The following is a 62,117-nucleotide window of genomic DNA, read 5'->3' as shown; positions in this document are numbered from 1 at the left end:
CGGCGCGAGACCCCACCTGAGCCCCTCCCCCCCGGCCGCGGGCGCCGCACCCGGTGAGCCTCGCGGGGCCGGGCCGGCCGTGTGCCCGCGCCGTACGGCGTCCCGCTCGCCGGGCCCGGCCCCGCCGGGGATGCGGCGGGCACGGAAGGACGTCGGTAGGGGTTCGGGTTCCGCCGCTGCGCAGGACGGCTGCCCCGCGCCCTCCCGCCCCGCTTCGTGCCGCCGCCCGGCGGAGGTGACCCCGAGCCGCCCTGCAGGCCGCGCCGCGCCGCCACGCGCATTCCCGCAGCGCCGGTCGGGGGTGCCGCGCTCGTGGGGGTGCGGTGGTGCGTTCGGCTGAGGTCGGCGCCTTTGCTGACGGAACCGATTTTGTTGCAGCCGAACCCCTGATGGGTCGCTATTAATTGTGTGCGAGTATAAATGGAAGGACGGAGTTTCCCGCTCCGAGGGTGGAGGGGACCCACCCCACGTGGCTGTGTGCGCCCCGAGCTGGGGGGGATGGGATGGGGCGCCCGGCCCAGCAGTGTCTGCAGTGCACGGTGCCCGCCGGCCCGCAGCCCCTGCACGGAGTTGGCTGCTGTGGGCAGAGCCAGCAGCGGACACCTGGGCCCGGTGTGAGCAGCAGCCAGGCTGTGAGAAGGCCAGCGTGGTTTGTGCTTCTCCTTGCAGTAACAGCGAGCTGCTGCGGGGAAGCAGCAGTGGGTTCCTGCGGGGCGGTGTTCTGGGACGGCCAAATGGAATGGTTTTATGGCCTGAAATAACCAAAATTTATAGGCAGAGCAAAATTTATAGGCAGAGCTTTGGAATGGTGCTACTTCCCGTTGTCCTATGAACAATGCTGACATCTTTGGCTGCACAGAGTGTGCTCGCTCCCTTGGTTGTTATTTGAGAGGTACCTGCCCTCTCAGTTGTCTCCTTGAGGACGAGCCTGAGCTCTCAGGACAAGAACACGTTCCCAATTACACAAGCAGCCCTCCACAGTTCCCCGTGACACCGACCACACAGCGTAGCACACTGCTCTCCGGCCTTCGGTAAACCCTCTCTTTAGCATCTGGGCACTTCAGTTCATCTTTTATTTCAGCAGGAGAGGAGCGGTGACCAGGTACTGGAATCGGATTGATTCCTCCTTGCTTTCTTTGTGTAAGCTTTGGTTTTAAACTTTGGAGTCTTCGTGGAGGTCAGGTGAGAGAGATGGTCTGTGACTGAGTGAAGGAGAGCGAAGCTGGGGCTCAGAGCGTCGCCCCATCCCCTGTGACAGCGCCTCAGAGTGGTCGGAGCCCTCTCTGTGCCACCCTGAGCTGTTCCCTGCCAGCTGGAAGGGGAGCAGTGCCCGGTGAGCCCCCGTGGAGCTGCAGTCTATGGCTGCATCTGCTGCCTGGTCTGTGGCTTCTCTGTATTGCTGGGGCTTTTAGTGACTCATCCATACCTCATTTCAGAAATGGTAAAGAAGCTGAAATGCTTAAGGATCCCGACAGAAGGATCTCTGGAAAGTCAGGATAGCGAGAAATGCCCGTTCTGGTGCTGTGCGTAGGGGTGGATATTTGCTGAAGTGCTGTGCTGGCATTGTATTGCCAAGTGTCAGGCCATAGCCAGGGATTCTGGTGCCAGAAATGAGGCGCAGTTCTGAGCTTTGGTGCCACAGAGGAATTCCTTATGGCAGTACCTGTGCAAGGTATGGTACTTGTGCTTGGATGACACATGCTGAAATGAGGCAGTGACCAACAGTTGCTGCCCTTACCCTGGCTCTCCTGAAGCAGTGCCGTATTTGTTGTTACAAATGGTCACATATGCAAAGATGAGGGGAGGAGCAGAACTGCACCAGTGAGCCCATGGCTGGGAAGCAGGAGATGCACAGCAAAACCAGGTGCTGCGGGTTTGAGTGGGAAGCTGAAAGCCAGGTGTGCAGGCACAGTGCAGGCAGGGGCTTTGGTGGCTCCTTTGGGGCTGCACTTGCACGTATGGAGCACTGCCTTCCTGTGCCTCTACCAGCCTGTTCCCAGAGCGTGCTGCTTTGCCTTCTGGAACTTACAAGTCAGTGCAGAACCTCTCTGTGCAAACAGCGCGTGGAAAGAGAAGCTCTTCTCTGGCACAGGAGTAGGACATCTTTTCTAAATTTTGAAACGGTTGCTTCTTTCAGCTGTAGATATGGTTGCCTTGTTTTAAAAGGGAAAAATACCGCATTATGAGGACACGGAAGCTTTTTGTGGTGTGCTTTTTGTTTTTGTGGAACTAGCGCGTTCGCTGCGCAGCCATCCAGAGGCGCCCCTTCCACCACCCTGACCGTCTCCCTCCATCTCTCACCCCGCTCCAGGTCCGGGCTGTTCTGTCTGCCCTCCTCCTTCCCAAAGCCCGAGGACCCTCCTGCCGCTGCCTGCGCCGTTCCTGCTGATCCCACGCACGGCGAGATGCAGCCACAGCCCGGGGACGACCAGGTGCCGCCGCTGCTGCCCGCGCCGCCCGGCGTTGTGCCGCCATACCCGCCCTACTTCGAGGGAGCGCCGTTCCCGCGCCCGCTGTGGCTGCGGCACACCTACAGCCAGTGGGTTCCGCAGCCGCCGCCGCGGGCCATCAAGAGGACGCGGCGACGTTTGTCGCGGAACAGAGACCCGGGACGCCTGATCATGAGCACCATCAGGCTGCGGCCCAGGCAGGTGCTCTGCGAGAAGTGTAAAAATACCCTGAACCCCGAGGACGAGAACGTGGCAGGGCAGAACGCTAAAACCAGGAGGAAGCTGAGCGTTCAGGACAAGGAACAGAAAAAGCACAGCGACTCTGAGTGCCTGGAGAAAAGGAACAAAAGAGAGAAGAGAGAGGATGACAAGTTTGCCGGGGAGCTGGTGCATCGCACGCCAGTTATCAAAATATCCTACAGCACGCCGCAAGGGAAAGGCGAGGTGGTGAAGATCCCCTCCCGGGTGCACGGCTCAGTGAAACCGTTCTGTCCTGAACAGCTGCTGCAGAACAGAGAGGAGGACCGGGAGGAGGTCGGAGATGCTGAGCAATGTCAAGAAACCAAGGGCTTCACGGACAAGGCAGTGGGCAGCCAGCTTGCTTCCATCCCCAAACTGAAGCTGACGCGGCCGGTGCATCCCAGTGCTGATGTCCCGCCTCCAAAGATCCGGCTGAAGCCCCATCGCATCAACGACGGCCAGAGCGTTTCTATCTATAAGGCAGAACTTATCGATGAGATAAACGTCCTTCAGAACAGCAGGGAGACGAATCCCGGTGCGTTTTACAGCAATGAATCGGCAGACAGAGGTTTGGCCGAGATCTCTTCGGGGAGTTCGGGTGAAGATGACGACTTTAAAAGGTTTCCCCAAGGTAAAGACGGACACGAAAACTTGGCTTTCCTTATGAATTACCGGAAGAGAAAAGCGGATTCTTCTAGTTTGTCAGTGTGCAGTAATGACAGTCTAGACGAATCCAAGTCTTCTAGTTCGGAGGTAACATCACCAGAAATGTGTGACTTTTTACCTGGTGATGATGCGTCTGTCTCTTCATCTTCAAAAGATGAGCGTAAAATTGTGCCGCCCTTGACAGTTAGGCTGCATACCCAAAGCGTGTCTAAATGCGTCACTGAAGACGGAAGGACTGTAGCAGTGGGGGATATTGTTTGGGGTAAAATTCATGGATTTCCGTGGTGGCCGGCACGCGTTCTTGACATAAACCTTAGCCAGAAGGAAAATGGGGAGCCTTCATGGCGGGAAGCCAAAGTGTCGTGGTTTGGTTCTCCAACGACTTCATTCTTATCTGTTTCAAAACTTTCTCCTTTCTCTGAATTTTTCAAACTGAGATTTAATCGCAAGAAGAAAGGGATGTATCGCAAAGCTATCACAGAGGCTGCCAAGGCGGTGGAGCACCTGACTCCAGAAATAAGAGATCTCTTAACACAGTTTGAAACATAACTGTGCCACCAGTATCAGGTGAGTGCTTGCTGGGCCAGTGCTTCCTTCGGAGAAGCTTCCATGTCTTTTTTTAACCAACGTTCCACTGTTTGCATTTCTTAAGAACTGATCTCAGCAGTTCTTAGTCTTAAATGCCTGGGTGTGAGCAGGTGGTGGTGATTTCAGAGGCGATAAGAGCTGTTGGCTCCACAGCTTTGGGAGGACTATGGGACCGAGGCCCAAATTGTGAGGGGTGCCCAAAGCAGCTGACCCCTTCAGGAAGCGAGCGGTGTTTGCTCGGAGAGCTGATGGAATTGCAGGGGTAGGAGAGTCGTCTGCAGCTGGGATGTGGTGAGTACTGGTGGTAACTCAGTTGAGGCAGAACTAATCCTGTCAGGCTGAAGGGTCAGCAGCCCCAGGCTGTTTTCTGAACTAAGGCTCTTCCTGGAGTTGAGGTTGTATTTATCACACCTAGGTGCTGATACCAAGTGGTTACCCACAAGAATTAGATGCTTTTGAAGGGCCTTTCTTCCCCTGCAGTTACTGCAACCCTGCACCGTTTATTTCTTATGATGGCACTTTCTTTATGACTATTGAAAATGATGCTACTAAAAACTGGCTGCTGGGGAGCAGTATTTCACAGCCCCTGGCTTGGCTTGCTGCAGCGTTGGTGCATTGCTGCAGGCCGGTCAGGACACCAACTGCTATTCTTTTGGTCTTCACATCGTGGAGCACATAAAATTGGAAACGTGAAAATGAGAACTAATTCTTTTTGATGCCTCTGTATTGTACTTCTGCTGGTTGCAAGTGTGGAGGTGGGGAGGCCTCCTCTCACACTAAACAGTAAAACTTTGTCCCTGATGAAAACACAGTAGCTGTAGATGCTGGGCGCAGTGTGGCTGGGAGTGGATGGCTGTGTGTAGCACTGCTGCTGCCTGCTGCACTGAAATCCATGGGGAAAATTCCGTCACCTTGAGGAAGATCTAGAACTGTTGCACAGCCTTCCAGTCATAGTTTCCTAGGTGGGACCTCATCTGTGATAGTATTAAACAAGGGGGTGGACTAGTTTTTAATCTGAAAACCATTACTTATCATTGGGCAGAATCTCCTTGTCAAATATACGCCTGTTACATAGTGTCCTGCAGTGGATTTTACTGGTTGTCTTGTAAGCTTTTCCCCGAGTTTTCTTTCTGATGCCAGAAGGACTGTTTGTGTGCATGAGCCAGTGCTGCTCCTGCTGCAGGCTGCTCACTGTTCTGTACCTCAGCAATTGGAGTGCAGTGCGACTGTGATGGCTAGTGCTCCTATAATCCTGGGGCAAAAAAGGTCTTTTGTATCCTTTGCTGGAGAGCAACAAACTTGCTTGAATTGAGTTATTCCATCCCAACAAGCCTGGTTGGAGTGTGTACTGAGACTGTGGCATGTTCACCTTGTGGGCTCAGGGTTCACAGAATCACCAAGGTTGGAAAAGACCTTCATGATCATCCAGTCCAACCATCAGTTCTGGACAACTGGACAGTCAGTCAAGTAAGAATATGTAATGGCAGCAGCAGCATTTAAGCTTCGGCCTTGATCTTGCTGCTTAATTGTGGCTAGAAGCTTTATTATATTGAGAGTGTTCGCATTTGACCCAAATTTGTTACTAGCTAGATCTGGAGCATAAATAATCCTAATGCTCAGAAGCTGCGTTATGGTGAATAATGGCCAGGATCCACGGCTCCTGGATAAACCGCTCTGGGGCCACGTCAGCAGGTGGATGCTGTTGCCTGCGTAGTGCTGTGAGCTGTGCTGTCCTGTAGGCACAGAGCAGAGAGGATGGAGCAGGTCTGTAAACTGAGGGCAAAGAGAAGATGATGAGAGCAACGAGAAAATGATGCGATGACATGGCTGCACCGTACCCTTCCTTCCCTGTGAGTTCTTTGGCCAAGCCTTCCCACGTACGTGCAAATGCATAGAGGCATTTACCATGTACTGCTGTTGTGTTGGTGGTCAGCTGGCTTTCTAAAGTTGATTTTCTGCCTTACTTGTGTCTGACGTGAGCTGTCTGCACGATGATTTGAGAAACAGCTGCATTTACTCAGAAGGAAACGAGAAAAGCAGAACAAAACAACTTCCTGTGTTCCACGTGTGCCATGCTTGCTCAGATTCCCTGCCAAACCCACGTGCTGGGGCTTTGATACGTCACTTGGATGACAGCTCATTGGTTCTGAGCTTTGCCCTCTATCTAGTTCTCTTCCACCAGGACTTTATTGCTTTCCTTGAGTGATCCTACGGAAGCTCTGCTGCGTTTTCACCAGCTGCTAGTTGACTGTTCTTTTCTGAATGCTGTAACTTAACTTTTCTCTCATGTTTGCATTTCCTTAGTCCTAGGACTTGCACACTGACACCTGAGCTACAGTTCAATGTCAGAAGGCTCTGGTCTTAGACAGGCAGCACAGCCTCAGATCGGTTACAGCTGTTTCCAGGAGCAGGCGTGTGGCTGTAATACTGCACTTTGCAGCTGGAAAAGTGCACTGTGTGGTGACTTCTCCAGGAGCTGCACAAGGGCCCCTTGCTGTGCTCAGGAGGTGCGTCCAGCATCTGCACTTTGCTCCTGACCGTCCAGGCACTGCAGAGCTTGGGAGCTGCTGACGCATTCTGTTGTGGATCTCTGCTGACATGTGGGGCTGTTCTGTAAGCCATGGAGGGGAACTGCTGGAAAAAACATACAAACCATTCAAGTATTTGCAAATGCATAAAGAACAGCAAGCAACTGGATTTAAAAAAAAAAAAAAGAAAACTTTCTGGGTTGGAAAAGCTGGTATGACAGTTTTGAGTGTTTATTATTCTATCCTTATTCTTTTGCAAGGAGTGTACTTTATTAAAACCCTGTCACTGTCTTTAAGCCAAGGTTTCTGGAAGAACAGCAGGGAGGCTAGCAGCTCGTAAAAGCCACGTCGTAAGACACTTGGTTCACAGGGTAGCCAGGAGAAAAACACACACTCAGCATGTTCTCAGGCCTTGTAGCTTCTGCTTTTGTAGCCTCTGTGCAGGGCTGCCACCAGCCTGGCACTGTGTGCGCTGCAGAGATGGCTCCTGCTTCACAGCTGAGTTTGTGCTGGTGCCACAGCACTGATGCTGGTTCTGCTGGCTCTGAGGCTGAAGGCCGTTGTTAACAGCAGTGCCTGAAAGCAGTGGCAGCACCAGCAGATGAGCTGGCCTCCCTGGCCTGGGCCTGCCCTGCTGGCTGTCAGGTCCCACGTTCCCTGGGCTTGGAGCCAGCGCTTGGCCCGGCCCTTACTTGGCACTGCTCCTACTGCAGGGCCTGGAAAAGTGGGTGCCTGGGATTGTGGAGGGCATCGGCTCTGCCGGTCCTTTGGAAGCCCTTTGGTGCCTTCCAAAGTCCCAGCTGGGGGTGGGCTGTGTGCTGCCCAGCTGAAGGGGGAGGACGGTTCAGGCTCAGGTCTGGCCCTGCAGCCCTGGGGCGTCTGTGGCAACCCGGGGGCAGGAGGCTGCTGGGAACAGGATGCTGGTGTCCCTGGGCCTGGTCAGCCTGCGAGGTGCCCTGCGGCAGCAGCTGGCGATGCTAGAAATACAGAGGGGAACTTGCCTTTTGTGTACCAAAGTGGCTGCTGTGGAGAGCTGAGCTCTTGGTGATCAGAGCTATGGACTATAGGTTGGGGGAAAAAAATAAAAGCCAGAAGAAACAGGCTGAAATATGGAGTGAAAGAGACTGACCTCAGCACCGTCTGCCTGGAGTGACAGCTGGGAGGCTTTTACAGACCTGGGGCGAATTCTTGTGTTGTCCTCAGCCCTGTTCGGGTCTGGGATTGGTCTGCAGAGGTGGGGGGTGGGCAGAAGGGCTTTGTGGGGAGTGGTGAGGCTGCAGCTGGGTGCTGGGGATGCATTTCTCAACAGCCTCCACTGCGGGATGTACCCAGGAGCCGGGCCCCATGTGCGTGGCACTGCAGCCTGACTGTGCGCTCCGTAGCTGATGCTCTCCTGAGGACAGGAAGCTCTCTTGCACTGTTGCGTTTGCTTTCTGCTCGCTTTTTTGATAACATCATATTTGAACTTAGTATTTAGTCCTGCAGCTGCGTAAAGTTGAAGTTCCTAGAGCTAAACAATTGCTTTTCTGTTATCTTTCGCAATGATTAAAAAGCCAGCTTATCTCAGATTTTATAAAGGCAGCTCTTTAATAGTAAAGCTCTTTACAAAAACTGCTGTAGACTTTCGTATTTGTCTCTATGTGGAACAAGCTTACACTATGTATATCCATTTTCATTTCCCCCTTTATTCCCCCTTGCCCCCAGGCGTGCTGTGACTGTGACACCATTAAATGTTAAAAAGCTGCCTTTCTGAGGATTTTTGTTGTTCTGCTATTAGCTAATAGACCCTCCACATCCGTCCGTTCAGCCATTCGTCAACAAAGCACCCTGCAACTGCATCCAGCAGAAATCAAAGCTTATTGCGTGCCTGCTATATATAGTAAGCTCTAATGTAAAATTTGGAACGTTGGGTTATGACTTCACCTTCAGAGATGTTCAGGGCTCCGTATGCGCATGCAGCCAGTGCTGCTTGCCAGCACTTCATGAAGCAACATAAACCAGCCTTCTTTTTCCTTTTACTCCTTCTCTCTGCTCTACCAGTGGCACCAAAAAGGTTATATAACTGCATAGAAAGCTGTGGTAGCTGTAGTTCTAAAAACACCTACCTGGTCACGTGGAATATTTCAGCCCGGTAGAGGAGTGCTGAGATTTTTCTTGGCCTTGTTTCTGGATGGTTCAGTCAACTAAAACCAAGCATCCTGCTTAATTACTGCCTCTCAAAAGTCTTCCTTCAGACAGCTTGGAGTCAGCGTTGTGTACACTGACACAAAGTGGGAGAACAAGTCTGGAGCAGCCTGCACTGCATACCTCTGTGCCTGGTGCTGGGGACTGCAGTTGCACCTCTGGCAGCAGCCTGCTGATTGCCCTGCTTCTCAGGGCGCTTGGGCGTTTGTGACCACTGCTGCTGCATTTACAGACATCTGGATCTGAGTTTGTGCCACCTTCTGCCCCTCTGCATCCGCTGCCCTGGGTGTATGGTTTGGAAATGCCAGTTGGCCATACGCTGTGCTGTTTCTAAGTGCATGCAGGCTGCACAGATTCCCGAGAAAAGAATGTGATCATCTTATGTGAGCTGTAACTTCAGCTGCCAAAGGAGATTTGTGTAAACTGAAGGGCTCGGCAGCTCTCCTTGGGAGGACAGCAAGATCCTCTCCTGTGCAGAGGGGACCTTCGAGTGCGGTGGAAGTGGTGAGCATGCAGCGGGAGGCTGAGGAGCTGCAGAGGGCTGGGTGGCCTGCAGCCCTGCTCTGCTTTGAGAATGGGAATTTCTGTCCTCTTTCCTAACCTGTACTTATTTACTCATTTGGTTTGTTAAAGTTACACTGTAGCTGGCTTCCCTGGCAGATGGGATCTCAGGCTCAGGGATTGTGACAGGCGGCTTAGAGGTAAGCACTGGGCAGCACCGTGGGGGAAGTCCTTGTGGAAGACTTCCTTCTGCTTCAGTTCATCCTCTGTCTGTTGCAGTTAGGCAGGTGTTTGCAAAGTTTTGAGCGCCCTCAGGTTGCACCTATAAGACTGATTTGTGCCATGAAGGAACAGGGGATATTTGGAAACGGGAGTACGCTGTGTAGAGAAGGGTGCCGGTTCCTTTGGAGGAGAGGAGATTAAGGTATCTTCAGTAGCCATGCATCGTTAATATCTTGTGAAGGTGCTTGGCCCATGAGGCTGGGTGACACGGTGGGCTGGCAGAGGTACTTCCCAGTTCAGTGCTCAGGCATGAAAGGCAGGGAGTTGCTGGAAATAAAGCATTGCACTTTGAAGCTAAAAATTGATGTGAAAACTGTTATATATTGAAAATGTGCAAATTGTTGATTTTCAGCCTTGATACATAGGTAGGATGTTTTTTTCTTCCTCAAAGTGCCCTTACTGATGCAGGTCAACATGAATGAGAGCAGGTGTGGGGGGTGAGTAACATTCTGAGTTCTGCCTGAAAAAGGCAGCAGAAGCTGCATACACATATCCCACAAGCTAGTTGAAGCTAGGTGCCCAGCTTATTTATTTTGAACTGCTTGATGCATCTGTTATGTACTTTGCACCTGCTTTTAAAGAATATCTGGACTTTGCATTGGCAGGTTTAGAAAGCCTTGCATGGCCCGAGACTGTAGGCTTCTTGTGTCTGTCAGTGATGACAGAGATGGTGTCTAGTGCCTCAGCTTGTCCTCCATATCTCGCAGTCCCTGCACCCAAGTCTAGCTCCTCAGTGAGTTGAAAGTGCTCTCTCTTCCAGAGCTTTCCCTGCCCCTGAGCAGGAGCAGATCCTGCCACGCATGGCAGTGGTGAGGTCCATTGAGTGCAGGAGGGCAGGGGCTGCGGCCCCATCCGTGCTGAGGCTGCAGGGCTGTGCCCTGGTGCCAGCAGTGCTCTGGTCCTCAAAGGCTCCTGGGCCTGTGTGAGCAGACTCCACTCAGCTCACAAGGCTGTGTGTACTTTCCAGTATCACGTGCCTCACCTTTCCCACGTTGTGCTGACTGCCTCGCATTATCTGTGTGACCGTTTCTTTGGTTGCTGGCATGTGTGCCTTTGTGGAAGAAAGACAGAAGGGAAGAGTAGGGTATTTTTTAAAGAAGGCTTTTTTTTTTCATTGAGTTGAATATTTTCTGAAGAAAATATTAACCAATGTACCAGGTCCTGTTTAATCTGCATTAGATTTTCACTGTTGTGAAAACCTTTTTCTTTTTGAAAAGTGTGTACCTTGTGTGCTTTCTGCAGTTGAAGAAATGAATTGTAGCCAAATCACTGGTTTAATTTCCTTTATGAATGGTGACTTGCTCTGTTTGATCCAAGCCAGTAATTTGAGCTTTAATGCAGGAAGCCCCAGAGCTGATGCTGTTTCTCCCCAGAGCTGCTGGGCCGGTGGGCTTGGTGCTGCAGATGCCCCTGCCAACCCAGCCAGCCATGCGCGGCACCTTGGGGTGGCTGGAGGCGAGGTGCTGGCTGCGCTGCTGGCCCACTTCTTGGGTCCTGCTTTCTTGGGTCATGGCAAGCACAGGGCCGCTCTGCCCGTCCCCTCAGCTTCTCCTGATCAGGTGTTTCAGCAGCGCTGCCTTCAGAAGGAAGGACAGTTGGGACCTGCCCGAAGCCCCCAGATTCTCGGGTGCTGGCTGGGCTGCTGCAGGTACCGGCACTCGGTTCCCCTCAGCTTGCTGCCCAGTCTGACTCTCCCCAGAGGGGAGCTGTCTGGAGGAAGACCGGTCTGGCAATGCTAGTTCTCAGCCTGCTGCTAATTGTGTCCAAAATGAGCTACAAGTGTGGAGAAGGTGAGCAGGTCCCCGCTCCTTCAGCTCTTGGCCTGCCTCGGTGGGCAGAGGGCCGCAGTGGGAGCTGCCCCACTGCAGTTATGAGCTGCCCCGTGCCTGGGCTTCTCCAAAGGAGCCTTGAAGGCAGCTGGGCGCACGCTATGAACGACGGTCACTGTGTTGCTGCTGCAGGATGCGTGTTGGCCCGGTGCAGCCGGCCGTTGAGGCAGGACACCTGAGCTGGGCAGCGCACGGAGCTTCGTGACCCTGCTTGGCACCGTGCTCCTGCTGTGACACTTCTGTCCTCCGAGTGTTAGCGTGAGATCGCAGGGTGTATGCCTGGCCTGAGGGCTTGCTGCTACCTTCTCAACAGTGGAATGCAGAGTTCCTCTTCATACAAAATATTCTCCATCCATAATCTGTCTCTGAAGAGTCAGCTTCTTGCAAAACGCGTTTGAGGGATATTCTACCAAGTCTGTAGACTTTGAAAGTTAATAAAAATGCGCACAAGGTGATACGACATCTCAGTTTGTTAGGAGCAGGATAATTCTGCTGAAGGCTGAAGGAGTTTGTGGAATCTGATTGCAGCCCTCTGACATACAGCTTTTGGGGCTGATGTTCATGGTGCGTTAAATCAGATCTTTGAAGTCTTAAATGAGAGTGCAGTGTTCAGAATCCTTCTGGGTGGTGAGGCTGTGCAAACTGGTGTGTCTTTTGGTTCCATGCCTGCAGAGGAGGTATTGGTACATTTTCAGCTGCGGTGGAAATGTAGTCATCTTTCTGTGTTTGGTGTTGGCATTCTTGGTTTAATTGTGTTCTGTACTTAGAACTCACAAATGTCAACTATGAGGGGCTTTTAAGTGTCTTTGATTTTTTTCCTAGCATTAATCCTGTTTGCCCGTGTGTCCCGTGGCTTTGACTCGGCCTCTCTAGTTGATTTGGCATGGACACATGTTAGGACCAATCTGTTTTGAACTGTTTCAAACTGAATTCCTTTTGAAGTATGTTGCAGAAATGCTTTTGTAATTGAGAAGTGCAGGTGTAGGTCCCTATGCCATTTTTTAAAAATTCATTTGTAAGTTGTTCTAAGTTTCATTAAACCGTTTCACATCTGCTCTTCTGGCTTCTCCACACGCAGACAAATGGATGTGTTTTAAACTGACTCACAGCACCAGGGCAAATGCACCTGGCATGCAGATCAGGTGCAGAAAGCTGCAGGTTTGCACTGTTCTCTTTGGTGTTTTTTTTCCTGCAACAGGCCCATGGCTCTCCAGTAGATGATCCTGTGGGAGCCTGTCCTGTGCCTTCTGTAGTGGCTGATATTTAGTGAGAGTTCCAAAGGGCCACAAGTCAAGTGTGAAGCAAACTTCATTGCTACTTGGTTTCTTCATCTTTAGCATTTCCAAATGTATTCCTTAGCATCTCGAAATGTAAAAAGAGCATCTCACGTATCTCATTGCCTAAATACTCTTCAGAAATGGGCCAGTGTGTTTGGTCACATCCAGCTGTGCAAGGGTGGATGACAGGAGGCTGGTAGCACTGTCCTTCTGAGTCAGACACTGGGTGACCTGAGGGATGTGCAGCACTGCTGTGGCATTGCGTTCTCATGGAGCCTGGCACAAACATCTGGAGCAGAAAGGGAGCTCCCACAGTGAGCGGGGCTGTGGAGGGGAGGCAGGGCCAGCTCTTGCCTTTGGAGCTTGGGCTGCCGCACCTCTTCACTTCGAGCAGGATTTGTGTACTGTGGCAGCAGTCGGTGCCTTGAGCAGCTGCTGGTACTTGGAAAAGCTTCTGTAAGGCTTGCTGTCAAGAAGGAAATAATCCTATTTTATAGATTGTCTTTGAAAAGTGAAGGCAGAACTGAGCAGATGTTCTGTACGTGGTGCTCTTTGTAGGAACTCGTGGCAGATTAACCCACAAGACCCCACCCTGAGAAGGGGCTTAAAAGGCTTTAAGGCAGAGACTGAAGATTTTTATTATCTCTGGAACTCGTATCACGTCTGTCTTGGAGAAAATTCCCACTCCTCCTTTAGATCTGTTAACTTGACAGGCTTCTTCCGAAGCTGCTGCTGCTGCTGCCTGCTGAGCAAGCTAGAAGCTGCAGAATGCCAGGCTATATTTAGCCAGAGTCCGGAGCGTGTGCCTCCGCCACTGCCGCTCAGCCCGTGCTTGCAGTAACCTCTCCCTCTCTTACTTTCTTCAAGGTAAAGAAGATAAGAGCACAGCTGTTCTCCTAGAATGTCACGAAGTCTGTACGCATCCTGACACGCTCCCCAGGAGAAGCGGGAGGTTGCCATGCACGTGACAGGAGGACGGGTTTCCTTGTCAGCTTGCACTGCTTATCATCATCTGGGAGAGGTGACAGTCACTGGGACGTGGAGTTAGGAGGCTCTTCTGGTGTGAGGCTGGCAGGAAAGAAAAGGATTTCTTAATCTAGGATGAGAATTTGACAAGTCATACGGCAATGAACTAGGAGAACAGCAAAAAAACACAACTTGGAATGTATTTATTACCTAAAAGTTAGCTATTCTTGATAAAATCCCCAAAATTATGCTGCTGCTTATTTTACTTACAGATTTCACACACTTCTAATTTTAAAGCTACCAAACATTTACTCCATTATGTACTCTGAGAAATGTAATTGGAGGAAGACATACAGAAGAATGAAATCATTGTAGTGTCTTAAATACAACGGACTCACTTTTGTGTCTATTAAAACTTGGAAAATGTGCAACACGTAACAATGTGGCTGTCATTGCATATGTTAAAGCTTTTTAATGTGATTTGCTGCAGAGCTGAGAGAACTGATGTTTACAAGTACGCAAACAAGTAGTCAGAGGGTAACTCGGATGGCTGTGTGTGCTAAGTGAGGGAACTGACGTCACCCGAAGCCGTGGGCAGCGCAGCTTTGGTCTGCTTGCACTACGTGCGTGGAGGTGAGTTGTTAGCCTGGTGGGCCAGCTGGAGGATGAGCTAACTTGTGTGTCCACACCTTCTAGTCAGCGATGTAAGGCCTCTTAAACACCTGCCGCTGGGTAGAAGAGGTCCTCATCCTCACACATTGCCAGAAGTGGCTGGCAGTCCTTAAGAAAAAGAGAGAAAGCAAGCGGGCTGTCCACCCTACAGGAGAAACGGCTTACAAACTAAAGTGACCTGTAATCAAACTTCTGAAACTAAATCACTTAATTTCTTTTGGTCTGCAGTCCTTTAGGTTTTCCCTGGAAAGAGGTCCTGTCTAGGAATTTGATGAGGAATATCAAATATTGGTAGGAATTTGTTGCTTCTGGTGCTCCAAGAAGAGTTCAGAGTTGCCCTTGCTAGGTTAAATGTCATCTGCGTGTGCTAGAAGATTAGCTTCTAGCTGAAGAACCATTGCACAGATTTTACTTCCTGTTTCTTCTGAATCTGTTGCAGCAAATACTGCGATGAACTGTTGTCAAATTCAAAGACCGAGTGGAAAGGAAAACATAGAAGCTTGTTTTCTTGATTTATGCTGGTTATAATGTGGTATTGTGAACGTCAGCAAGAGAGATCCAAACTTCCTCTTTCTGCCTAACAGCAACAAAGTTTAACATGAAAAGTCCAACACCAGAAAATCCCTTCTGCTCAGTCTCGATAAGAGCATTCAGTCAAAAATGTTTCTCTTAAAACTGTTGAAAGGCTGTGGTAAACAAGCAAACTAAAATGTATTGCTAAAATAGGACATCTGTCTCCCAAGGCCAATTTTGGCTACCTCTGCAAACAAATAATTTTCCTGTTTTCCAGAAATAAATGTAAAAAAAAGACAGCAGTGTATAGAGAAGGAATGTGTTCTTGCACCTTGTGTACAGCCTTAAAGAAGCAGTTGTTTACCTGGCATCTGCTGTCCCCATCTCAAAACAGCATGTGTAGCTGGCGAGGATGCTGAGTGCTCCCACTCATGGGGAAAAAACAGTTTGGCCTTTATCAATGAGTCTTGAGGAATTTCTGGGTTTTTTTCCTGTTTTTTTTTCTAGCATCCTCTCAAGTTTAGGGCTAGCTGGTGGCTATGTGAGGTGATTTCTATGTTTGCTGCGCACACAGATGTTCATTGTACAAATTCCCTGCCAAGATGTGTTGCAAAGCTTTCTGGCTGCAGCGCGGCAGCAGTTAGCTGACAGGAGTTACAGATAGCCTGCTGGCTGCTTAAAAGAAAAGGGCAAAATGAAAAGAAGCAAAACCCCCACGTCCAGGAAAAGCAGCTACCTGGAGCTGCTCCGATCTGCAGATGGTGCCGGTTGCCCCAGGCACAGCTCACAGGTGCCCCACGCTCTGGGTCTCACTGCCTGCTGGTTCGAGTTCTGAGGGCCGGTGCCCAGTGCCTCTGTTCTCCATCCTGGCGTCAGTGCTGCGAGCAACATGGAACGGATAGGGAAGGTAAGATCAAGCCCAGTGTCCTCCCCTTGATGCTGGCAGTAGGGCTGGCAGTGCAGATGTCCGGGGGCCCTCCGTGATGAAGCAGTGCTGCACTTCAACCCCCGCTGCATGTAAGGCCCCGCCAGCCGTTGGTGCAGTGGCAGCCTGCCCAGGCAGCCATGTCGGAGCCGGGCCGTGCGGTGCTGTGCGGAGCGGCCCCTGCAGTCACACCTGGAGCCTCCAGCTTTGTGTCCCACCGTTTTCCCAGGGCGTGTTTCGTACCTGGGGATGGGCTGCATCCCTGTGCCTGTGTGGGACAGCCCTGAGGCCGCCGGGCCCCGCACAATGCAAAGAATACTTTCTGCCACCTGACTGCCTGCACACGGGGAGCTGAAGGAGAACCTTAGGTGCTGAGCCCCGGCCAGGCCCTCTGTCAGCAATCAAACAGCCCGGACTGGCTCACTGCCCTCTGAGGGGTGGGGGGACTGTGGCCCTTCTCAACAAGTTGTGGGGTGGCATCTGGTGACACTGTTCTCTGTATCCTTGCGCTGCCAGGATCTGACGTGTGTCTGTGTTAATGCCAGCTTAAAGGATGAAGCAGATGAGTGAACCTGAAGAGCTGCTGAAGGTGAGTCAGCAGATGGACGCTGCTTGGCTGTGCACGGCTGCAGAGTGCAAGGAAGGCTGCGGGGTGACCTCATTGCAGCCTTCCAATACCTAAAGGGAGCCTACAAACAGGAGGGGAATCAACTCTTTGAATGGGTAGATAACAGCAGGACAAGGGGAAATGGCTTTAAGTTGAGGGAGGGCAGATTGAGGTTGGATGTCAGGGGGAAGTTCTTTATGGAGAGAGTGGTGAGGTGCTGGAGCAGCTGCCCAGAGAGGCTGTGGATGCCCCGTCCATCCCTGGAGGGGTTCAAGGCCATTGGATGGGGCCCTGGGCAGCCTGGTGTAGTATGAAATGGGGAGGTAGATGGCCCTGCCTGTGGCAGGGGGTTGGAGCTTCATGATCCTTGAGGTCCCTTCCAACCCGGGACATGTGATTCTGTGATTCTGAGTTTCAGTATAGACAGAACATAGCCCTCAGGGGGCCTGAGCAGCCTGACCTGTGTGTGTGTCCTTCCTCAACTCGAGGCTGAGCTCTGCAAGTGGATTACACACCAGCCTTAAGCAATATCCCAGCACAAAGCGTGGCTGTCCATCTGCAGATGGGAGTTGAAGAAGCTGGCTCACTGAAATGATTGTTCTTTGGTTTTGGCAAGGCTTAAAGCAAAAATCTCACTGCAAATTGCCTTTTTGCCTTGTCCATTATGCAGATAAGTGATAAGAATTATGCAGCAAATGCAGAAGCAAAAGCCAAGAGCATACTGGTATTCCATTTCTTATCTGATTTTAAGAAGTTAAGTGGAAGTTTCTGTTGTATGTAATGATGTGAAGCTCTGAACAGCTTACTTTAGTCTTTTGTTCTGACAAAGCAAAACTATTTGGCTAAAAAAAAGTGGAAGTTCTTCAGGGATTGTAAGTTGTCTTCAGTATTCTCTGCCAATTGGTTTTGAGTTACCCCTTGAACACCACTAATCAGTTCCTACGTCTGGTGACACTGTTCTTTCTGCTCAATTGTTAAGGTTTCCCTTCATATAATTCTAAAACTTGCATGTGGCTTTAGGAAATGGTAGGGCTGCTTCAGTTCATTTCAGTTCCTGTTACACTAACGGCTTCTTATAGCCGCCTCTGCTCCACGCTGCGGTTTTGGAGGTTTCCTCCTGAGCCCTACAGCTGTGCTTCGGCTCAAACAGCTGATGTCCTAAGCGTAGGGCCTGCAGAATCACAGATTGTTCTTTGGTGTATTTTGGGTTGGGATTTTTCTGTATTTTATTCTGATTTAAATACTAAAGCTATTACTATTTCCTTGTAAGAAGGCGTTCTGCAAATATTCTGAATCTGCAGATTGCAGCTATATGTGCACAATCCACCTTCCCTCCGCCTCACATCTCTCACATCTTGAGCAGCCTGTCAGGTCTGGGAGCGTCTCCGCACCCCTGCGAGAGCTGTGCCCAGTGGGTTCACACTCTCTGAAGGGGAGAAGTGGGGTGTTTTATAGAACTGGAGAGTGATTTGGTTATATAGCTGGCTCTGATGAACCCAGCAGGTGCCCTGGCTTAGCAGCACCCGTGTCTTGGTGAGCTGTGGGGTGCCCCCGTGACGGTGCCGTTTGGGCTTGGGCTGGTGGTCTCTCATCACCAGCTGCTGGCTCACCCACCAGCTGGGTGCCAGCTGTGTGGTGGTACGTGGCACGGAACGTGGGCCAGCCCCCACCTCATCCCTCCCTGTCCGTGGCAAGGGGCTGGCAGCCAGGCTGCAGGAAAACCTACACCAACCGTTTTATGGTGTAATTGAACTCTCCACGCCTTCTGTTGACCCGAAGCAATCATTTGTCATAACTGATTTGTGGAATTTCAGCTTTTTACCTGCCATAGTCCCGCAGGCTGGAGGTGTTGGTGCCGGGAGGAGGGGGCTGAGCTGTGCCCTGCTGGGCCCCGTGCGCCCTGCGTGCCGGGCAGTAACGGGTGTTGAGATGCTGGTTCAGCGGCCGCTGGCACTGGGCTGGTTCTGCAGGGTTCTCTGCCACTCCTTGGGGAAAAAAAATCATCCTTCTGGCCAGCTGGCTACATTCAGCTATAGCTGTGCTTTGTGTTAGCATGCCCTGCTGGCTCGGCTGCAGTCCTGGAGCGCAGACCTTCCCTGCGGCTGCAGCTGCCCTTGGTGGGCAAGAGGCCCTGAGCAGCCCCTTGTGAAGGTGGGAGCAGCCTTCTGCTGGCCACAGGCAGCTGCTAGGCTGTCAGTTTTCTGATTTTGCTGGATCCTTAGATGATCATTACTGTCCAGGTTTCATTACTACTGATAGCAGAGCATTTCTAAGCAGCACTGGCGGTGCCCAGTAAGAGCAAGCTGCTGGCATCCAACCCAGCACCTCTCCTGTATGGAAAGTATTTGCTTTCTTCTGAATATTTTTTTTAAGTGCATATTATAAAACTCAAAGTTGGGTGAGTTGTTCTTAAAATTGATTTCTCTGGGAAAAATACATAAATGGTAAGCTGGTTTGCATTAGATACCAAAGGCTGGAACATTTGGCTTTGATAACCAGAACCTAACGTGGCCTGAAACAACGTGTATGGAAAAGAAGATCTGAACTGGATGCTGAGCAGAGCCCCAGCTGTGCATTTTGGACCTGCAACTGTACTGTGATGGCGACTGTACCCCATGACCTGGGTGGTCGTGAAGCCTTCATGCTGCAGGACACTGGGGCTCCTTCCTGGCACTGGGGTCTGGCTGCTGCCCCTCCCTGCAGGCCCGCTGGCCCCACTGGCGCTGCAGTGCCTGTGTCTGAAGTTTGGGCTTGTTTTGCATTTTATTTCTGGCTTGTGGGTTCTGCTTTGATTCTCTTTATTACTTTCCTCCACCTCATAATTTTGCTCAGCGATATAGCTTGCTGAAGCCTGTAGTGAATTGGTATGGCTTTAATTAGTTGATGGGCGTGAGCTAATGAGGGGTTTGGGCTGGGGTTGTGCTGGCTGGTGCTGTGGGGCTGGGCACTGGGGGAGCAGCCACGTGCTGCTGCGGGGAGCGCAGGTATGCACTGCTCCAGTGGCAGCACAGTCTGTGCCAGTAGCTCTAGATAAGCATCCTCATGTCGCCATGACCTCTCCAAGCTGCGTTCATTTATAATTTGCACAACTGAAGTTTTGTTGGTACAGAAAAATGGAATTTTCCCTGTGGCAGGGAGGATTGGCAGATGAGTCACTGGACTTCATTAGCTAATCTTAGATCTGCTGTGAATTGCTCAGTAACTACTGATACAGAGTGGGCTAAGAAAGTGCTCGTTCTGAGCACTTAATTTTAGAATTTGGGCCTCTTCTCCAGCAAGGAGACTGCATACATGGGATCGGTGCCACCAGCATCTGTGCATGCTGCTTCCCAGGGGCTGGCCTCGGAGGAACACTGCTCTGAGATTGAACCCATACATGAAGTTCAGCTAGGTGAGGGTGCAGAGAATGCGGATGGTGGGCGCCACACAAACTGTACCCACACTGTTCTGTTTCCCCCTGGGCTGTACCGCCTGGTCCAGGAGTGTGGTAATGGCCTCTGGGCATGCTGGGCACCACACACACTGCCACTGGGCACCGTTTTAGGGGCCCTGCTGCCAAAGTGTCCCGTGCCAGGCTGTGGGGTTCCTGACCCACCTGCTATTAGGGGAAAATATGACAGAGAGTGCAGATAAAATCTTGTCACCACGAGGTGACCTCTAGCTGAGATGGGTACCCAGACACATGGCTTATTAGGAACCTGGAGCACACTGACTGCTCGATTCCACCACTGAAGAGTTTCTGCTCTCTTCCAAAGGTTTCCTTTGGAACGTGGTACCTTGTGGAGTTCCACAGGACTAAACCATTTTGAGAATCATTCATAGAATCATAGAATGGCTTGGGTTCAAGGATCATCAAGTTCCAACCCCCCTGCCACAGCAGGGCCACCAATCTCCAGGTCAGGCACTAGACCAAGCTGCCCAGAGCCCCATCCAACTTGGTCTTGAATGGCTTCAGGGATGGGGCATCCACGACCTCTCTGGGCAGCTGTTCCAGCACCTCACCATTCTCTCTGTAAAGAACTTCCCCCTGACATCCAATCGAAATCTTCCCTCCTTGAGCTTAAAACCATTCTTCCTTTTTTGGAAGGAAGAGTTTTTACTTGTTAAGAGTAGATAGTGACAGTGATAGTGATAGTGACTTGCTGCAGTGAGATCTTCCCACAGCCTTCTCTTCTCTAGGCTGAACAAGCCCAGATCCCCCATCCTGTCTTCATAGGAGAGGTGCTCCAGCCCTCTGATCATCTTTGGTTCTCCTCTGGACCCTCTCCAACAGCTCCACATCCCTCCTGTATTGGGGGCCCCTGACCTGGACACAACACTCCAGATGGGGCCTCACAAGAGCAGGGAAGAGAGGGACAATCACCTCCCTGTCCCTGCTGGCCACCCCTCTGCTGATGGAGCCCAGGATACCACTGACCTTCTGAAATGCAAGAGCACACTGCTGGCTCATCTATAATTTTTCATCCACCAGTACCTTCAGATCCTTCTCTGCAGAGTTACTCTCAAGGAGTTCTTCTCCCAGTCTGTACACCTATCTGGGATCGCTCTGACCCAAGTGCAAACCTTGCACTCAGCATTTTGAACCTCATTAGGTTCACACAGGCCCACCTTTTGAGTTTGTCAAGGTCCCTCTGGATGGCTTCACTTCCTTTTAGTATGTCAACCCCACAGCTCAGCTTGGTGTCATCAGCAAACTTGGTGAGGGTGCACTCGAGCCCTCGAGTTTTGAGCACTCGAGTTTCCTCTTTTAGTATTTAAATGAATGTCACTTTTCCATGTTTTGCATTAAATTTGGACTTGTCTCTGCTGGTTTCTGAGCTCACTTGCTTACTGCGTTACAATGAGGGGTTTTGCAGAAGCTGTTGCTGCCATAGGCACCGTGCCAGCAGTTCCCCATCCATTGCTGTGTTGGTGCATTGGGAGCCACAGGGTTTCTCCCCAGCCTCCGTCCCAGCAGTCCCCTGAAGGAGGGGGGGTGGTCGGGATGCTGGCCTGTGAGACTCTGCTTTCATCCCCTTGGTAAGGCTCACATGTATGCCAAACACCACAGCCGTGCTTTCCCAGTGGCATTTTCACATGTGACTGGAACTAAAGATGAGGTTTGTGTTAATGTATCAGTAATACTCTCTTTCTGGTGCTGGATGTTGTCAGCTACCAAGCGATGCTGTATGGCTTGGCCTTTTGCCCCTGACATATGAAACACTTTTTGGTAGAAAAAATGCCTCAATTTCAAGAAATAAGAGTAGGGATCTGGGCAATGACTGCCTTTGGAAACATCTGTTTTGCTTTTCTGTGTATGTCACCTCTTTCTTAAAAAACGAACAAAAAACCCCCAAACTTTTAAATTAAAAAGAAAATACTCAAAATGTAATACAGTCACTGGACTGGCTTACAAATGATCGTTAAAAGCTACGTTAATGCCACTTTATTTTTACATGTTGGTGCCCGGTGGGAAGAACTGCAGGGCCTGCACCTGAGAGCCCTCCTCCCCAAGAAGCAGGTGCCTTACACAGCTTGACCCCAGCTCCCTGTGCTCACACCGCCTTGCCTCGGCCCCGTCTGCCCGCTGTGTGGCCGTGGTGCCGGCTGCTTCGTGGTGAGCAGTGGGTTCACGCCGAGGAGGCGGCGGCAGCAGCCAGCGCGTGTGGAGAACACTGCACCTGAAGTGCTCCCATCTTTTTTAATTATGGACTTACCACCCCAAAGAGTTCTTTTAGAAGCATCCGTTTGTCATTGGAACGAGGAGCTCCAGCCCTGAGGTGTGGCAGCCCGTGAGGAGGGCACTGCTCAGCTGCCAGGCTTTGGTGCCCACCCTGCTGCACGCGTGTTGGTTGCCTGCCCCGCAACCACCCCAGTGCTACTGAATGCACAGTGCCTGCTTGCTGCTCGTGTGTCTTACTGCCTTGCACACCTGGCTTCTAGGTAGCAAATGCAGCTCTTCCTTCTGCTTAATTTTACTGCCTTGCTGAGATTGTAAAAACAGGAATGCAGCCACAGCACTTGTGCCAAAAGAGCATAAGTGACTTGTTCTGCTCTGTGTGGGATAAGCAAGCACACAGGCACAAGAGGGACTGCAAAGGCACCTGGTGCCCGAAGCCTTGGCTCAGCATCCTCAGACCATACTGGGTGGCACATGGAACAGGAGGGCTGGAGGGGTGAGCTCCTTGTTAGGGAGCACTGTGCAGTTTTTTGGGGGGAGAGGGATGGCGTGCTGGAACTCGTAGGTGGGGCCAGACCCATGGATCTGCTGTGCTCAGGAACCTAGAGAACTTGGCCTCCAGCAGCACACAGTGGTCAGTCAGATAGCAGGGCTGCCTCAGAGCCTGCAGTCTTCTGCCAGCACCATAACAGTCAGGTTTGTCAGAGGAGCTGCATTTTGCATTTGCATTTTATGTAGTGCAGCAAAGGGGAGCACGAGGCACAGGACGCTGCGCACCCCACCGGCTGCCATGCTGTGTGCAGGGCTTCCAGCAGCATCTGGGCTGTGTGCAGTGTGCACTGGCACATAGCACAGGCACATCAGCAGCTCCCAGAGTTGTCAGTGCTATCTCCTGTGTTCGGACTGTAAGGAGCTCTAGAGCTAGGCTAACGCTTGCTTGGCTTAATGACACCGACTCTCTGGTGTTGCTGTCCTCTCTGCTCTGCTGTCCCCCTAACCCTAACCCTAACCCCCCAGCCTCCAGCCCCACCTGAAAGAGACATAGTAGTGCTCCCACTGTGCACAGCTCTGTACCTAAATTTAATACATCCTTATTTCAATGTGAAACCTTTCTTAACATCACAGGTGTTAATCATCAGCTGTAACTGGCATTTTTCCCTCCTCCCACTACAATACTGGGGATTAGTTGCCATCAGCCAGTTACAATCAGGTGCTCACACAATGGTGCTGGTTATGACACACAATTTTCTGCATGATGTGCATAGCACTTCCTTCATTATGAATCACTGTTGTCTCTAGCAGAGACAAGGAAAAACATTCTATGTAGAAGAGCATTTCCTGTGCAGGTCTGTGTGTTTTTCTCTTTGCTACAAGTCAGCAAACTCAATTAATTGCCCATTCACATAACCTGTCACTGCAACACTGGTCCTGCAGTTATCTTCCAGTAGGAAGGAGTACTGTGGCCAGAAGTCAGGACTTTCATCTTCTGGGAATTCCAGATACAGTCATCATTCATTTTGGAAGTATTTACATCAGATGCAAAAGAAAACCTATCTCTGACAGAGCATGCTGTCACCTGGTGTTACGGGAAGGATGGGGGAGTCCGAAGGGACGTGGTGCTGCATAGGAACAGAGACAGCAGAAGGCTGGGACATGGGCTTTACAAAGACAGAAGGGCTGAGGCCTGTGCTGGCTGAAGATGCTTAGCAGTGCAGCGAAACAGAAAATAAAAAGAGCTGAGGTCATGCAGAGAGAACAAAATAAGAAACATGTTCCTGCCCGTGTGTTTCTTCCTGTCTAGAGGACATTCTGGAGGCTCACATCCGACACTGGCACTGGAGGAGACGCCCCTATTGTCAATAGGTCTGAGCTGTGCTTGTGAGGCTGGGGGACTGAGTGCACCCTGCTGCCCTGGTGGTGGGATGGGGTTAGGCTGACCTGCAGCACTGAGCAGGGCTCCGGCCCCTCGGTGACTGCAGGGAGCTCTGTGGGGTCAGAAGGTGCGTGTGATTCCCATGCATCTTCAGTGTCTCCAGTCCTTGGCTAGGTCACCTGGCAGTGGTCAGAAACTAAATGGTGAGGAATGAGGCATGCCCAGGAGAACAGCGCACAGCTGTGGAGGCAAAAATGTGTGAAACAAGGTTGTGAGAGGAGCGACTAAGAGGCCAGAGCAAATCCCAGCCCAAGGCAGAGCAAGCCCTGCTGCACACCATCCCTGCTGGGTTCTGAGCGCAGTCAGCAGGAGGGCTGGGAGCAGGGCAGCAGCAGGCCATCACTTGTGCACACCTCGTGCTCTGCATGCTGTGTGCGGGTGTCCAAAGGGCACAGCTGCTGGTGAGGCAGGGCTGCAGTGAGCAGCTGTGTGTGTGTGCAGCTGTGGCTGTGCACATCATGCAGGCTGCCCATAGGGCGACACAGGAGTCGGGACAGCAGCACTAGTCCCAGTGCTGCTGCCTCTGTGTGCTGATGGCAAGCAGAGCAGGTGTGGGCCTGAGAGAGTCCCTGCTGTGTGCCTGGGGGGTGCCCGCTGCTGTCGGTGCCCCATAAGGGAGCTGAGTGCGGGGCTTTGGGGCCTGAGCACGCTGTGAGGTGAACCTCAGGCACAAAAGCTGTTCTGAGGGGAGCACTCGGAACGGAGGGTTAGGGAAGCCCTCATTAATACATGTAGCTGACATACGTGCCTGGACATTGACTCAGGAGAAAGCGTACACAGTGGAGAGCATTCAGAGCACGTGCTGATGTTGTACTGTTGCTGAAATCCTCAACTACTGTGCAATTACGTGTAGAAATAGCAGTATTGTCCAGCTGCCATCAGAGCCAGGGGCAGGGGTCATGCCCAGCAGGACGTGCCCAGCGCCGTGCCCCACACCGGGGCTGCCCTCCCCCAGCTGCTGCCATTTCTCTGCTCACTGCAGCCGCTCACAAAGCGCCCGTGTTGGAGCTGGAGCCTGGGACGGCCGGCGGCTGCCTGTGTGTTTGTTGATGTATTTATAGATAAGGTGTGTTTGTCCCTGGCTGTCCCGTGCCGCAGCCCGCCCTGCTGCTGCAGCTCTCCACAAGTGTTATTTTGAGCTCTGGGTGCGCAGTGGCCAAACGGGCTGCGGGTTTTATTTCCAGAAGTAGCAACAGATTTCTGCACATTGCACATTTGTGACATGTACAGAGAGCACTGATGGCCTGGGGGGGAACTGCCGAGCTGGCTTTTTACAGGGCACTTTCCAGGTGTATACTGTGCTTAAAGCATGCTGATTTGCAATTAGAGTTTTCCACTTAGATAGGTACTTTTATTCATATTTCTGCACGATGAGAATATAACTACATGTGTGGCATACGATATTTTTTGTCAGAGATCCATTGATTTCCAAGGAGACATCAACTGAGCTAAAAGATCAGAGCACGCTCAGGTGGGATGACACGTTCTGAGGCTGATTTTTCAGGTAATTTTTGAAAGGCTCACAATGGAATTCCACGCAACTTTTCGAGGCTTTGAGTTACTCTTCTTAGTTAAATCTAATGGTTAAAACTGAGCACTCTTCCTTTGATGCAGTAATAATTATAATTAGCAACAGTACTTTTCAAGTAGCCAAGTGCGAATTGGAAGGTCAGTACATTTGGAGCCAATACATGTTCTTTCGCTAGTGCATTGTATCTCTCTGGAATTCACTTCTGCAGAAGATTTAAACAAACAGCTTGGCTGGGATAGGAGGAAACCCGTGGCCCATCAGTCTGTGGCCATGTGCAGCCGCAGCCGCGTGGCTCCGCCAGCTCCGTGTAGGTGCTCAGCGCTTCCCTGTGAGGTGACAGGCAGCCATCACCAACAGATGTGCCATAAAACGTGAGCTGTCCCTGCGGGGCCACGCAGGGCTCCTCGCCAGGCTGTGGCAGTGCAGCTGACCGTGTGCTGGCCGTGGGGCCCAGGGAAGCAAAGGCCGGGGAGCCCCTGTGTGGGGCCCAGCGCTGTGCTGGGGGCACTGCAGCTCCCAGGGAGCCCCTGTCCCTCGGTGGGCACTCCCAGCTGCTGGCAGCCCACAAAGCCTTGTGCTACCGAGGCGCAGGAACGTCTCCGAGCTGCCCGGCAGTTCCACAGGCTGTAACTTTTAAACTGTGTTGGATAAAAGCCGAGGGTGGGAAAAGCTCCAGCAAACCCCATGGACAACAGGCTTGTTCTTAGCTCCAGGAAATGGAACCACGTCTGATGGTTTCACTGCTCTGCACCACCAGCAGGGCAGCAAGAAGCCCCATGCAGCCCCGGCTCCCTCGCTCACTGCCCCTTTGCAGATGTAGTGAAGGAATTGCTCGGCCTCTCTCCTCCCATCCTTGGGTCGGCCTGCGAGCTTTTTGTCTTGCCTGCAGCTGCGATGAGAGCTTTACTTGGTGCTGACTTTGGAGTTGAAGTGCCTGCAGCCTCCTGGCAGCCCCGCAGTGTGCTCAGCAGAAGCTGTTGGGTGTCTTGCAGTGGCCGGCAGCAGAGCACGAACGCTGTGCCCGCAGCCAGCAGCAGGTGGGAGCAGGGCAGATCTGTATGCAGAGCTATTGTGTGCGCACTGTTTGCCATTAATGTAATTAACTCGAGGCTTCCTCTGGAGAGAAGTTCTGCAGAGTGCCTGTGCTGGAGCAGTGTGCCCTGGTGGGGCACCCGCAGTTCTCTGGGATGGGTCACAGGACACGCAGTGCTGGCTGGGTGCTCAGGATCTCCTCCGACGTTTGTGTTGGGCTCTCCGCATGTCCTTTGTTTCCTCCTGGCTCCCTTCCTCTCTTTTTAAACGATACGGTACAACGCTGTGAATGACAAAATGATGTTGCATTCATTTTATCAGCGTTCTTACTGATAGGGCCAGAGAACAGGGCAGCTGTGTGGAAGGGCCCAAAGTTCCATTTCTCTGCGATGAACACAGACTGTAGGGAATGCACCCTTTTAAGTTCTTTTTCAGAGCTATAAAAAGAAAATGGAAATGTTTCCCTTTGGTATGTCTGCATCCTTTCCACTAAATGAGTGATTTCCTTTTTCTCTGTGCTGATGAGGAAGTTCTCTTCTGCAGGATCCTGCTTTGATGTCTCCAGAAAAGAAAAGTCGAATTAGCAAATCCACAGGAAAGCATTAGCATGGCATTGTTCGCCGTGTCTGCGAGGTGGGGATTAACCCTCTGACTTGATTCATGCCAGCTTCAAACAGACCCAGAGAATGGGAACGCAGCAGGCTTACCTCCGTGTCAGCTGCACCACCGGCGGGGTTTCCAGGCACCGCGCTGCCCGCTGTGACCGCAGCATTCCCATTGCTGCTGGTACCACGGTGCTGGCCCTGCTCCGTGCATGGAGCTCCCAGCCCGGGTGAGGACAGCACGGGAGGCCTCTGCCAGAGCTCTGTTTTTGTTTTCAACTCCCATTTGCACAGCAGAAGCCTTTACCTCGTTACCTCCGCTATAAGCAGTTCCCTTTGTGCCGTGTTACCCTGCTGTTGCCGTGTCGGGGGCTGTGTTTGTGTAACCAACGATTTCTGTGCCTATTGCTAGTGTCAGAGCAGTGCAGTAACAGGCTGAACGAGGGGAGACTGCAGCAGGAGGAGAACCAAGAAAAAATGAACCCCATTCCCAGGGCCCATGTGATCAGTGCACACTGCGCAGCGCCTGGCAGCAGCGGGACCTTCACTGCGTGGGGACGGAGCAGTGTGCTGCCAGTGCTGTGTGTGGGGATGGAGCAGTGTGCTGCCAGTGCTGTGTGTGGGGATGGAGCAGTGTGCTCCCGGCACCTGAGGAGAGCAGAGCTTGGGGTGCATGCCAAGCCTGTGCCCTTCAGCAGCGCAGTGCTGAGCTGCAGTCTCTAGGCTGCCAGCTGCAGGGCATGCTGCACTACTGAGTGCAGAGTGTGCAGGGTCAGCCCTCATTTCTGCACTCTGTGCTGCAATATTTAGAGCTTTGTTTCACCCCTCTCATGCATGAGACGTCAAAGAGATGCAGAGTCCCTTTCGGCAGAGCCCCAGGGCTGTAGTATGTGGGTGTTGTGGCTTTCAAGGTCTCTCTTCCATGTTTTCTGCTTCCCTGGGCAGGAACACTAGGGTGCTTGCAGCTCTCACACCGGCGTGCTCTGTGTTCCCGGCTGGGGCAGTGGAGAGCACACTGTGCTGCCAGGAGGGGTCGAGGTGCTGCACCGCACGGAGGGGAAATGGAAAATCTCAGCTCGGGGTGGCACAGCCTGGAGCTGAGTGTGGAGGTCACACCTGAATCACGCGGGGAATTCCCCGACACTCCCTTGCACAGCCGAGGAGCAGCCCTGGTTAGAGCATGTGCAGTGCTATCAACTGCAGCAGCAGTGCGTCAGGGTGGGGTGATGGAAAGTGGGGAGAGCCTGAAACCGGCCTGAAACCAGCCTGACGGGAAGCCGCTCCCACTCGGGAGGTGTGCGGCTGCGAAGCTCCGGTGATGCCTGCCTGCTGCACCAGGGGTTGCTGAGCTGCAGGAAGGCTGTGCCGGGAAACATTCCTCCCTAATAATGGAGATGTTCTCCTTCCTCCTGTTATGCAAACGCATCTGTGCGTGCTGTGCCTGCTCTCCTATGGACGCTGGTGTGGTTTGGCAGCACCGTAAGCCCTGTGCTGCTGGCCGCCCTGCGCTGCCTGTGGCCCAAATGCTGCCCGGTGGCGGTGTGAGTGGGGACAGCAGCTGAGGAGGCTGTGCCATGGACTGCTGCTGGGAGCTCGTGGCAGGAACTGCGTGTTGGTGTGGCCCAGTGGAGCGGTACTCCATTATGAATGCTGCAATTGAACCGTGCTCCCAATGAGAACATCAGGACAGCGGCACCACAGGGACACATCTGGGACCAGCGCTGGCTCCTCCCGCACATCCCGCAGCACTCCTGGTGGGAGGCCTCAGTGCCACATGGCTGGGACAAGTTTACTATCCAGTTCCAGCGTTTTTCATCCACACCGTGCTAAAACTTTACATTAGATCCAGCTAAATCTGTTACCTTGTCTCTGATTTAATCCAACGTCAGCCATGAGGGCTGTGCTTTGTGGTGATGCTGAACGCAGTGCTCAGGCCGGGCTGCTGCAGTGCCTGCAGGAAGCACCCGCACCCAGCAGTGCGCTGTGCCTGCAGGCAGCAGAGCACCACCAGCATCCCACAGCGCAGCTGCCAGCAGCGTGCTGAGCGGGCGCTTTTCCCAATTGCTGAGTGCTTCCACTGTCCGAAACCAGAGAAGTTAACATCGTGTTCAGGGAGAGAGGAAGCAAAGGAGATCCATGGGTCAGATGTGTTTGGTGTTTCAACATCTGGCAAAGGTTTGCGGAGTGGAATCTGTTGCGGAACCGTGCTGATGACTTCAAAAAGGTCTGCCCAAAATAGTAAAAACCGTGAATCACTCATGGAAGTCAGAAAGTGTTTTGTCATTCCATGCATTTAGGATAAGCCCTCAGCATCCTATTTGCATGCCGGCTCTTGTCCCAAGGCTTTGGGCTGGGCTTTCCACCTGGGGCTCACCCCTGGCACAGGAGGCTTCAAACTCACCTCCAAGACATCTGCACAAAGCAAAATGCAATTCCGATTCATCATGTATGGATGGATGGATGTTGATTCACCTGTGGGAAGGAGGAATGCCTGTATCTCCTTATTTGCATGACCCCTGCTCAGCACTGGGTTATGTTTCTAAAGAGCGAATTCAGTGCTGAGTCAGTGCCACATCCCTGCGGGTCTGAACTCCTCCATGGACGGGGACTCCCCGCCCCTGGGCAGCTGTGCCAATGCATCACCATTCTTTTGGAGAAGTAACCCAGGGCCAGTGTGGGAGCAGCAGAATGGGAGCTCAGCTCTCTGCAGCCTCCTGCAGCCTGGCACCGCTCTGCAGCACCCAGCAGCCCTGAGGAAAAGGCTCCACCTCCTGTGCTGGTTTCTGACACTCTGTCTCCTGTTACAGGTCCCCAGGAGCTCTCTGCTGGAGACAGGTGGAGCCCAGGCAGAGACAAGCAGGTCGGCTTTGTAGATGTCTTTGTAGCCCACTGACCTGGGCTGTGGCTGTGAATCCCACCTGAAATCCAGAAACTTCTCATTTCTTGGGTAAAAGCTCTTCTGTTACGAATGATCACCGCTGAGGGGAACCTCAGGCTGCCCTGCATTCCCCATTCTCCGATGCCATTATTGTACCATACAAGTGCCAAAGAGCAACTATTAATTATTGCTTTAGGAGAGGCATTAGGGAATGTGATTCCTGTCTTGCCTTTCAGGCTGAGGAATAATTGCTCTACCCAATATGCACTCCCCTGGGATTCTCCTGTGCGTTTCCATTAGCTGCAGCTGTAGGACAATCACCAGCTCCATGGGAGCTCCATTCCCCACCCGCTGTCACTGCAGGCACTCTGGCCTGGCCGTATGGGACCCAGAGGTCCCTCCTGTGGGACTGTGGTCATTTGTGCCATGGAAACATGAGCTCGTCCCACACAGCGCTGCGATGTGTCCTGCTGGGAAATTAATCAGAGGAAACGTGAAGGCAGTGACCTCAGTGTGCGACTCAGGATGAATCACAGCTACTGACAGAGGCGTCTCCATGCCACCGTGAGTTTGGCAGAAGCGAGTCCCTGTGCTCAGGGAAATGCAGAGGGACAGCCAGTGTGGCACAGAGCTGATCTCGGAGGTCTTTTCCAACCTGAAGGATTCTGTGATTCCAGTTAAGGTTTACGAAAAGCATTTTTTGTCATCCCCATAAAGTGCCTCAGCTGCACAGCGCACAGCACCCTGGCAATGGCTGTGTGCTCACTGCCTTACGAGGAGTTCTGTTGCCATTCAAGGTGCCGTTTCACAAAGCTGATTTCCACACTGAAAAATGCAAATTTCATTTCTTGTGGAAGACAGCTAATGAATGCTCCTCAGCAGTTACCCTCATTAATAGCTCCATAATTCTCTAATGAATATTTATGAGTGGTTAGCTGGAAGCAAGGTACCTTGGTGTTTACGGACAGATACTTTGTATAGATTGTGTTTGAAATTAAAATAATGGTAATTTTTTTGGTGAAGAGTGCAGTGAAACAGTGGAACAGAATGCAAATAGCCACAGGTGCAGCATTTCTTTTCATCGATGGCAGCTATGTGTTAATCAGAGGCTCTTGCCAGGAGAGGTGTGCTTGAGGTCTCTGGGTATCCCACATGCAGCCCACACAGCCCTGCAGCACGGTGTTCATAGGGCTATATCCTGTGTGTGTCTGACTGTGGCAATCTCCTTAGTAGTACTGCAGTCATATATCATAAGAGCTTTGATTCCCGTCTGCTTCTCTTCATATGTGCACAGACTGCAATGGTGGCTTCTGACCAATAGCAGGAAAAAAAAGCAAGGAAGCTTCATGTCCTGCTTGTGCACTGACACACGTGGCAAGCTGCAGCAGAGCACAACGCACACATCCCCGTGTCCAGCAGCACTGCACCGCGTCCCCGCTCTGTGCACAGCAGCAGCACAGTGCAGGAGCTGCTCGTCCCACTGCAGGTGTTGCCTGGCTGCTGTAGGGCTGCTCACGCTGTTGAGCTTCCTCGTAAATCAATAACTGCTTCACAGTCTGTTGTTAGAGAGGCAGCCATCATTCTTCGTATAACCAAACCTGTGAGGATAGCTCCAAAATGTGAAACACCAACAAAGAGAAGCCCACCCTGCCTCTCCTCCCTGTAGGACATACGTGCTGCCCAGGTGTTTGCAGAGATCAGAACTTTGTGCCACCCAAAGTTGAGATCCTGAGCCAGCGACTGGTGAGTGGGGTCTGGGCCAAAGGAAGAATCACTGTGCAGGGCTGCATTCGGCCTCTAGATGGACAGACTGAACTCCCAGCCTATGCAGTGGAAAGCTTCCCCCATCCACACTGAGTCAGGAAAAAGGAACAGCTATCACACTGCACTCCAGTTTTCTTGTTCCTTCTTATTTGAGTCCAAAGAAAGCAAATAGAGTGTTTGAGAAGAGAACCATCAAATACATGGAGTGCTGCTTGGTGAAAGGCAGCAAGGTAAGCGTGTCTGGGGAAGGCTTTAAGTTCTGTCTCTGGGTATTTCATAAAGTGGTATGAAAGCTTACTTGAGGGCCGTGGTGCCTTGCCGTGTGAGCCCAGAGGGTGGGAGGGAGCTGGGAGCAGGGGAGGGGGGAGCAAGCAGACAGCAGGTCCTGGGAGCTGATGGGGATGCCTGGGGGAGGACAGAGCCGTGCACAGCTGACACAAGGGGGTGTGGGGATGTGACACAGGGTACCTGGCACTGAGTGTGACATCATGTGGCACCTCTAGAGGGAGGCTGCAGATCATCTGCTACAGCACTTTGTCCAGAATGTTCTGGAATTGCCCGGGTATCAGAATACTTTATTTTTTACCCTTTGGGAATTGGCAATATAGCACCTTGTAAGTAAAAAGCCACTGTCTGCAAACAAGTGCTGCACAGTGTGTAGTCATTGCCTGGTATTAATCTCCATCATTGGATGTTCCCAATCAATACAAATTAAGTTTCCAAGAGGAGTTGATTAGCCAGAGTCCAGCAGTGCTTTCACTGCGTTTCGGATGGCGTTCGCTCTGGCAGCACAACCGGTTCCCTGCGGTGCTTTTCGCACACAGGATGTGGTGGAGAGTTGTGGGGCTGCTGCTCTCCAGACGCAGACAGCACACAGTGTAGTTTGTTACCTCCTGTTCAGCTCCTGTGTAGTCACCACTGTAGTCAGTAGCACCATTTCTCCCTGAAATTATTTCCACTGCAGGGGGCAGCTTTCTCTAAATTGTGCTTCTGAAATGGTATTTTGAAATGGAAGATTTAACATCAGTGTTTGAAATTTGAGACTTCAGAGTATCAGGATGGCTCCTGAGCTGGTTTTTGAGCTCAGGCCCTGTGAAGCTGCTCAGTGCCCCAGCTTCTCACCTGACTCTGCATAAATCAAATGCCAAATTAATAACATTTCCCACAGCAAATTCCATTGTCTCTCTGCATTAACTCTTTCCTTGCTACGTTGACGTCCAAGGCAGCTCAGCATGCACCAGTGAAGAAAATACCGTCAACTCTTCAGGGCAGGAGCAGGCACAGAGCAGAAGCAGGCAGGCAAGGGGGCTGATCCATGGGCACCCTGCATGCCCTATATCTCAGCACAAGGAGAGGTATTTTCTTTCTTTTCTTTCTTCTGAAGCATTTCAGAACGCACACGGGACTGCACTACAGGCTGACCTGTAGATCTGCAGCACAGCCCCAGTGGAGGGGAGCCCACCATCCCAGCCCCGCACCCAGTCCTTCGCGCCCTGAAATCCTCTGGCACTGGAGACCCACACCCAGGGGAGGCTGTGCAGTGGCGGTGGCTCTCACTGGGAAATATTTCCTCCTCGTGGCAAGAAGCAACTTTTGCTGGTGCCGTCTGTACCCGCTGCCATGTGCCCTCTCTGTGTGGCTCCTGCTGTCGGGACTCAAGAAGAGGAGTTCATTTGTGGCTTGGCTAATGTGCAGAGCACGCTCTGATTGGCTCTGCTCAATGCTGTGCTGCTGAGCTAACACTGCAAGAGGAACTTGATCCCTAGAATATTAGCAAGGTTATTAAAGTCAGCAGTGCAATGGGAAAATAGGGATTGCATTTTATGTGGACTGAGCTCACCTCAGCATTTTAGAAAAAGGTAAGGAATGGCATCTGCAGTTGCATTAGTTAAAATGATAATAACAACTCTGCCTCTTCCTGCTTTGGGTCAGTAGCTGCCCACTGAGCCTGAGCTGGGGATCCCTCACCTGAGGGATGAGTGGTACACTCTGTGATAAAGTCCCTGTAAAAGTGAGTTCATAATGGCCTGCAGCACTTGGCAGACAGCTGCATTGCATCTGCAGCTCAGCAGCTCTGGGCTGTGCAGGTGTCCCCTGCAGCCACTGCAGCACGGAGGTGACCCACGCCAGCATGCAGCCATTCTGCTGCCAAGTGGTCTTTGTCTGTCTGCTGGGTGTGCTTATTCCAGGGAACGGCTTCCTGTGCTGTGCAGACAGGAGGATTTCCTTGTGGAAGTGTCACCATAATAAACAGCTGCATAATATTTATGGTAGCTTTGTTGAGCCTTAACTCTTGTATGGCCTTTTTGACTTCTGACGGCTCAGTCAGGAGCTGATGCAGTGTCAGTGCCGGGCTGCAGCTGCTGCAGTGCTGAGGTGCCCCTGGCTGCACAGCTTCTGGCTGTGAAGTATCCCTTGCTGCTCAGCCCTTGGCTGCAAATCACAGAATCACAGAATTGTAGGGGCTGGAAGGGACCTCCAGAGATCATTGAGTCCAACCCCCCTGCAAAGCAGGCCCCAAACTGGGCCCTTAAACTAGGATGCCCAGTTGTGCCATGGCCCAGGTGCTGTGTTTCAGTGCAGACTTTTCCCTTCCAGGTGAGGCACTGCTCTGCTGAGGGCTGGGGCAGCCGTATGCCAGTGCGAGGAGGAAAAGGAGGAGGAGAGAAAAAGGAGAAGGAGGAGGAGAGAAAGAGGAACCTCCGTGACACAGATAAGCCCCAACGTCCCTGCCCAGCCCATGTGCCCTTCCCTGCTCCCACACCCCCTTGCCCAAGGCCAGGGCCAGTTTCATTCCATCCCAGTGGTGCTGCAGGATCCCATCACAGCCCTTGCCTTCCGCAGCTGTGCCTGACCCAACCCAGCAATGCCCGTGTCACAGGAGGCTGCTGCCAGGCACTGCCAGCAGCCACACCACCCAGGCACAGCAGGCAGTGCCCTGCCAAACCGTGGCCTTGCAGCCCCTGCCCTGTCCTCCATCAGCACAGCTCAGTGTGCCCAGGCTGGCTGTGCTGCTACCGTGATTGCTGCAATGGGCATCAAGGCGGGTGGGCTGCACTGTGGACAGTGGGCACTGGCTTTGCAATGCTGGACATTTGCCTGGTGAACCCACCTGCTCTAATTCTCTACACCTACTTCATGTTTCTGTAGTTTCCGTAGCTTTTTTTTTTTTTTTCACTGAAAGACTGAATTTATCTAAATATGTTTTTTGAGCCCCAGCAATGCATTTGTCATGGTTCATAGTATCACTGCGCAGTGTCAGTTCCTCTTCAGTACAAAGGAATCCCTCTGCATACCTTTTCTGTGTTGGCTTTCCCCGCTCTGCAGAACTAAAGCCCTTGGAGAATGTCAGAGAACGGCCTTGCTGCGTTGGAGACTGGCACAGCACGAGGCTCTGCACACGGAGGCCAGGTGGGCGACGTGGCTCCCTGGGTGCAGGACACTGAGGAAGCAGTAACCGATCTGCAAAGCTGCATCCTGGGCATCGTGCCGCCTCACAGCATGACACTGCGATGCATGGCCACCAACATCTGCTGGGGTGGGTGAGCACAGCTCCAGAGCTCCTCGTCCTCATCTCCTTCAAGTCTCAGACAGTGTTGCAGTGGGTGGATTCATTGACAGAACTGAGCCTTCTAACCAGACCCTGCCTGTTCCGTTCTGTTAATGGCCCTGGGACGTGAGCAGGGCAGGGGCTGAGTGTTAAGGAGCCCAGCTGTGAGGCTGTGTGTGCTGCCTACCATGAAGCTGCGCTGAGCAGTGCCAGGAGCACAGGAAACAGGCAGCTGTCGCCTGCCCAGCACGTACAGCACTGCCATCCCTGTGAGGGGTCAGGGTGCTGCACACCCCTCAGCTCCCCAGCACTTGCTGCTGCACTGCTCGCTGCACTGCAATAAATGCTTACTGCAGCAGTGCTAGGGCTGAAGTGCTGCTGTCTGTGCATCTTTCCTGCTAGAGAACAGATCTGAATGTGCTGACAAACTGGAAGGCCCTGGATGGGAGGATTCTGGCCTGTTTCCCAGCGAGTGGCTGAGTGCCCCCGTGCAGCTCCTGGGAGCAAACAGCCCGCTCACATCGCAGCTCACAGACGCCAGGTGTCAGCTCCCCTTACCGACAGCAACCATCACCGGATAAAAGATATCCGGCATTTCAGGGGTGCCTTCCTGAAGCGCGGGCTGGTGCTACCAGCACCTAACTCCAGCTCTCCCTGTGGCAAACTGCAGCTGCCTGAGGGTGAGGGCCCTCGCAGTGCAGCTCTCATGAGGACTTGGGGGTGCTTTGGAGAAAAAATCAGCAAACGGCTGTGTGTAAATAAGGGCTCTTTTCTCCTGCTGGATTCTGTGAAGAGAATCAGGGAATGACACCAGGCTGCTGGCTGTGTTTTCAAAGTGGTGCAAGGAACCCTGCTTTGCTACATTTTCTTTTAGTATTTCTTTTTAAGAGATCAGAAATCATGTAGGTGTGGTGAAGGACAGAGAATGGTTGGTAGAGGATTTCATCACTGGTGGGAAGATCTGCAGAGGAGGAAGTCACTTCGCTGAACTCCCTGCAGCGTTTGTCCTGCACGGCCAGCCCTCGGGACGAAAGCCCACGCCAGAATGTGCTGCCTCTGCGTTTTGGCACTGTAGGATGCTCGAGCTGTGACTGTCGTGAAATGCATTCCCACCTTTTTCAGTCCCAGCAGCCCCACCGCAGCCATGAGCTGGGCCCACTGACCGGCCCTGGTGCTGCGGGAGCTGCCAACAGCAGACACCTCCAGGATGAGCACGGCAAGTCGCAGGGATGTGGGCAGCCCCAGCCCCAGGTCAGATGAGGCCACCAGGCCAGCTGCCCGCAGCCTCAGCCTCTCCTCACCCAGTGACCCCCAGATCCCACACTGTGTTGTTCCCTTTGGGCCTGAACTTCTTGCTGCTTGTGTGCACATGGGTGAATCACAGCCAGGCAAACAAAGCCTGAGTCAATTTTGCTGCAACCTGGTGCACTGATGTGCTAATCATTGACCATTATAAATCCTTTTTTATGAGATTCCAAGCCATAACATTTCCCGCTCTAAAAACACACTAGGAAGGTGAGGAGCTCAAATGTAAGCGATCTTGTTTAATCTAGATTTCATGCTGCTAATTTCCAAGAAAACTACTTGCTGTGGATGTTAAACCATTAAGTTGCAGCTGCAGAATGAGAGCAGAAGAGAGCACTGAGAACCAGGTAACCCCAGTCCCGGGCAGCAACAGGAATTTAGTGGAGCTTTTTCAAAATAAACTGAAATTTTTCATGGCTGTTCCTGGGCATTAAACACAATCAAGATCAGAGCTGCAGCTGCTGTTGTGCAGCTGGTAATTGGGGTGGATTCCGAGGAAAAGCACCAGTTAAAAACTCACGGCATTTTAGGTGTGTCTGTGCTCTGGGATTATAACTCAGCATCATTCCAAGTCAGCGATGGGACCAGCACACACACACACCAGGAGCAGCACCCACACACACACCAGGAGCAGCACACACACACACACCAGGAGCAGCACACACACACACCGAGCAGCACACACACACACCGAGCAGCACACACACACACCACGAGCAGCACACACACACAACAGGAGCAGCACACACACACACAAACACACCAGGAGCTGCGCCCATCACTCCGCAGCACGCGGCAGCGCGCGGGCAGCAGCGGAGCTCCGCACTCCGCCCCGCTCTCGGGCGCCCCCTGCTGGCTATTAGGAGCCGCGCGCCGCGCAGCGCCCTCTGCCGGCGGAGCCGCGCCGTGTGGCGGAGGTGAGCGATTGCTCCGCAGAGCCGCGGGCGTGCGGTGCGTGACTCAGCGCTGCTGAGGTGCGGCGGCTCGCGCACCTGTTGGCTCCAAGGAGCTCTGGCCGGCGGTCTGGCGGTTACCGACCTGTGGCTCTCTAGAGGGATTGGGACTGACTGTTCTTCGGTGAGAAACCTGCCAGAAAGACGAACTTAAACTGAGGTGATGCGTGTTTTTACAAAGCGATCGTCCCTCCCTCTGGCAGCGCTCACGTGCAAACGTCTGCGTTGCATGGAAGAATCGCGCAGGGACTCCCGGGAGGAGCAGCTCGGTGGCACAAAGCACTGCAGCGATGCACTGCGCTGGGTGAGTGCAAACACGGCTCACTGTGCTGCGTTTTAATGACCCAGGACAAATACTGAAGATCTTTGAAAAGCGAGAACGATGTGTACACAAAGGAAAGACGTGCTGTTTGGACAGGCACTCCCTGACCTTTGCAGGCACTGCCAGGCCAGCTGGGCTCCCACAGCCACGGGGCCATGCGGGGTGCTGGGCCTGCAGCCAGGGCTGGGGCTGCAGGGGGTGGGGATGCTGGCAAGTTTGCCCCGTTATACACAGGTTGTAATTGCTGAGCTGAGTGGTGTGTAATTGCAGAGTGGTGGCGAAATTCAGCCCGGAAGTGCAGGGTTTCATTGGGCCTGCAGTGCGTGACCAGGTGGGCAGTCTCAGAAGTGCGTGTGCCGGCTGGGATGGCAGCGTGGCTTCAGCGTGACATCGCTGAGAGCTGAAGGAACACTGCTGAGAGTACAAAGAGAGTTTGCAAAGTGAGGAAATGGCTGATAGAATGGAGCACGATACTGTAAAGCAAGACAAAACATTTTATTTCTGGAGTTTGAATGTCAATGTACGTACTCAGAAGGAGGTGAGATCAAGCTGCTGTGACGCAAGGAAAATGAGGAAAAGTTCACTTTCTTTTTTTTTGCTCTGTGTGTTTACAGAGCTCACAAAAACCACTGCACCATCCTCAGTACCCCAGACATTTACCCGGACTGCTGCTGCCTCTTTAAGAGGAAGAATGAGCACAGCTTTAAATGATACTCTGCATTTCAGGACGGGGCCTGCGCTTTGCCCATCCCCACTCCAGCACATGCAGGCTCCTGCAGGTTTGGGAACTGTGCATCAGTTCATTGCTGTCGCAGTGTTGCAACACCTGAAGCCCTTCAGAAAGCAAAGCTCCCAGCCTTTGCTGCCTGTTTGGATACCTCCATCTCCAGCTGCTGGTGATGTGTTTCCTGTGGGCTGCTCAGACACCAGCTGCCTCTCGGTGTGAGGAGCTCTGTGCAGCTGGTGTGTGCCGCCAGACACGCAGCGGGTCGATGTGATGCTGGGGCACAGCAGCAGAACGCTGCTTTCCTCCCCTGCACAGTCAGCTCGAGAATGCTGAGGGCAGCAAATGTCCTTCTGCCTAAATACCCAGGAGCTGTTTTCAGTGAGGGGCAGAAGGTGAAGCTTTGGGCTCTGGCGGCATCCCAAGTGGTACCAGCCACTCTGCCAGCACTTCCCCCAGCACAGGGTGGCCCTGCAGAAGTGGCAGCACTCCATGTTGTGGAGGAAAGGTTGGCCTGAGGAGATCCGTCGGCAGCAATAGCACGTTCATCGCTCAGCAGGTTTTAATAACTGTAATCACTACTGGCACGTCGTGCTGAAGACTAATGAAGTCTCCATACACACACTGGGCATGAAGTGCTCCAGACCCAAGCACCGTGTGGGGATGCAGGGGCTGCCGACCTCTGCTCTGCTCCCACTGCTTTCCCCAAAGCACGGAGTGGCAGTGAGCAGCGTCAGTAAAATGCCGACATGGGAAGCGGTGGCTGCAGCTCTGCCTGCTGCTCAGTGCGTTTGCTGTGCAAAACTCCACCGAAGCTTCTGGAGGCTGCATGCAGTCCAGAGCAGTTTCTGCAACCAGAGGCAAAGCCGTATTTCGTGCCGCCTTGTCTTCAGCCACCAGTATTTGCTCAGCTCTGTGAAGCAGGCGCAGCAGCACACCTCTCAGGGGACTTCCTTGTTTTCCTCTCCATGCGTGAGTCTGGCCGCCTCAGGGCAGCACAGAGAATTAAAAATGGGCTTCTGCAGGAGGATGAGAGGCTGGGAGCCTGCTAATTATAGCTCTGTCCAGAAACCCACCTGCAGCCTAAAGGCAGATCACGCTGTGTGCCTGAGGACAGGCACCTCGTGCTCTACAGCCCCTGCTCCGCTCACACACCACAGCTCGGGTTCCAATAGGTGTCCAATAGGCTTTGGGGAAACAGAAATGTACTTCAGAACTTTGACAGCAGAGCAGTGAGCTTTAAATCCATGGCTGCTTGTGCTGCTGGGATTGCTGCTGGGAAGGAGGTTCACCCACTGCACGAGTCCATTCCTCCACCTGAATGGCACAGCAGTCCTTTTCTGCTCACTGCGATTTTGATTTTAAAAGCATAGAAGCAAATGCGTTGTCTTACATTCCTGTGACGCACGGAACTGCAGAGTGTTGATGAAATCCCGTGTCAGATGGAAACGAGAAACGTAGCCACATGCTTACATATGATTCTGTGTTATGAGGCTGGGACTCTGGCAGGATGTGTTCAGCTCTGATGACAGCTTTGTGTGCTCAGGGACTCCCGCTGAGTTCTCAGGAGCTCTGCAGCCCCGTGTGCAGCACTGCTGTGCCCAGCTGCCATCCTGCATGAGCATTTTTTTCCAGATTTAACTCTTCTTTATTGTGTGTAAACTAAAGTCCATTTCCACCCTCTCCAGTGGCCCTGCAGCTGGCAGCGTTACATCAGACACCTCCAGAACATCTTCTGTGGAAGCTGGTGTTAAGGGATGTTGGAAGCATCTCCTCTGCAGGAGCAGCATTTTTCATCCTTCGCTGTGCAGCACGTTGTGAGTCTTTGTGAGCCCATGCAGGCACAGGTGAATGGGATCCCTATTATACCACAAATAATGCAAAAGTTGTAAATGGTCCACGATATGAGCGTGCTGCACCACGCTGCTCAGGAAGGTCTGCCAGGAAGGTCTGCTTAAGCAGAGCTGTAATTTGTTGAAATAACACTGCCCATCAGAGACCAATATAGCAGGTTAACTGTAGCAGGAAGACTGGGATTCTGGCTGGCTGTGGAGCACGAACAGCCTGCCCACAGGTGGAAGCAGCCAGCATGTTCCTCAGTGCTTCTGCCAAACTAAATGAGCAGCAGTGGTGAGAAACACGATCTCCTCGGGGGAGGAGGCAGGAGATGTGCTCCTGTTGCTCAGCAGATTTGAAAGAGCAGCAGAGATCAATGCTGGCTCGTCTGTCACAGTGTACATCATTGCTTTCCCATGTTTCAAGGGCCTGGAGCTTTTTTGAGAGCTCTGCATAGGATGAAAATTTTCCCCATAGAAACAACTCAACCTCACATAAAACTATCCAGCATTGTCACGTTGGGTTTGGGACTCACAGAACCTGAGTTCAAGCATTTTGCCAACAACCCCCTCTGCAGTTTTAGGTTGCTCACTTATGCTGTTACCTGTTGCTCACCTATGGAGGTGCAGAAGGTGTGCCTCCAGCAGCAGGGAGGGTTGCTGCATGCAGTGGCTGTGAGCTGGGGGGTCGGGATGCATTCACAGTGCACTTCTGTAGCACGGTGCCAAAGCCCAACATCTGCTTCCCAGTGATTTTTTCCATTCGCAATTGAGTTATTTCTCATCTGTGACTGCAGAACTCGGGTGTTTACCAGCACCACGTGCTCAAAAAGACATGGATCTACATTTTTCAGATTCTTTCTGTGAAATATGACCCTGTTTCCAGACAGGATGCAGTGTTGGCAAAAGTGCAGATTTCTCACATGAGGAACAGAGCGTGCAGGTTTCAGGGCTGCCATGCTGCACTGAGGATCTGAAGCACCGCACACCAAGAGAGCTTTGCATGCTGCTGGGGAACAGGAACCACAGAGCCCATGGATAACCTGATCCCAAGTCAGGTAATGCCTCCTGGGGCAACACTTCCACAGCTGTGATGAGATATATATACAGCTTCATATATATGGCAGTGTAAGGTTCCACTGTCATTTATTGGCAAGTGCAAATAAATCTGTTTCTTTGGCCGCAGGAGCACACAGGGCAGCTGGAGAGGCTGTAAAATAACTCCTGTGCGGCCAGATCCCATGCAGTGAATTCTCACAGCCCACACAGAGCTGTTTCCCAGTGACTTCTGTGCAGCCACAGGCAGCCAACAAGTTGCTGCTCACCGCTGCACACTGCTATACACTGCTGCACACTACAGCATGATGCTGCACACTGCTGCGTGCCTCTGCTACACTGCTAAACACCACTGCATGCTGCTGCACACTGCTTCCAAACCAGGAACCAGCCGTGGAGCTCACATCACTGCTGCAAAGCCATGCTGGGCCATGGGTGCAGGACTGAGCCCCACAGACTGCGTTTCACTGACTCACACGGTAACGTTTTTCTCTTTAACATTTCCAGTAACATTGCAACACATTTCACAGAATGCTATTTAAGGTCATGCCCTTGGCAGTTTGGTACTAAAACCTCACAACTGTAATTTTCCACTACCAAGAGCAAAGCGATTCGGAAAGGCTGTGATGCAGGCAGGGAAAGGGTTGGGAGCACGCAGGTGCTTCCATGGGGGAAATGCCATTCCCAGCACACGGGAAGCACTCGGTGCCAGGCAGAACATGCTGGTACCTGAGCAGGGCACTGCCAGGGCACAGAGAAAACTCTGGGGAATGTTTCTATGTTGGGATTTAAAACTGAATGGAAAAGGTCTTCCAGAAGTTGGCTCCAGGCCCTCATCCTTCCTCAGGTGCCATAATAGAGTTTTACGAGGTTCCCAGGCAAAGTGCCAACAACGGAACGCCGGCGCTGCGGTTGCAGCAGAGCTGTTGGACCGTTCCATTCCCCCCTGAGCCCCAGCCCGGCTGCTGCAGAGGATCCGTTCCTGGAAGGCACTGTTGGCACACGCAGCGCACGGCTCTGCTGGCCCTGCTCCTCTCACTGCAGCCCCCCATCGCAAACTGCTCTATCCACCGCGGGCTGTAACCTCTATCATCACATCAACCTGATTTTCTGCTAACAGGAAAATGAAATGTGTCTTTCTGGCTCCATTTTGCAAAAGACAAAGAACTAAGAGTATGTGTGACGTGACAAAACCTCCATCTAACCTTCTCCTCGGGCATCATTAGTAACAAATGCATATTGGGTGGTTTCACAACGACCTTGAGAGCAAGTGACACATCTCATCTACCAGGGCGCAGTTCCCCAGGCTTTTTGGAAAAGGAAATCCTTATTTGTATGAACTTATTGGAGAAAAAAAAAGCACTATTGTGTGCATGCAGAGTTTTTTCCAAAACACCCAACACAGAAATGCCTGCTGGTTTTTGTAGCTTACCTGCAAGCACTGTATTTACTGTGGGCAAATGAGGAAGGAATAAAATTCAACTTCGACCTCCTTTCAATTTGCAAGTTATGAAAAATGCTTCTAGAAGGGAGCTAATAAACGTGATGGATGTGCTCAGTGGTAATTGATCATTTATTTTGAAAAAATCCTGGCAAACATTTAATTCTGCTATTCATTAAAATGTTGCCCTTGTGAGACGTAATCCATAAAAATGATGTATCTCGTAACCATGATGTCAGTGAACTAAGACAGGGGGTGAAGGTAAATCAGGATTCCTAGGAGGAAAATTACAGATGCTTATTCCCTGCAGGGTTAATGCAGGTGGTCTGCGCATCCGTTCAGCCGCTGCGTGATGTATGACGAGGAGCTTCTGCCTGCTGTATGCTATTTTGAAAGGCTCCTGTGCCGAGGAAGGGTTCTGTGCTGGGAGGAGCAAAGCCCAGCTGGATGGGGGCAAATCCTGCAGGGCTGCCCAGCTCAGCCCGGTGGGATCCGAGTGCCCAAATTCCGAACCGCTCTGCAGATCCATGGGGTGAGAGATCGCAGTGTGAACAGCAGGGGAATCGCAGGCACCATCAGCATCCTCAGGGCAAGGCCTGGCCACAGCACAGTGCTGTGAGGTGCACGGCTGCTGCCCGGGCTGTGTGTGGCTCCCAGCCAGAGCTGCCCTGGGACTTCTGCTATGGAAGCAGGAGCACTGTGAGCCTTCATAAATGGGGATCGGTGCAACTGAAGAGAAAGCCCAGGCTGTGCTCAGCCTCTCTCAGAGTGCAGAGCGTGCTCCCAGTAACACCCATGGTACCTGGTGAGCGCTGCAAGGGAAACACTTTCTAGATCAATTTTTTTCCTTTGTTTTGTAATTGCTGTGCCTGAGGCATCTGGCAGGTCCCATGTGCAGTAATGGGAACCAGGGCAACAAGCAGAGCCAGGACCCAGCAGCAAACCATAGAGAGAGTGGATGGTGCAAAGCAGCTGGTCTGACAGCAGCTTTTATTCTCTTAGGAAATGCTGAGAGATTTTCACTGATTTCACTGGTCGCTGCTTTTGGATTAAGAACAAACACAGTCTTTGGAACTGCCCTTACAGGGAACTATTTCTTCCCCAAACAGAATAAAGCAGTGAAATGTAGATGAACAGCACCATGGAGCCCCTGCCGTGCTGCAGTGTGGCACCTGAGCGGGCACCTGGGGTTGCTGCCAGTTACGTAAATGCAAATCCTCATTAAGCAGAGCAAGGGAGACATTTCCACCTTATTCTAATTAGTTTGAATGGCAAGGAAAAAAATAAAACCAATTAAGAACTAAGGGAACAGTTGCCCTATTTTTGAAGTTGGCGATCTGTTTCTGAGTAGATAAACAATAAAAGCAGAGAGTTTATCCTCAGTAGGGAACTTCAGCGCTTACAGGAGAGACAGAGTTCAATATCTTAGACAAAAAGCAGCAAAGTCCTGCTTTAAAGTTTGGTTTATAGTACATGACAAAAACTTAAGCCCAGGTGTAACTAAAGACCAGCCCCTGTCCGAACTGCAGCTGGCTGCTCAGCACCTGCCTTGGTCACACGAAGCCCCCAGTGCCCCTCGGGGCCCCCAGCCCTCTCACAGCTGCCCACCATCAGCATAACGGGGCACTCGGGGGCAGCAGCCATAAAGCCAGGCCCAGGCCCTTAGGGCTGTGGGAGGATTCTGCTCTTAGAGGAGGTGTGCTTCCAGGTGAGTTTGCCTTTTCTATTTCAAGTACAGCTTGTAAAGAAAGCTGTGGTGACTGAAGTGCTTCCTCCAGTGAGGGAGGTTTGAGGCTGCCCTGTGGGAGCTGTGCTGCAGCCTCCAGCGCTGCTGTTCCGCTTCTCTGTGTCCCTGTGCGGCACTGAGCGCCCCGCTGGCTGCCTGTTGGTGCTGCGCACAGCGGCTGCCCTTGCAGCTTGGCCCGTCCTCTGCCGCGCGGGGTGGGTCGCAGTGCCTCCTGTTCGCCGTGTGGCCGCAGTTGGGGTCCCGCCGCCCCGCGGAAGTCGAGATCGCAGGCGGGCCGCGGGGCTCGGGCCGAGCGCGGGCGCTTTGCGTCGCCTTTGCGCTGAGCGGGGCGGTCCTCCCGCGCTGCCCGCACCTCCCGCAGGCGGTGGGGCGGCCGGCAGGGGGCGCTGCCCGCGAGGCGGAGCGGCTGGCTTGGCGTCCCGGGCCGCGGAGCGGTGGAGCTGCTGCCTTTGCTCTCAGTGCCGCTCGTTTGATCCCGGCGGGACCGCAGCTGTATCTGCGCGGAGGAGGCTGCGAGAAAAGCTGGGACTTCGGCGTCCTGCGCTGCTGCAGCAGCACGAGGCTCTCGTCCTGCAGTAACTGGCCTTCCTAGCGGCATCGCCTTGTGTCGCGTTGCAGTGCCCACCTCCAGGCTTCGTGCCGCGTGCAGCCCCGCACTTGGAGCAGTTCTGCGCTGTGCGAAGCGAAGCTTCCGCCAGGCGTGGCGATGCTGTGCGGGCTGCGAGCCTCGTGCTGCTGCGCCGTCCCTGAGCGGTTTCCTCGGATGCCCGTCCTGTGACTTTGCTGCCTGAATGGAAGCCTGGTGAAAGCGCCGCGTGTGTTGCTCAGTATTCTCGCAGAGATGTGGAGGAATGGCGCACGGAATTAAAAATGAGCGCAACGCAGCCCGTCAGACAGCACGAGCCAGCACGCAGCTCCCGGTGTCTGTGCCCGTCCCAGTGCTGCTGCCTCCCTACGGCTGCCCTGTTTGCGTCCATCTCAGATGTGCGAATTTAAGTCAGCTGTTGTGAACCTGCTGCTTTAAATTCTCACATCTCAGAGCAAATCTGCTTTTTAGTATGAGCTGGACAGAGCTGTGAGCAGCAGGCAGGCATTGCCAGGAGTGCAGCCCTGCTGCCTTGCTGGAGAAGTGAATGCGCCCTTCCAAAGTGAGACATCAGCCTCCTTTTTGTCCTTCTGTCTGTCCTAGGTCCCGCTGTCAGTGTCTGCTTCCTGCAGCAGCCCTGTACCAAGGGATGGCTTTCCCTCACTGCACTGCCCCAGCTGTGCTCTGGGGCCCATTGCCGGTGGTTCTGTTTCACATACAGTTGTGGTGGCTGTTCTGTTTTCTACCCGGTATTCTATTTTGCTCTGTAAAAGGACAGTTCCAGCACTGCAGTGACCTGCGTGTGTGTCAGCACGATCTGGGGTGCTTTAAACTGCTGTTCTAACTGTGTTTTATGGAGGTGTTGTTTTGAGGGATGAGCAGTGGGAGGCTGCGTGCAGCAGGACAGCTCACAACTGCTGCATGCTCTGACAGCTCAGGAGAGTTAATTAGTTCATATCACCACACAGAAATGTCCTGCAGAGTATCGATCCCAATACATCTGTGCTCCATTAGCATCTCTCTCGGGTGGATGTCACTGCCCTCCTGCCCTGGCTGCTGGGCCCTGCCCCGATGCTGGGGGTGTCACTGCCATCCATCTCCCCACCTATCCCAGGGAGATGCTATGTCCTTCATCTCTCTGCGTAAAGCCCTTCTGTCCTGCTTTTTCCTGAAACCTGTTACCAGAGGTACCCACCGCAGAGGTCTCCCTTGGCCTCAGGGGAAGCATGGTCACAGCTGGTACTGGCTGTGGGAGCTCTGGGAGTACCTCTTGCAGAAGTTGTATGTTCCTAGAGGGAGGCTGTGCTTATTGCCATCCCATCTGGCCCCTTGGGCTGCAGGGGCTGCTGGGCCCCTGTTCATCCCCAGAGCTGCAGCGCAGTGCTGGTAGCTGCCCAGTGCCCGCAGGGAAGGATTCTCACCATGGAGCTCCTTCACACGTTGCACTACAGAAGGGAGGTGGACAGTCGATGTAAGAAGCTGAATAGCTCTGCTGCACCACAGAGCAGTCAGCCCTTGGGACGCTGCACAAATACATAGAATAACACATAGAATGTTCTAGAAAGCATCAAGTCAGTTTTAAGGATTAAGTGAGTTATTATAGCTTTAAATTACTACATGGGAACTTAGGATGTAAAGGACCTTCTCTGAAGAAAGCTTGGTAACTGGGGTGTTTCAGGCTGGGGCTGCATTGGATGGAAGTTGACCTAATCAGACAATTTATAGATAGTTACCTAACTTAAGCTGGCTGCACTGAAGGTGCACAAAGAATCCCATTTTATGTTCTCTCTGCCAAGTCTTCTGTTTGCAAGTTATTATGTTTTAAAGCAATAAAGGAGCAGCATTCTGGCTTTGTTTTTAGGCTCTTGCATTCTGAAATCATCATCACGGTGCTCTGCAAACAGGGTTGGATTATGGCCTCGAAGAGGAATTTCAGGTAGCAGAGCAGTTCAGAAAGCAAGGGCTAGGAAGCATCCTGATGAGCAACAAAGTGCTCTGGGGGTCCTTCATCCTTCCTGCCTGCTTATGGGGTGGGGATGGAGTTGCTCCCAGGCACATCCAGTGTTATGTCATGGAGCAGCACAGATTCAGGTATGACAAACTCAGCCAGAAATGGCAATTCCTCCACAGCGGGGAGCGGCTCCTCACTGAGCAATGTGTATTGCATGTTGCATCTGTCTGCTTTGGGGTTCTTCCAGTTCTACTACGTTTAGTGACCCTTCGACAATACTTATTTAATATGTAAATATTACTGCGCTCTGCAATCAGGCCTGGCAGGCTGCAGGACCATTCTAAACGGAGCTGCACTGACCCTTGGCTCTGGCCACGAGGCCGTGGCACCTGCACCATAAAGGTGCTCTCCAAAGCAGAACTGCTGAGGCCTGCGAGGCTCTGGCCGAGCTGCAGCACTGCCGTGGGAGGGATGCTGTTGTGGATTGCAGTGTGCAGGTGCAGCTGCCCGGGGCTGGCTCTGTGGGCTGATCCCAGCAGCTGCTTACCTGAGTACATGCAGACAGAGCATCTCCCCACGCGTGGTGCAGCCACCTCAGCTGAGCCCCGGGACTGCGGCTGTGTAACCTCACCGGATGCCTCTGCAGGCCTGCAGCGGGTCTGTCCGTTGTTCCAGTGCCCCTCTGCCTCCTGCCTCTGCTTTGTTTCACGGGGAGTTCAAGGGGAGTAAGCTTGGAAGTCGTGCTGCTGACGTATGTTAAATATTGGGAATTTTAATTTGGAAGCCCTGATGGATATACTCGATATGAGGAGCTTAATGTGTTTTTATATTTAGCACTGGTACTGTGTCTATTCTAATCTTCTTAGAGAAACTGTGTACAAAGCAGTATGATCCCTATAATGAGGTGAGGCAGGCAGTCTCGCTGGGGAAACGGCCCGGTGCGAATGTTAGTGGGGGAGCTCCCATCAGTCTGGTAAATTACCTGACCTAAAGCACAGGAGGGCAGTGCTGGGGCTGTGGGGGTGCTGCTGTGCTAAGCGAGGAGCAGCAGGGCTGCGTGGTCCTGAGTGCTGTGTGAGCATTGCTGGGAGCAGGCCATGGGCAGCTGTTCTGTAACGTGACCTGCTGCACGTAGATGCCACAGAAGCGGCTGCTGACAGCTCAGATTAATGCAGCATTTGAGGAATGTGTGGCCAAAAACCCTCCCTGCAGACATCAGCAGGGCTCAGGGTCTGTGTCTGCCAGCCTGAGCCTCTGCACTGCTCCCTGGTCAGGTCGGCACTGCTGATGGTCAGTGTTACTGCTGTGTGCTGACATCTCCATGGTCATTTCTATGCTGTGTTCAGTTTTAACTGAAAGCTGGCAAGCAGGAGATTAATACTGAAACATGATGTTTTTTGAGTTAGCTTTTGGCAGTGTTTGTATGCACTGGGAAATAAGGCAGTGCTGTTACTGATGACAGGCACTGTGAGAGTGCCCTGTGTTAAAAATAAAAGCAAGATCAACAAATCCCAAAGTCCTTCTCCTTCCTTCGGGCTCCGCAATTATTTAAAAAATTGGGGAAAAAAAGGAGACCAAAGTCAAAAGAAAGAAATAACATTGGGAAGTGCTGAAATATCTGCTAGACATCCTCGGCTCACTTGTGGCAGTCTGGGGCCATCAGGGCATTGGGGTGGGTTCCTTCTGGGTCTGGTTTACACCTGTGAGAAGTAAGAATGACAAATGTAAAGCTGGGAAAGTGCGTGTCCTGGAATTCATCCACTGCATTGCACGTTCTGGGAGGGCAGGAAGTGACTGCAGCCAGTCCTGAAGCTGACCTGATGCTTTAAGCAGATCAGAACATGAATGTGCTGTTTCTAACTCTGCTTTGCTGTGGTTGGACTGGGATTGATTTGGACCACCTCTTCAAGCTTTCCATCTATGGCCACGGAGCAATCTTTTACATCAAGCTGTTCCTAAGATCTTATACCGCAGCATCTTGAGCAGTGTGGTCACAGCTGCAGTGCTGAGATGCATCATCTGCCAGGAGCAGAATCAGATTTCATCATCCCTGCTCTGAGGGGCTCACACCTCCTTCTGTAGGGGAGCAGTACGGCTCCTCTACGGCTTGTGAGTGAGCCCACCAGTAGGGCTGCAGCTGGCACTCTGGATTTTAAGTGGATGCTGCAGGGGAAAAAAGTCACAAAGTGAGTTTTGAAAAAGTCTGATCTCCGCTGTAACACTTCTTACTGCACAGAGAAAGATAATGTGCTTTGTGTGAGAAACCAGGTTTGTCTTGTTAGCTGAGCATTGGGTAACAAGAAAACATTCTCAGGGAAAAAAAGTGTGTAGGTGGTGATGTGGGGAAGAGTGAAACCTGAACCATTGGAATAGCAGATTCTAAAACAAAAGATGGAAGCATGTAATTAGCTGGTGTGATGCATGGCAGTGCAGAGCTGTGATCACACTGTCATACAGCCTGGCTTCAGCATCCATTGGGGTGCTGATGGGACTTCACAGACTTGAGCAGTGTTTTCCCTTTGACCATGGTGTGGAAGGTAATTTCTGCATATTACCACTTTCACGCTCGTATTCTTTGAAGAAATGAAACAAGGTTTTAAAAGAAACAAAATCTGGTGCGGTTGCACCACAACCCTCGAGGAAATTGCTTGTTTTGTGTTAAGGTTTACTCATCATGTAAACATCAGAAATAGCATGGTCTTGTTTGCAACTGAACCCTTCTGTAAAATACAATCATATGGCTTTGTTTCATCCTAAATTACCTGTGGAGACTGTGCTCCTGTGGTAATCATTTTAATTCTTTTCTTGTAATTATGTATTTGGGTCCTACAGCATGTGGTCTGAGCATTTGCATGAGATGAGAATGACTCTCCTTTGGGGAGTTCAGTCACTGTGCCTGGTTCAGGGCCAGCATTTCGCTGCCCTAAAGCTCTGCTGCTGCTGACTGCAGTCAGAGCCAGAAGCACCACAGCATCCCCCCATGTTCTGGAGAGCAGCAGGTGAGCGGAGGAGCAGCTCATGAGTGCCAGGCAGCTCCTGAGCACAGCCCTGCCTGGCTGCTCCCAGCAGTGTGAATTCCATCACTGTCTGCCTGCATGAGTGAGGTGCAGTGGGACCGCTCTGTGCCCAGCTTTGTGTCCCGTGGCAGAGAGCAGCATGCAGTGCCCAGCAGGGAGGAGGACGTGTGGTGCTGCTGGTGGCCCTGTGACCCACGTCCTGCTACCTCTCTCCTCCCTGCGTTGCACTGTGCTGTGGGGAGGTGGTCCCGTGGGGCACTCTGCTGCTGTGCTGGGGGCACAAGCGTGGAGTCCTGTGCCTCAGTGACAGCAGGAGCTCGTGGGCGGGTATGCAAACTTGAAATGCCCTTCTCCTGACATGCAGAAGAGAAAGTTTGCATTATCCTCAGCTGGCTTTGCTCTATCCTTTAATTTTGACAATAGTCTCTTCTGGATTTGTACTTCCTGGGCTGGTCAGGGCACCCAGCCAAAGAGGGGGGGAGGGAAGGGCTGTGAGGGCCCTTCCAACCCAACTGTGCTGTGATCCTGAGAAAAATCTCATTATCCGTCTTGGATTTTTTATTGTTATCATTTTTAAGTTCACAGTTCTAGTGGAACTTCACTCCTCTGCCAGTTAAAATGCTGCTGGCATCCAAGTCTTGGAGCTCCTGGGCATTTATCTTGTTGCACTTTAAGCTAGGGCTGTGCTCTTGCACCTGCTGATGTTTGTGTCTGGTTTGCTGCTGGGATATTAGGGGCACGTTTTGGGTGCTGGGTGTGGCTTGTCCGATGTGCTCATGAAAAGTAGCTGACAGTGAAACTGAGTGCTGCATGAGACCTTGAAATCGATCTGTTGATCTGTATTTGATCTGCACACAAGCTGTACTGAGAGCAGTGTGGGATGCTCGGGTACTTGTCTCCTTCCAAGTGCAGCGAATGGGGCACAGCAGCAGAGCACAGTCTGCACAGAGGCAGTGCCCTGTGATGGTTCAGGAACCCTCATGCTGAGTGCATTAAGTGCTGTGCCCGAGAGAGGGAAGAAGGGGAAATACTGATGAGGTCCATGCAGGTTGCTTTGTCTGTGACTTACAGCCTGGTTCCACACCAAGAGATGCTGGTTTAACAAACTTGTGATGCTGCTTCTTTCAATTCAGTTCTTTTGTGGTAGAGAATGTTACTTTTCATTATTACATGAAATGGGATTTGCTTATTTTTTGCTGTTGGACAGGTGAGAGGTATGAGGTGCTGGGGTGGGAGATGTGTGTAGGGCTGCAGAGGAGGGCATTCTGTTTATGGTATTTACATGTAAGCGGGCAGAGGTTGGCTTCAGTTCAGAGCTGCTCTCTGAGCATGTTCAGCATCCCACTGCCAGCAAAGAGAGCAGACCTGAACAGGATGGGAGGTGGGCTGAGCTGCCCTGGTGTGGTCACCTGCATTAAAATAGCCTGGTCCAGTCACCTTGCCTTCCTCTCGAGCTTATTTCAAGTGTGCATTAGAGCAGTTTGGTTCTGTTTGTGTAACTGGGTTCCAGCGTTAGGGGCTGTATTAATGCATCTGGGATGCTGGAGACATGGCGCTCAACATGCAGCGCTCCCCATCTGCATGCTCTGCTGTGGGCTCCAGGCTCGTTGGTTTGGTCCAACAAGGAGTGCTTCAGGTAGCTAGGGATCTGCAGTGTCTTAAGAAATGATTTTCTTTACACTTGTCAATTGCCTCTCGTTAACAGCCAGTATCTCCACAAATTGTACGTGACATCTGTAGCTGTGCACAAAGCTGCTCTTGTCACAGCTCTGCAGGCTTGCAGCCCCTTCAGGTACTTCCTGCCCCCCAGTCCTTGCTGTGGAGCAGTTGGATTGCTCTCCCTGCCCAGCTGCGTGCATCCTGCATTCACGGCTGCTGCAGCCCCAACCAGGCTGTTGGATCAGGTTTGTGTGATCCTCGTGCTGTTATAAGCTGACAAACCAGCAACAACAAAACCTCATTGCTCTTCTGTTCATCATAAATAGTGTGTTAACACTATTTAAAAGGATGGAAAACGTGCTTGTGGAGCAAGCTTTGCAGGAGTGGCACCGCGTTCTGTAGCAGTTACAATACACAGAGAAGTTCATGACCTATAATGCTGACAGGAGAATGACACAACTCTATCTCTGCGTTTGCACTAAGCATTATGCCCATGGGGAGCCTGTGGGCCTGGCAGTGTTCTGTGGCACACAGGGCTGCCGTGGGCTGGGGCTCATTCCCTGACCTGTTGGCGCTGGGCAGCCTGTGAACTGCCAGCAGGGAAGGGGCTGAGGAATGGGCTCTGAGCTCCTGCCAGGGCTGAGGCCTTGTGCTCACTGCCTCTGGCGTGCTGCGAGCTTGGAGAAAGTCTTGCCTCAGTTCTTCTTCCGTTTACTTGAGGAGGTTTTGCGTGGCAGTTGAAGGTAGCGAGCAGTGTATGTCACAGCATACTGATAAGCTGTCAGCTGGGATCACTGGAGAAGTGTGCTGTGCCCTGAAACACAGCGAGGCTCTCTGAGCAGAACGTGTTACAGGGGCATCAATAGGAGGGCTGGGTCAGTGGATGCAAACACTGACAAAATGTCACTTTGTCCATCTTGAATGTTTCCTGGGAATCCACGGTACTGAAGGTAAAAAGCAAACAGGAACACTCGCATCTGAGAAATTCAGCTGCTTTCATTAATATTTCTTGTTTGAAAACAGCCATCAAAAGCTGCTTATCATAATTTATTCTAGAAATGAGCCTTGTCTCAAGGGTTTCCATAGCTACAGAAGTTTGATTCCATAACATGAGCACAACTGACATTTACTGTACAACGAGAGCCCTTAGTTGATTTTTTTTCTATGTGGAAAGGGGAGAAACAACGCTGGGAGTGTGCACCGTCCTGCACTGCCAGTTTCCAAGAGCCCCCGTGATGTTATCACATGCCCGGAGGTTGCAGTTATTTAAAAAGAAGCAATGATGTTTGTGAGTGATTTGACAAATCCCAGGACGGTGTCAGCAGAGCAGCACTGAGGGCTCCGTGCTGCGTCGTTCCCAAGCCATGGGGAGTGATGGGTTCTGTGGCAGAGAGGCATCCCCCGCTTGCACTGACAGAAGGCGAGTCTGTCTGCATTGCTCTGACTGTGGGGCTGTCATTTCAGTGAAACGTGTGAAGTCTTTAAAATTTAATATCTCATTTTCTAAAATTGCCTCTCACTGGGGCATATCCATGTTCCTTGGCTCTTTGGTTATTGAATCGGGCAACAAGGGGATTGTGAGAGAACTATCTGGGAGAGAAAGCAAGCGGAGTTAAACATTAAGGCTGAAGAAAGTCAGGGAAGATTATGGATTTCAATTTGTAGTGCTGAGATTTGTAAGAGCCATTAAATGGGCTGATAGGAAGAGCATCAGGCAAAACTTCTTGTCTCCCTAAATCTATTTGCCTCAGCTCCTGCTGTTATCCAGATCCAGCCTTTTACCATTTTGAAGAGATTCAGAGTAGGAGATGAAAGCAGATTATGCAAGGAGACATATGGTGCAGCAGTTATGGAGCAGCTCCTGTTTACGGGTGGTGCAGGGCTGCTCTGCTCCCCGGTAAACAGAGCAGAGTGGTGCAGCACTGTGTGCCCTCAGGTGGGCTGTGGTCCTCGTGAGAAAATACCGTCAGCATTTCCTACGAGTTTTATTCTTATTTAAAGCAAACCAAAATTTGTTAATGTGGCTAGGAAAAAGCACAGCCTTGAGCTGGAAGCCAGGGTACTTCCAAAATTCAATCCAGGTGTTCAGTGAAATGTGCAGCGGGGGCACATTTCCCATACAGAGAGCTGCCTGGCAGTGCGCGGTGCTCAGAAATTCAGTGAGGTGGGATATTAGCTGCAACCTGATAGCCAAGCAGCAGTGATGGGGGGGGAATGGTCTATCTTCAAAAGGAAGTACATCCTTCCCGTGCTGAAATAACCACTGAAACAGTGAGCTTTGTTCTGCTTTCTTGCAGCTCCAAGTACCAGTGAAGCCATTGAGACAACTAGAGTCTATGAGGCAAAGAAGTAGCTCAACAGAAAATGTGCAGAGCAGAGAAATGCCTTTAAATATTGTTCAGAATGTCAGCAGTGCTGCAAACCCAGGAGTTGTTTGGTGGATTACAGGGGGAAGCAGGTGAGCACAGAGAGCCGCTGCTCCCCAGCAGCAGCACCCCGCGCCTGGGGCTCAGTGTGCAGCGCCCACCTCAGGGCGCACCGTGAGGCCAGGCGCCCTGCAGGTGTTTGGCAGAAAGCAAGCTGCTGTCCGGCAGGAAAATGGCAGTGCTGTCCTCAGGTACTTCCCGTGGCAGTGCTGGGTCAGCCCCAGTCTGCCCTGCCCACGGGTGCGGGGCAGGCGGGCAGCCACAGGCATCCTGGCTGCGCTGTCCTCATCGGCTCATGCATCAACCAGTATTTATTTAAATTGGCTGATCGTAGCAGAATTGTTTCGAAGCCTGAGCCAGAAAGCGTTTGGCAGCTGGGTAGGGAAAATTTCAGAGAAAACAACAAACTTAAACTGTAAGGCATTGATTAATTCTTCAGCCTTAAGCACAAAAGCACCTTGGAGAAATCATTAGTTCTGTAAGTTTAATGAAGCATGAGTCGTTTCATGCTGCAGTTTCAGCTCGAGCTTTCCGTGGTTATTGCTGTGTGCAGAGCTGCAGTGCTGGGTTGGGCTGAGTGCTGACTGCCTCTGCCCTTAGCATTGCTTAAGTGACAAGAGGAGGGAAAGCGGCATCAGGGCTGCAATTCCCATTCAGTTAATGCAGTCTTATTTTGGGCATAGATGTGAAATGCACATGCGTACTAAATGTAAAAGTGAAAAATGCCAGGAAATAGTTGAAAGAAAATGTTTAACACTTCTTTTGGCTATTTTCTGCACAAATGCAGTTCTTGGTGAGGTTAGTGCTGATTTCCCTGTGCTGTGAGGTTGCGGGCACTCAGCTCTGGCACTGCCCCAACTCACTGCCAGCCTCGTTCTTGGCACCAAACTGATCTTTTCTCACACCTGGCTCTGTTCTATTTGCTGTGCAGAGCGGGAGTCCCTTTGCAGTGTCTGCTCAAATGCCTGCAGGCTGTTATGTTTCCCTCAGTATTTCCACCTACAACCCAAGCTGCCTCTTTGCTTTCCCTCCAAGATGGGACTCCTGCTCCTTCTGCTCCCCCTCTCCTGTCCCCCTGCCTGGCCCCATCCCTTGCCGTGTCCAGGTGTGTTCCTGGGCCGGCTCAGAGCCGTGGTGCCTCTTGGGGGAGAAGTGCTGATGCTGCAGAAGATGTGCATGCGGTGATGTAGATAAAAGTCTCAGTGGCTCCAGGCTGAGAATCCCATTCTGGTTTTACTTCTGTCCCAAAACACGGGAACAAAAGTTTTCAGAAGGGGAAGGCTATAAATCATGACTGCGCTCTTTGGGGCCTCTGCTCCTGTGCTGCTCGAGGGAGCTGTTTAAAATTAGCAAGGAATGTGGGCCGGGTGGGCTCTGCCTTGCTTTCGCAGCACGGAGCCGCTCGTAGCTCTTCCAAAAAAGGAGATGAACGGCTCAGCGCGGAGCAGGCTTCCCCAGCACCCTGCTGGAAGCAGCTTGGCCCTTGGCAGGTCAGGGCAGGTGTCAGCATCCAGGCTGGAACATTGCCTGGGCACAGTGAAAGCAATCCCAGCCTTAAACTTCCAAATGCACTTTAAATATTTGGGAGTAGGGGGTGAGATATGTTGGGGTGGATTTAAGAGCTGTTAACGTGTTGCCGGTGTGAATGGAGAAACTGGCTGGAAAGGTAAACAGGCTGTCACTGCCTGCCGGGAGCTGCTGCGTCCCAGCACCGCGTGGACTGAGGGAGCGCCTTCATGGCACGGAGCAAGGCCTCGACGTCTGAAGGGTGCAGCGGTCAGCACAGCGCATCTGTTACCATAAAACCTCCTTTTTCAGAAGGGGAGGCAGAGGTGATGGAGGATCCACGCTACAGCTGTGTTTCATGGCCAGCTGCTCAATGCACACCCGCTCAGTGACAGCCTGTGTGTCGCAAAGCACCCAATGAGCCGGGGAGGAGAAAGTGCTCACAGGGAGGGCAGCCCGGGTTGTGTGCGAGGCATGGCCGGGTCATCAGCTGAAGCGTGTTGCTGAAGCAATGGCTATGGAGCTGAAACGCTGCAGAACACAGCATTTGGTATTTGCTTGCTTGTGTAAGCTGCACTCTGTATTCCTTTATTGTAGGAGTTCAGAAGCAATAGCGCTCAAATGAGCAGCACTCAGTGGTAAGTCAGAAGCCGGGGGCTCTCTTTTACTATTGCCTTTCTATTTTAAGAACTGGCATTATTGTTAATAAGCTTCTTACATTTGGTTTCTATCAGAGTCAGTTTGTTTAACTAGTGGGCGGATTTATTTACTGGCAGGAGGAGGAAAGCAGTTAAAAGGATGCAGCAAATGTTAATCTTGTCCCCAGAAAACCACTGGCAGCACCTTGGGACTTTTTCAGCTTTTTTACAAGGTCCTTAAGTTGTAGTCAAAATAATGCTTTAATCTGCACATTCCTAACTCCGAGGTTTGCTCTTGGAGCCCTCAGGAGCAAGGCTCTGTGCAGGAGAAGAGTCTTACAGAGATGGCGCTCATTTGGCCACACAGGAACCAACGCCAAGAGAAGTCACTCCCATTTGAGCCAGAGGAGATTCCTTACTGCTGCTCAGGACCCACAGTTCAGTCACTTCTCTGAGGCAATCAGGGAAACAACTCTCTAGCTGGAGAAAACAATAATGCAAATATAACTTGTTTTCCCATTTTTTTTTTCCAAATACTGCAGGTTTTTTTGTTGTTGTTGTTGTTTTTTGTTTTTTTTTTCTTCATGGAAACCATTAAAATTAAGATCTGAGAGGTGACATAAACTTTGTTCCCATAAAAATGGGATTTAATCAGAAGATCTCAACTTCAATCTCAAAACTTGTCTTTTCCATGAGGGCCTTCCCATCTCTCTGAGGAGGGCCATGTACACCGAGCAGCATGAGGAAGGAACTGATAGAGAGGAAAGAAACCCGGAGGAATAACTTGACTTGGAATATTGCATTTCAGAAATGTCATCTCCTTATCAATGCTGCAGGCGTTGGGAAGCACGGAGTCTTGGAGCTGAGCCCTGGGGCAGCTGTGTTGGTGGTGGGGGCTGTGCTGGATGCCCTGACCTGGTGCTCACTGGGGTGCAGAACTGCAGTGCCCACACGTGGGGCTGGGCTTCAGGGGCCTGCTGAGCTGTTGGAACAGGCTTAGAGTGTGGGATTAATCTTGGGGGAACTCTGAGCTTTGGTGCCCATGCCTCGAGATAGGCGAGTTGTCTGTGGGTTACAGAGATGACGTGTTTAAATAGACATTCTGTCGTCTTAGTTCTTGGCAACCTATACCCGTTTCTCTACATGTTTATATCTGGACACAGTAACACTTGATTATTTTCCAGCAGACTTCCTGTAGTTTAAAAAAAATAAAGTGCAATAATATCTGAATTGTTGAGAAAACTGAACGCTGCACTCTGAGTGTTGGTTGGCTGAGATGTGGGCAGCTATTTCCTGTTAACTTTAATGTCCACAGTTCTTACACTGTGGAGCTGCTATTGATGCTGGCACCCACTGACCACCCCGCCAGCTCCCTTAGTCAGGCTCTCCATGTGAGTGAGAAATGGTAACACATTTTTACTGTTATTTGGGTTAATGACTTGCACAGTGCAATTTTAGAGGAGGATGGGACGTCTCTGTGCCTTTTTGAGGCTGTGTGAAGCCCCGAGCGTTGAGGAGCTCGAGGAATTTGCAGCATCACAGACATCCTCCTCTCCTGGCTTGTGAACCGACCTGCAGAGAGTGCTTGCTCAGTTTGTTGTTCGTTTCCCTTTGGAGTGCACCCAAACTCAGTTTTGCATCTGGGTTTGTATCCAAGAAAAGTAAAATCCATTTCTCAGGAAATAAAACAACCCTTCCTTGCTCACAGAGCTTGTCAGAGAGCTTCCTTTTTCCTTCTCATCTGCTTTACAAAACGTTAATTTTGCTTAAACATCAACACGTGGTATTTTGTTGAAGACAAACACTTTGTTCTCATTGCAGTGTTAAAGTTATGCAGAAGAATGGAAAGCTCAGTGATTCATGAGACGAGACCTTTCCTCCTGCAACCACTAAACAAACGTGGGATCCCCTCTTCCAGCTGGAGGATCCCGGATTGCTGCTTTGCAGTGACCCACCTGCCTCCCCGGTCCGGCCCTGTGCCCACTGCAGCCGTGTTGTTCTGCTCCCTGCCATCCTTGTTGACCTCCTGCACCCGTCATGGCTTTTCCTCTTCCTTTGAACTCCTCTCGTGAATGGCTGTGCTGGTAGGGTATGTTGCACCTCTGCAGGAGGGGTTGTGAGTCAGTGTTCCTGAGAGCCAGTTGTCTGCCAACACTGATGGCTCCTCAGGCTTGAGGATTTGCTGAATGCGCCCCAAGCGTAACGACTGTAACCATGGGCTTGTCCAGTGAGCTGCAGCTACAGATGCTTTAGCTTCTTTTTTTTTGTTTGTTTGAAGTGTGTTGATTCTTTTTCTTGGTGCTTGTTAGTGAGGCTGATAATTGTGAGATTTGTTCCCAGAGTACCATGTTGCAGAGGGCTGCTTTGTTCCTGAAATAGAATGGCAGTCACTGCAGCCAGATGTCTGCTGTGGTTACACCACTCACAGCAGGCTGACCGTGCAGAAAGGCAGTCTCTGCAATAGACCATTTTTAGCATCCCTTTCTGCAGAAGAAATGGAGACACATGAGGCAAGTTTTGTTAGGACTCGTTCCCAGCAGCTTGTTGAATGTAAGCACTGCAGCGGCCCAGCAGCTGTGGGACCTGGGACATGTTAACCCGCCTCATACTCAGCACTCCTGCCAAAACAAATGCACTCGTGTGGTGGGAAAGCATGGGGCTGCATTCCAGGGGTGAGCCCTTCCCTCACAGAACCCTTTCATGGCAGCAAGTCTTCATGGCAGCACGAATTGTGTTTTTACCACGCTGCATGTTCCAAAAAGACAAGCTGCCCAACGTGTGGGTGCAGTTAAAGCCACCCTGACGTGTCCTCATCACTTGCTCTTCACCTAAATGGATAAACAAATAATAGAAAGTAGCAGAGGTAGGGGTGAATACAGGGTTACGCACTAAGAAAACACAACAGAAAATGGTGAGTCAACAGCAAAGCAGCTGCAGAAAGGAGCATAAAAATAATCCTGGTAATGGTGCAGAACATCAGAAGCGATATGTGGTGGGGAGAGGTTGTGGAGAGTGAACTCGGATTCAGATAAAAGTATGCCTGGGGGAGAGGGAGAAAGGAGAACACGAAGTGCAGGCACAGCAGGTGGGGAGCAGGCTCTGCAGGCTGGGTGTCCCCATCAACTTGGAGAATAGGTGAAGCAGAAAAACAAGCATTTCTGAACATTGACTCATAGGCTGGTTTGAGTTGGAGGGGACCCTAAAGATCATCCAGTTCCGACCCCGTGCTGCAGGCAGGGACGCCTCCCGTAGCCCGGGTTGCTCACAGCCCCATCCTGGGCTTGAATGCTTCCAGGGAGGAGGCATCCGCAGCCTCACTGGGCAACCTGTTCCAGTGCATCACCAGCCTCACAGTGAAGAATTTCTTCTAACCTCTGTTCTAAATCGACCCTCTTCCAGTTGAAAGCCACTTCCCCTTGTCCTGTTGCTGTATGCTCCTACACTAAATCCCTCCCTAGCTTTTCCGTAGGCACCTTTTGGGCCGCTAGAAGGTCTCCCTGCTGCCTTCTCTTGTGCAGCCTGAAGAGCCCCATGTCTCTCAGCCCGGCCTTGCAGGCAGGTGCTGCAGCCCTCGGATCATCTTCGTGCTCCTCCTCTGGACCCACTCCAGCAGCTCCAGTCCTCCTTGTGTTGGGGGCCCAGAACTGGACGCAGTGCTCCAGGTGGGGTCTCCCGAGAGCAGAGCAGAGGGGCAGAATCACCTCCCTCGCCCTGCTGGTCACCCTTCTCTTGATGCAGCCCGGGATGCAGTTGGCCTTCTGGGCTGTGAGAGCAACTGCTGGCTGTGTTGCATTGCAATCAGTCGGCACTCCCAAATCCTTCTCCTCAGGGCTGCTCTCGAGCCATTCTCCGCCCAACCTGTATCTGTGTTTGGGATTGCCCTCACCCAGGTGCAGGATCTTACACTTGGCCTTGCTGAACTTCATGAGGTTGGCATGAGCCCACCTCTCAAGCCTGCCCAGGTCTCTCTGGATGGCATCCCTTCCCTCTAGCGTGTCAGCTGCACCATTCAGCTTGGCATCGTCTGCAAGCTTGCTGAGGGTGCACTCGATCCCACTGTCCACATCCCCTACAAAGACACTAAATAACACCGATCCCTGAGGAATGCCACTCATCACTGGTCTCCTCTTGGACGCTGAGCTGCTGACCACAACTCTCTGAGTGTGACAGTCCAGCCAATTCCTTACCCAGCAAGTGGTCCATCCATCAAATCTATTTGGCTCCAGTTTGGTGGCCAGGACGTCATGCAGGACAGTGTCAAACACTTTGCTCGAGTCCAGGTACATGAGGTCAGTCACTCTTCCTTAATCCACTGAGGCTGTAATTCCATCATAAAAGGCTACCAAATATGTCAGACATGACTTGCCATGGCTGAAACCACGTTGGTTACCACCAATCACCTCATCTTTATTTTCTGTATGCCTTAGCGTAGCCTTCAAGAGGATCTGCTCCATGATCTTGCCAGGCACAGAGATGAGACCGACCGGCCTGTAGTTCCCTGGATCTTCTTTTTTTTCCCTTCTTGAAAATGGGGGTTATGTTTCCCCTTTTCCAATCAGTGGGAACATCCCACCATTTTCCTTGAAAAAGAGGAAGGATATTAGGACTAAGAGCAGCTCTTTCTGTAGGCTTTCCTTGTCTTCTTCTCTCTGCTACTGTGATCAGTGTCTCTGTTATGGGGATACATTTTGATACTTGTGTGTCAGGAAAAATTGTGATGAACAAAATACAGAAGCCCAGTCTGCATTGTGCTGTGCCTGTGCTCTCTCTGGCCCTTGCTTTGGCTCTTCCTTCTTCCAAATTCTGTGGCTTATAGCCCTGCGTCTCCCGCCTGAGGGCAAGCATGACGTCCTTGAAACAATGCAGAATTTGGCAGTGGGCAGGAGCTGAGCATTGCAGAACCCCCAAGAGCTGAAACGTGGCACCTCCAGGGACTGGGAAAGGACAGAGGGACGTGGCCAGGGAGGGCAGAGTGCTGTGGATCGGTGTTGCCAGTACCATGTCTGTTGAGGCTGTCAGCAGCAGCACTGATTGCCAGAAAGAGTAACAGCTCTTCTGAACTGAGAACTACAATTATTTAAGGAGCGCCTATGAGTCATGGGAAAGAAAGAAATCAGAAGATCAATTTTGTTTGTCAACAGCAGCACAGAAGTGCATGCAGGGGAAAATGTGGAGTCATGGTATTGAAGGGTTCAAGAAGAAAGTAGGAGGAGTGTGCTCTAGGACTTTATGAACCCTTCTCGTTAGCGCTGTGGGTCGGACATTCCTGTTTGCATGTCTTTAACGTCTTTCTGTAATTAACATCGCAGTTGTTCCCCATGCAGGCCAGCATGGATGCAGCAGCAGTCAGTGGGACAGGGCTGCTACCACGCTGTCGGTCCCCAGCCTGCCCGCTGCCGGGGACTGCGGCCTTGACACGGGCTGGGGGCGGCCGCAGGGTTATTCTTGAGTTGCTGATAGCACAGAGGAGTGGGATGAGAGCCTTGCCCAGTGGGGCTGCGGGAAGGCAGCAGGAAGCACAGCCCGGCAGGGCAGCCCTGACACTGTGCTGCAGTGCTCTTCTTGGAGGAAATCCTGATGGAAGCATTTGCATACGTCTATATTAAAATAAACAGAGTAGAAAAGGAAGCTTATACCAAATGGAAAGAGCGGACAGTTTCCCAAATGCTCTCTTTGCTGAGCCTTGTCTGAACTAGCAGCCCCCTCTGGCCACCCAAGGAAGGCCTGGGACAGCACGGCGCAGGTATCCACCGGGATGGCCAGCGCTGTGCTCA

The 62,117-nt window shown here is 51.9% G+C and overlaps 1 protein-coding gene and 1 long non-coding RNA gene across 2 annotated transcripts; both read left to right on the top strand.

Annotated features, from left to right (window-relative positions):
- The first annotated feature begins 1,653 nt into the window (after positions 1 to 1,653).
- On the top strand, positions 1,654 to 13,949 carry PWWP2B (PWWP domain containing 2B). Its single transcript, XM_042818182.1, has 3 exons — positions 1,654 to 1,672; positions 2,188 to 3,923; positions 13,413 to 13,949. The coding sequence occupies exons 1-2, from the start codon at positions 1,654 to 1,656 to the stop codon at positions 3,903 to 3,905; spliced, it is 1,737 nt and encodes a 578-aa protein (XP_042674116.1). The 3' UTR covers positions 3,906 to 3,923; positions 13,413 to 13,949.
- A 1,905-nt stretch (positions 13,950 to 15,854) lies between these two features.
- Positions 15,855 to 37,131, top strand: LOC122159935. The gene is made up of 4 exons (XR_006168709.1): positions 15,855 to 16,210; positions 29,793 to 31,857; positions 33,012 to 33,486; positions 34,226 to 37,131. It is a non-coding gene; the product is annotated as an uncharacterized LOC122159935 (long non-coding RNA).
- Positions 37,132 to 62,117: the final 24,986 nt, after the last annotated feature.

This window comes from Centrocercus urophasianus, unplaced genomic scaffold (genome assembly GCF_019232065.1).
Source record: "Centrocercus urophasianus isolate 14NV4802_14NV808 unplaced genomic scaffold, USGS_Curo_1.0 seq_17, whole genome shotgun sequence".
NCBI lineage: Eukaryota > Metazoa > Chordata > Aves > Galliformes > Phasianidae > Centrocercus > Centrocercus urophasianus.
Note: the sequence above shows the minus strand (reverse complement) of the source record. Positions and strands in the feature narration are given on the sequence as shown.